Genomic DNA, 71031 nt, shown 5'->3' with positions numbered 1-71031 from the left:
CTTGGACGTTTTTTGTTTTTTTTGTTTTTTAATTATTGGATGTGTGCTCTAATTGTGCTTTTTAGCAGTTTGTTCCTGCATTTCCTTTAATCTGCACTGATTCAGCAGCTTCGTTCACAGGATACTGTTGCCTCGTGTTGTTTTCTGTCAACTTAATTCGGTCAGCTAATGAGGACTATCCACTTTCCATGTCATTTTTATTACCATTTTTTTCCTCCTTATCATAACCTATTTCTCAGATTTTCTCTCCAACTTTATAGACGCTGATTAAAGCTTTCCTTTCTTTGCCTCTGGATCCGAGGACACCATTACCCTTTTAACCTTTTACCATAAAACTATTTCATTTCTCACCTCCTTTTTATCTTTCGTCCCCCCCCCCAACATTTAGTTTAACATCTTCGGGCATTTCAAAAACTAATTTCCGAGTTGATGCCCGATGTCTCTCTGACTCCGATCTTTTGAGTTTCGAACTTTTACAGCGTCAAACACTGAGTTTCTACCCCACCACCTCCGTGTGTCTGCTGCACATACGTTTGCTCGCACTGCAGGAGTGCTTTGATTCTCCGTGTTTCTCGCCCTCCGTCACATCTGACCCTTCGACCTCACAGATGTTCATTGCTGACCTGCTGTTCTCTGGGGAAACAATAACAAAGGGGCATGGGAATCTTATAAGATGTGGAGGGTGTGTGTGAGAGATCACTCCGCACTGTGTAGATTACAGCTGATGCCACTGTGACAAAATAGGCAGTATATATGGTTTCATCCCAGATAGACGATTCCCATTTGGACGACTTGTTATAAGTGTATTATTCGTACCATTTCAGTCACCACGGTCTTAATTTTTTCAAAAAGAGACAAACGCTCTACACCACCATTTGGTGCATACGCATTAATGAAAACTTAAATCATTAATTTTCACTGCAACCATTAAAACTCTGCCTTTTTCTATTTCTAAGCTTGATGAAATCTTTACATTCAGATTCAGAGAAAAACAGATGGCAAATCTAATGAGCCAAGTAGCAACATGTACATACTCTGAAGGGGGTTATATATACATCTATATATTGGTTTAGTTGTGTGATTTTAAATAAGTATCTTTTTTTTCCACAACATATTTGTTGTTTGGTACGTTCACTATCAACTGGTCCCACAATTCATCACGTCACAATGTAGTATGTAGTAGTCCACAATGCACTATTTAAGGCCTATTTTTTTCCCAAATTTAAAGGTATTTATGGTGGGGCTAAACCTATTTTTTGCTCCATGTGTTTATTTTCATTTTCTATTTACTTGATTTTATGATTGTATAGTAATAACTCCCCAAACTTTTGACCTACACTGGTTGCTGCCCAAATGCTGCATGTATAAAGGTAAACCCATTTCTGTTTGTGTGCATTTAAGAAAAACTATGGTGGAGAAAGTTGAACTGCAGCTTTTTAGCCAAATGTCTTCTTTCCAACTGATAAATTAGAATACACGCGACAGAGTTAATAATCAGAGACTCACCGCTTGTTTTCGTCTGAGTATCTCGCAGAAACACGCAAGAACAAACTAGAACGGACTTTAAGCCAATCACTGAGCCAGGGTCAGACATCACATAACGCTGATTGGTTTAATTTCATGTCAGTCACTCTGTTGTTAATCAGTGATTGGTGAGTTCGCTACTAAGCCCCGCCTCCTCGGGGCAGCCTAACTCGGATCCCGTCTGCTCAGTGCTCACACACACACTACTCGAGAGAGAAATCAAGAAATCTTCTCATTTATTGAAGATTATCTGTCGAAAACGAAGCAAACACAGTTCAGGGCTCATTGTTAGTTTGTTGGCATAAACAAGTCTCGACAGTATTATAGTTTATGCCACTGGTCGTCAGGGTAGGAATGCTGCTAAGATAGCGAGGGAAGCAGTCATCAGGGACGACTTCTTCACTTGGGTTCAATTCCAGTTGGCCTTGCTGCCATCTAGTGGTTCTAGCTCGACCATACCATTCCAACCACTAAAAAGAGAGAGAGAGAGAGAGAGAGAGAAACTTCCAAGGTGTCCTCCTTTGATGATGTCATCATTCATGAGGAGTCAGCCTTTGATGTCATCCTTTTTGGAAGGACTTGTTGGTGTCATCCTTTTATGTCCTTTCATGTCCTTTAATGATGACAGTGCCTTGAACCGCTGATCATAGTTACAAGAGATACCGGATAAGATTATCATTTGTTCGAGGCTCTACAAAGAAGTTCTACAAAGATTTGAGGTTGGCTTGAGACCAAGGTTCGAAAAGATGAGTTCGATTGAACATTCAAATGGACAACCCAAAAGAAATTCCCGAGGAGATTTTAACAGCAATCCGATTGGGGAATACAATCGAAGAAGTGTCCAAGGAAGTTTTAACTTTGACATCCATTATGAGAGTTCACTCTGCAGTTCAGATTTGAGATCAGATTGTAGTTCACGTCTGAGTTCATATTCTGGTTCAGATAAGCCTTCATGTGCAAAGAAAGTCAGGTTCCCATACATCCCAAAGTCCTTCTCTGTTGTCAAAATCTGTGGTAGAGGTAGCTCTGGCACAGTGTACAAGTGCGTCATGCCAGACGACAATGAACTAGTGGCTGTTAAGACAACAAATAATCGTGAAGAAACTCTGAGACATGAGGTAAAAACAACATTATTTTACATTTGCACAAATTCTTCTTTTTTTTAAAGACAGCAGTGGCCCAACTATTAGGGTCTGGGTCTACTATTTGTTTTGGTGATCATTTAGTTTGTTCACGTCACTGATTAAAATGATTATGTAATTGCAGGCTGATATCATGAGAACACTCATGATGAAGAGGTTGGACAAGGCCAACATTGTCAAATTAATTGGAGAATGGCATGTTGGTAGACAGCTGAGTCTGGTGTATGAAGCTCTTGATGAGAACTTGGCAACCATCGTCAAAAACTCTGACAAACCCCAGACCCTTGAAAGCACCAGTATTATGATCCAGCAGCTTGCTGTGGCTCTTGATGGACTGAAGAGGGTTGGTGTGATTCATGCTGATCTGAAGCTGGACAACGTCATGTTTGTGGATCAAAAGAATCAGCCATTCAAGGTCAAGCTTATTGACTTTGGCAGGGCCTTGTTTACACACGAAGCCAAAACATTAAAACTCCTCCAGATTCCTGAATATAGGTAAGAATTGAGATTGCCATGATGGTGTCTCCCACTGTGGGTTCCTCACTCACATTGATGTGATTCTATTTGTCACTGTTCAGTTTTCTCATTTCTGATTTCTTTCTTCCTTCACAGAGCACCAGAAATAATCCTTGGACTGCCCTTCTCGGAGGCCATTGACACCTGGTCGTTGGGTGTCTTGATGATGAACTTGCTCATTTGCGGGTCTCCTTTCTGTGGCAAAACTGAACATGAAGTAGTACGTATTCTACTACATGCATGCATTATTGTTAAAAGGAAGTTGGCATATCTAAAGTGGAAACTTGATATGCAGCAGCACTCTTCCTCTGCTATAAGTCTTAGTTGAAAACTCAACTATAATTCCCCTCTCTGATAAATCCTTTATAAGTAGTTCATTTTAAAACACCATGTGAAAACAGCAGATTGTGAGCGCATCACTTGGGGCACTACATCGAGTTTATGCTTTAATGGAAACAAGTTTTACTTTTCCACTTGCAACTAATGTAAAAGATATGGGATAGTTATAATACCACACTTAGATGCATTTGGTTGGCATTTTCATGAAACAATAACACGAATATTAGAGTGCATTATTGAAGTAAAGTTAGCATTATTATTGCAAGTAGTCACACCTCAGAGGGGATGAGTGGCAGTTCACATCTTCCAACAGCTTCTAAAGTGATGAGTCAGGAAGTGAAATGATTTGGCTTCAAAACGAGGACAGAATTATATTTACACTTTAATGGGTTACAATCTCTCCTGAGGTTTCTTTGCTACGCTGGTCAGTGAAAGACTGATGATTCCAATTGAATCCAAAATGATTCCAATTTGAGGCCATCTGAGTCGCGTGATCGTCTCAGAGTGCACTTCAATGACAATGAAATTGCTCTTAACCTTTATTGAAAAGCAATTCACATTTGCTTTTCAAAGTAGTTTATTTTTCTACGGCAAACTTCAGTTTTCTATTGTTGCCGAGAGAGAGATTGTTGTGTATGTCACATTATGCTCAACGACTATTTTAATGTTCAACAGCCAATGCACATTTGACAGTCCAAGTACTTTGCGTTTCGAGATCAAATTTTAAAACCACATTTTGTTTGCAGTTGCAAAGAATCATCAGACTGCTGGGACCACCCCCTAGACATGTGCTGCTTGGGGGATGCTGGGCGTTAAGACACTTTCAGTTAATCAAGGGTTCCTGGACACTGAAGGTACCATATTGACTCTTGGCCCTATATTTGAATATGCATTTGATGTTTTATTGTGCATCATTAACACTGACTACTTTTGTCTTTTAAAAACACTAACAGTGTAGGGACGAGGAACATCCGCCTCTTGCAGAAAGTGAAGATGAACTCTGCTGTTGGGATGACTTCATTAAGGTATGTCTGTTAAAATCAGTAACCACCCACCGCGGAGGCACGTTTTTCAATGTCCTCCCTGATTTGACAATTTGGCAAGTTGATTAATATTTGTTTTGTTCTATTGTTTTCCATTATAGAAACGCCGAGGTATGAACGACGACTCAGATGAGCTGAGGGAGGCTCTCGACCTGCTGAAGGCCATGTTCCAATGGGATGCGAAGGAGAGGATCACCCCGGCTGGTATCTTGAAACATCCATTTATCACAGGGAGCTGGGCCAAAAAGTCTTCGCCCTCCCATCAAAGGTAAATGTTTAAACACATGGTATGCTGCTGATTTGGGTGTTAAACTCTTCTGCTGAATGAGTTTTGGGTTCAGTGTGGCTGATAAGGCTTGTCGTCTTTATTTAGTTGACGTGTTTTATAGCTGACCCTTGGATTCTTACCAGTCCAAATCCATCTATATTATTTTGTCCCTGGACCTGAAGTGCATTTTCAGGGATTATGTTGGAGCCAGGTCCACCACTCAGGATGTTTTTTGTTACCTATTTTTCACTATTATGTCCAGTTAACCCATACGTTGGACAATCACAAGTTGATACCGACCACTCCAACTCTGAGCCATTTGGTCTCAGGGGCCAGAAAAACCCCTTTTAGAGAAATGTTTCTGGTGAAATTATGTAAATGTAAATACCAAGGTCACTAGTGCAACTGCATAGATTGTCATATAACCACGAAATTTTGCATTAAGTATTCTAACACATAGAGAATACCAGCAAAATAAGATTTTGTGGCATGCTGCCTTTCTATTTTCAAATATCACCCCAAACATACACAAAAAGACAAAAATATGTATCTGCACCTGACAAGTTCTCATCAAAAGTGATTATTTTCAAGCACTTTATTGAACATGCCACTGTCTCATACGTACATAAAAAAGAATCCAAGTTCACGAGCTTCAATTTAAGCCAAAGATGAGCTTTCTATGTTGAAAACTACACTTGCGGTGAAAACAAAGCAGTATGAGCTTCCTGTTAACTCTCCACATTTCTGTTTTTAGGCCTGAAGGACAATCCTTTGGAACAAATTGTTCTAAACCTCAACAAAGTTTGAAACCTGAATTGCCTATTGACGATTCTAAAACTTGTTTGAAAACTCAATCAAGTTCCAACTCTTCTGAAGCGCCAGAAAGTTTGAAACATTTAATGGGTTGTGCATGGTCCCAAATGGGACCTCCTGCCGTCACCAACCCTTTTGTCACACCTCCTGATCTTGAGCCTATCATCGAGGAGGACCCCAAAAAGGAGGCGGAGACAGAGGATGAAGCAGGGGAAGAGGAGGAAGTGGAGGAAAAGGATGAAGCGGAGGAAGAGGATGAAGCAGAGGAAGAAGAGGAAGTGGAGGAAGAGGATGAAGCAGAGGAAGAAGAGGAAGTGGAGGATGAGGAGGAAAAGGAGGAAGAGGATGAAGCAGAGGAAGAAGAGGAAGTGGAGGATGAGGAGGAAGAGGATGAAGCAGAGAAAGAGCGTGAAATGGAGGAAGAGGATGAGGCGGAGAAAGAGGTTGAAGCAAAGGAAGACAATAAGGTGAAGAAAGAGGTTGAAGCAGAGAAAGAGGATGAAGTGGATGAAGAGGATGAGGCGGAGAAAGAGGTTGAAGCAAAGGAAGAGAATGAGGTAAAGAAAGAGGTTCAAGCAGAGGAAGAGGATGAAGCAGAGGAGGAGGATGAAGCAGAGAAGGTGGAGGAAGAGGATGAGGTGGAGGCGGTTGAAGCAGAGGAAGAGCATGAAGTGGAGGAAGTGGATTCAGCAGAGAAGGAGGATGAAGTGGATGAAGAGGATGAGGCGGAGAAAGAGGTTGAAGCAAAGGAAGAGAATGAGGTGGAGAAAGAGGTTGAAGCAGAGGAAGAGGATGAAGCAGAGAAGGAGGATGAAGAGGATGAGGCGGAGAAAGAGGTTGAAGCAAAGGAAGAGAATGAGGTGGAGAAAGAGGTTGAAGCAGAGGAAGACGATGAAGCAGAGGAGGAGGATGAAAGGGAGCAAGAGGATGAAGGGGAGGAAGAGCCTGTGTCAGGGAACAAGACAAAGTCGGCCTGTGAATGTGTCCAAGCTGGTTTGGATGAGGAGATTGAACTGGTTATGATGGACGTCTACCAATCAATTGTCACCAGTTTCATAAAGACTCCGGAGGTCAGAAGAGACCACTTTGGCCAAGTGTCAAAAAGCATCCAAACTTTCTTGACAAAGGAGTTTGCTAAAATGGCCATACATCGGGCTGTGGCACAACTTAAGGCCAAACACGGCGTGGCCCACAGCACAAGTCTGTCAGCAGAATCAGTGGCTGAATTCATTGACAAGGTGCTGGAAACAAATGAGGAAGGACATTTTGAAGAAGTCCAGGAGTTAAAGATGGTTAAGGACAAGCTCACAGGCAAAGATTTGAAATTTAATGCGGACATGAAGACGTTATTAATGGACTTGGTGTCCAGAGGTGGAGTCACTGCTTTGAGGAAAAAGCAAGGCAGGGCCTGGCGTCATACCGTCCAAACAGACGTCGAGTCCAAAGTGACGTTCTTCTTCACAATGATGGACTGGTGGTTCAGCAAGCGGAGCAACCGCCACAAGAACCGACTGATGAAAACCTTAAAAGACACCAAGTCCAGGCAGCAGCAGCCATTACCTTCCACTTCTGCAACAGTGGAACCTGCATCTGAGGTCCAACACACTGGACCTGCAGAACAACCAATAGGACGAGCAGAGGAATGCAGAGCTTCTGTCAGCGTGATTGTCTACGAGTTGGTTTGTAGGTCGTTCTACAAAGCTGGTTTGTTCACTCCTCGGCACAGAGCCAGGCGGATGGCCATCATCAGGTGGCTTGAAGAAGAAGTCTGGAAGGAGATGAAGCACCTGGACTTCAGTGTCAAAATCTTGATGGTCAAATACCTTGTCAAGGACATCTTCAAGCAGCTTTGTGACGAGTTTGATGGTGTCCAGGGTTTACTTCAAGCTCTGATGACTCAGAACACAGCCGTCGTCCAACACATCGTGTCCTGCATGAGACAACCGAGGAAGAAGATACACATTGTGCTCAAGTTTTTAGAGGCAGTGGGCCGAATCATCATATGTTACGGGTATTAAGATCCTCCTGCTGCAAAAGGAACAAATAAAAGATTACAAACAATAATTCCTGAGAAAAAAATGAATATATACACATTTACAAGTATTAGTGATAGTATAAAGAAAGACAGAAAAAACTTACCCCACCACTGACATAACACAAACTATGGCCCTTTTCATTTTTTATTTCAAATGTAGTGCTGCACTGCACAAATTACTTTTATAAAGTCATAGAAATGTGGTGAAATATTGTTTCGCGTCAGGCCCCGGTTTTCCCTCAACGCTCCAGGAAGTGTGTTTTGGGCAAAGAGGCATTTTACGACGCGAGCGATGTGGACGTGCACAGCCGCCAATATCCCTTCAGCATATATAAAAACTCACTGCGAGTCCTGTTGGGAGCTGTAACTATGAATCTGAAGGGGACAGAGAGAGAGAGAGGGAAAAAGGAAAAGCAATGTGAAGGGAATAAAAGAAACAACTTGCATCTCCCCCTTTTAAATCATCTGTGAGTTCTTCTATGGGGCAAGGATTCCTCTGTATGGATGATTTATTTGATTGCATTTAACTATCTGAATAGTTCGGGTCGATGGTGCTGTTTTCAAACCTGTTGGACTTGGAGTTGCTTGATCGTGCAATATTAGCTGGGACAGCCTTCCATTTCTCAATTTGGTAAAGAAGAACAGTTGATCTGTCGCCGAGTCAGTAGAGCGGGTCAACTTAAAATCCCAAGGTTCAATTTCCAAACTCAGTGTGTCATTGGGCAACCTAGTGAATCTCATATTGCTGCCATGCAAGGTGCTCAAACTGGTGCATGCAACTAACACTATATCAGAATCCAAACAACTTTATTGGTCCCAGGCGGGCAATAAATCAAAGCGACATGACCAACACAACACACAGCATATAATTACTGTAATACAGTATTCCACTTGCATTTTACACTATACAGTAAGCACGCTTTATGTAAACAGCGACATTTTATCTTAATCAATTTTATGTTTTGGATTACTATATTTGTTCCACACAGACAACCTCACAGGAGTGGCGGAGGGCCCCGTTTCACACCTGGACTGGAGGAGGCAGTTTGCACCGTGCTTGTAGAAAACAATTTTTAAAAAACAGTCTTATGAAGACTAAGGGAGATGCAGAGTGCCATTAAAGAGGACAACAACATCTTTGATAAGATTACAGTCAAGTGGGCTCCGTGCGCGGGTTCCGAGGTGGAGGGAGTGGATGGCTTCGGATTCCTGGGCATGCGCATATTGCGTTTACACTGACCGGGTGAAAAAGAAACTGTAATTCCAAAACACAACACACGTCGTGGACATTCCCTGTTCTGAGGGCCGTGAGGATAAAAAGAGGCTGAAATGCGACTTCTTCCCTTTCACTCTTACTGTTGTCAGAGCAAACAGTCTCGGTTACAAATGTTCGATTGTTCAAAGATTAAAAAAAAAAAAAAAGGCAGATTCAAGCAAAATGGTGAGTTTTTCAGTACTGATAGCTGAATCTAAAGACAAAGTAGTGAAGTTATCTTGCTGATAATATGTCTGAGTGTCAGAGGATTGTGATTTAAATCACAATTAGTTTTGATAAGGAACCCTCCAACAAAAGAACTCTGCTCTGTACAATTTAGACTAAATATGTCTTGCTTTTGAGTTTAAAGTGTCCATTGCATTTTGAACATGACCCTCAGATTCCATCAGTGAACAGACTGCGCACGTTTGTTTTCTCGATAGTTATTTCAAGCACAACAAACAAGAAAATGCACGTTGGTATGAATTATGTGAACCTGTCCAACTGCTCAACAAAGAGTCAACTTTATTCTTGAGTGAATTAAGGTATTTTCTTCTTGTTTATGGATTTTTTTTCTCTTTCTGAGAGTCCACCCTTTCATAAAGCCACATTATGACCATTTCCAACCCGGGAACCTCGGCGAGATAAAGCCTGGGCGAATCGCGCGGAGACGAATAACCTTCCTTGCCCCCGAACTCACTTTTTCTAAAAGGGTATCCAGAGGTTGCATTATAGATTGTCTGTTGCTTCACTTTAAACACTACTTTATATTTTTCTGCCTGAACCAGTATGCCTCAATCTGTAGGTTGGCCATTTTCAAACATCAAAAACACATATATATTTAGGATAAAAATTGTATTTATTTATTTATTTTTAAAGAGTAAGAGCAGCTATAAAATCACTGGGAGGGCAACATATTATAATTTGAAAGTGCTTAGCAGTCTGTTCGATTTAGCAGCAGACTGTGGTCTTGCCAAGGTCATAATTTATTTAGAAGCAAGCAGCCCTATGATCTAACTCTGAATTAATGAATGTGGAAAAAAAAAAAAAAAAAAGAACATCATACAGAAGCTCCCAGAGTAAATCTCCCCTACTAATATGATGCAGTCCAGTCTCTCACGCTGTTATTAGGAGAGACCAGTGGACCTTTTCATGTAAATGAGAATAGTAAGTGTTGAAATTGTCTCCTCTAATAAAACTCCGGCGCACTGCGGGAAAGTGGATAAACTGACTTTCAACCCCATAAAACTCTCCAAACACATTTTGTCAGTTATGTAAATTTTTGTGTTTGGAAGGAGAAAGTGGGGGGGGGGGGCGAAGAAACAAACTGTGCTCCTTTTTTAAAATGCAGCATCATGTGAATATAAATGTTTTCATTGTAGCAAGCTGGCAGGGCTTTTTATATTCTTCTTCTTGTTCTTTTTTTTTTTTACAGCTGTGTTTTGTTTCTGTCTCAACTTATTTCCACAAAAGTCGAAGAAAAGGCTTCAGAAATGTTTTGAATCCTGATAAATTCCATGCATATTTTCACAGAAACATTTACTAAATGAATGCTGGGAGCGTGGAGGCTAGATATGTAGCCCTAATTATCCAATTATTAAAAAAAAAAAAAAAAAAAAAACATGACTTGGCTGGAATTAGTTCAGTTTGAACCAAATATGGTTTAAAAAAAAAGTAAACTAAAAAAAACCCCACATGTATTCTCTAAAGGTATGAACTATCTCAATGAGTTAGTTGAGTCAGTCTATCTCAAGAGGCGAAACAGCTCAAGCTTGCCTTTAACTGTGCCTGACCTAATTAAGGAGCTTTCACTCCTCAATTCATTTCATTGTGTAATTCTGTCCCGTCAGATGAATAATAAACAGATTGTGTCTTTAAATTTCTGTGTCAAAACGGTAGCACAGGACTCTACATTCTCAACAGCCACACCTGGACATAAATACCACTGGAACATCTGCTTTACTCTTGATTTTGCATCAGTTTGTCTCCTGAAGCTGCAATGTACAGGATTAAAAACTGTTTTAAAATATTATTCCTATTGATTTTCTTCTTTTACAGTATATACATAACAAGTCAGAAAGTTATCAGACGTTGGTTCCAACCTCCTCTACAAGTACACAAAACAGGTCGATAGATAGATAGATAGATAGATAGATAGATAGATAGATAGATAGATAGATAGATAGATAGATAGATAGATAGATAGATAGATAGATAGATAGATAGATAGATAGATAGCAACAATTGCAGCAGCATAAAGAACAACAGAATATTTAATAAATAAACAAATAGATGTATGAAGGGTGTATGCATTGCCGTGCTCAGCCCCGTTGAAGTTTACGTAATTATTGCACCGGTTTTGAAAGTGGCAGCTTTATTTTTTCCCAGAATTTAATTCAGCCTTGGTCGTTCACTCGTCTTCATTGTGTCGGTCGATCCGCAGTTTCAATCGGCATCCAACAAAACATGCTGGGAAATTTTTTAAAAACTTGAGCGATGCAGATGTGGAGAGTTACCTTGTCACCATTAAGCGGTCGGTGTTTTTATTCAGGGTGAGATGAATATTGAGTTGATGTGAGTACGAGTGTGTGGTTCGGCCCTCCACACTGGAGGTGATATTTCAGCGCGTACATAAAGAAGGCTTCAATATCAAATCCATCTATTGTTTCCATTTTGGCTCTCGAAACATCGAAATATTCATGAAAAGCGTGCAATATTCGCCAATCATGTCTCCAGCCAACAATCATGCTCTGATGTGATTTAGTGTATAAAGCATGTCTCAAAGTGAAATGTCAAAAATCCACATTAAAAATTGACTTTAGGAATTGCTGCCCTGCAAGAAACTAGATGTCCCCTCCTACATGTCATTACCTCTTCTTCCTCTTTTAATTTGCAAAAAAAAGTCCTATTAATAGCAAATCATCTAGATGTGGTGATTTGTTTAACTTTAGTTTAATTCAATACTAGTGGATCCACTATAAATGTCAATGCCTGCTTTTTTCCGATGCCACTGGCCTTTGGTCCAGACCTTTAAATAACCTTTGCATACAATTACTGCTTGAATATTGCAGGCATTTATTCCACCTGTTTCAACAGCTCTAATTAAATGTGGGCACATGTCTTCTGTTCCTGCATCAACCAGAGATCGATAAAGAACTGAGGGCTGTTACGTTTTAATAGTACTAATGATACAAAATGTAAAACCAAAGTTATATAACCCCCTAACCTCATACAGTCCAGGTATGAATAATATTGAATATGTTGGGTTTTATGCTATTTTACATATGGGTTATGCAAATATGAAGAACGGGAGTTTCAAATATGCATATAATCCATCAAATATAACCTGAAGGCCTTTTTAAAGAGTAGAATATGTAAAAAAAAATCTACCCATTCATCCTCTATAGCACTTTCCTGGAAGGAGGCAGGGGTACAACTGGACGGGTCACCAATCAGACTTATGGAAAGTCGTTTGAGCATTTATTAGATATCCTTGATATCAAATTTAAGCTCCATGTACTGGTAAGTTCTTTGTCCCTACTGGTAATGCAATTCCACACACTAGAAGAACGATTGCGTCTTACGAATATTAGTTGTTTCCACTATTAGTGCCACTTTTGGCCGACTGGTGCGCAATCAAACCTGACTGGTAAACCACTGTGCTGCACTAGTAACACTCCTAGTACTACTAGTAGGCATGTGTCACTCACTAGTAGCCCCCCTAGACTCTACTAGTAGAACTAAAATACCCACTAGTAGCACGATTAAGGTATTTATTTTTAACTCACTAGTACTCGTGAGTGCCAAAATGTCTGTGTGGTACCAGTAGAGTATCTTTTATCTTACTTGTACTACTAGTAACAGCAAGGATGCTCATGAGTACTACCAGTAAGGTATCTCTCTCTCTCTCTCTCCCTCTCTATCTCTCTCTCTCTCTCTCTCTCCCTCACTCTCACTGGTAGTACTAGTAGACATTTTTGGCCTCACTAGTAGCTACTAGTAGTACAAGTGGGCATTTTAGTGAGCAGACAATATTTTACTGAAAGCTACAAACATAGACAAGTATAAAAAAAACGAGTGTCGATTAAAATAATGATAAACCATTAAAATATACTCATTCACGACCTTCTTGTGTTTCGTTTGCAGGTTTTTTGACTCAATGCAAAGTTAAGGTCTAAAGAAAATGAAGTGGCTACAAGCTGAACTTTGTTGCTCCGTCCTTACATTATTATTATTTTATTTTTTTTAATAAAAGATTAGCAGTTGTATAATCGCCTTGGTTCATGAATGTGATATGGAAGAATAATTTTACTGATAATATTGCTATGATAGTTCCAAAGCGAGGCATTTTATCCGAGGTAGAATCCCCTCCCTTGACTGACTAGCGTCTGAATTCACCAGCTGGAGAAGTTGTCCCTTTACAATTCCAGAGACGCAATTAACACGTCTTCATTTCAGTCATGATGCACTGGTGAGAGATTAAAGTTGCTCATAAAGCACAGATGGTTAGAGATTTTAAATCCCTGCTTTTTAGCAAAGTAAAAGGAGATGTGAGTGGGGCTTTTTTTCTTCTTGGTAATAAACTTAAAGGTGAAAGGTTTGGTAAGTGCAGGCAACTAGATTTATCAATGCAGCAATCGTAAAATCATCTTAAAATGCTTTGGACAATTTTCCATTTGAGACAATTAGATTTAATTCCCAAGCTGTTCATTTCTTCCTTTTTTTCAAGACATAAAACCTCCTCTCCGAGGGTTTTAGGGATGAAATAACACATTTTGACTTCAAACTAAGACGAGGAATTATCGCTGGAGCCAAGTTTTACGAAAACAAACTCAATAATCCACGAGTAATTTGATTTGCAGTTTTAAGGGTGAATTATTAAAGAATAACAGTTTATATTCCCCAGCGTTAGTTGTATTGTTTTGACTTGTATTACTGCACACTTAAATCCCTTTATTTCATTGGAAGGCAGATTGGTTTGATTTATTGATGCGATTGTCTGGGTCGCGCCCTCAGTGGGTGCAATGCCTCCTCCCGCCACGTGATGGCGAGAGTGAGCAGAGAGTGTCCCAGTTTTTTCCTCCAACATCATCAGTGGCGAGTAGGTGCAGGAGGTGGTGTCTGTGCACCACCACACAGGAATGTGGAGGGATCACACTTCAGCATAAGAGCAGATCTTTATTACAACGGGCTGATACCGTGTGCAGCTACATTTTTTTATTAATCCATTGTTATTTTGTTTTATTATTATTAGATTTTCAGAGAAGAATACAAAACTACCTTCAGATAAGGACACAATAAAGTGTACAGACACCACACTGTTGTAATATAATACGAGCAAATTAAGATAAATAAACTGTATTAATTATTTTATTAGATGCGGTGGATATTAAGGCACTCGTTTTGCCATATGTCACACTAAAGAGTAATAATAAACATGTATTTGTATTGAAAAATTTCCATTTTTAAAAAATTATTTTCAGCTTCTTCAGGTTTTAAAATATTTAGCAAAATTGTGACTTTTTCTAAAAACAACAATAGGAAACATTTGGAGGTGTCCTTAGATCTATATTCCGGTAATGTTAAACATTGATCACCTGCATTGAAGAAAATGACACAACAAATGTAGTTAATCTCATTTAAGTGTCACTTTTGCAGCTTGAACTGTGATGTTAATGTTTATTTTAAAACATTGTTGTCAATGCATCAGGTTGCCACTACATAAGGGGGTTAAGAGCCAAATAAGGTGCAGGTTGCAGACCTCTGCCTCAGTAGAATGTACTTCTTTGGCTAAAAAGGCAAAGCAAGGCAAATGTATTTCTCTTGCACCATTCAGACATAAAGCAATTCACAGTGCTTTCCAAGGAAATAAAGGGAATACATTAAAGCGAAGCGATAAAGAAAGGAATAAAAAGGAGAATAAATGATGCAGCAACTTTGTCAAGTGAAAGGGAATAATATAGTAAGTAAAATCGATTGTTTAAAGGGTGGACTGAACAAATTATAATGTTTTAAGGCCTGGCTTAAAAGAAATGAGTGTGTCGGCAGTCCTCGGGTTCCACATGTGAAGATTGTTGGAACTACAAGCTGATTCTGCACTATGAAACACTTAGTAAACCTATTCCAGATGCCCTTTGTGCTCTGGACCTTTCTGTCTGGAGTTTGTTCTCCCGGTGTGGGTTTCCTCACGCAGTCCATAAACATCTATGTGAGGATAACTGCTGAGAACCAGCGTGTGTGTGGTTTCTGAATCTTGCTCGGTCAGAAATAATTTAATACCTGCAATATTTTTACAGATGATAGTTACCTGATTTTGTGCTTGTTGGATTTCAGGCCAGTGTGGATAATTACATCAACATTTCTGACTTTATTTGTTGTATTGAATGACATGGAGTCGTGGGGCTTTTTTTAAATTATTATTATTTGTGGAAAAAATTAGGTAGTAATAAATGCGGTTAAAATCACATGATCGAATAATAATAATAATAATAATCATACCATCATATAAATCAAGCAGCATCGTTTAGGTCCTTAAAAAAATAAAAGGGAGGGGGTGGGGTTCGGTGCCTTTATTCCGAAAAGCCAAACCGGATGTTGTCTCCATGGCTACGCCAGCTTTCACGCCGGTGCCGAGTGGCCCGTTGAGTCCGATTTGAACCGAAGTCCGACCTAAACAGCAGCGTCTACCTCTGGCTCGGACATTTTTTATTTTTTTTTGCCTACTTATCTGAATCTTCACGTCTCACATCAGCGCCGGGATGCCGTCAAATGTCCAAGGTAGAAAGAAATGACTCAAAATAACGTGCTTTTTCTTTTACCCCTCCCGCTACATCTGCGCGCGCGCGCGTGTGTGTGTGTGTACGTGTGTCTCGCCAGGCTGTAAGATTAGCGTCCCTACAATAGAGCATCTGAGGCCGACAGCTAAGCCTGTGTCGATATATTAACCCGCTATTTCTGTTAAAATGTGATATTCTCTTGCAGGCGGGAAAACCTTCGGGTTGCTAAAGGAGCAGCAGAGGGAAAAACTGGAAGAAATAAATAAGGTAAAGGTGTCTCGCTTTTTGTTTTGTTTTTTAATGGGAATTTGCATACACTTGACTCGGCATTGGCCTTGTATTTGAACGCACCACTGGTGAAGAGGAGGATGAAGAGGCATGGCATTCCAGTTTTAACTGTCTCCGGAGTCCTGTGAATAACAAACAGCCGTTTAAATGACTTGTTGAACCCTTTTTTCTCCCCCACCCCCCTGACCTCTGCAATCGATCTGCAGAGGGTCAATGTGAAGCTCGCGCGCAAACAGGTGCTTCTTGTTATTGCCTTACCTGGTCTTACCTACATGTCTGCATAACCTGTCTCCTCTGACATTTACTGTGTCACAGCACCATCCTCTCATCCTGTGGTTTCACATCCCTCATTTGTTCCAGATCATGATGGGTTAAGATCTAAAATAATAATAATAATGTCCTGTGCAGAGGATTTACATCCTGATGTAATGAAACATCCTCTGTGTTGTTGGGGGATCATCCGTGTGTTTGATTTTTACAAATGCAGACACCCCACGGGTGTAATCGGAGAAGTTTGACTGCTGTGGTCAACGATCAGTAGCGTGTAAATACAGATGTTCAGTGTGGTGAATCGCCTCTGTTGTCACAGTCACTGTAGCTTTTACATTTTACATTACGACACTGGTTCCTACATTACTCGCCTGCCTCTCCTTGCAGCTAAGAAGGTGCCTTGTCCTTAACTCACCTTCATACTAATGTCTCATATAATCCAGTGTGACATCACTTAATAACACACCTCGCCCATGAAGTTAGGCTTTGCGGAAACTCTGCAGCCGTCATTTGTTTGTACCACTTATACCTTGTTTTGGTTTCGAACGGTTCCTACTGCAGCGAGACAGTCCAAAAGATTTTAGTTTGATAAATAACTTCTCTCAGTGATTGTTGCGAATCGTCACCCTGTCAAACTGAAGCTCTAAATCTGTGTTTTTTTTTAAATAAATGTAAATAAAAGAAAGTGAATATCTTGATATTTGAAAAATTGCTTTTATTTTGATTTAGACGAACTGAAGTAATTTTGCTGTATGCATGATCCCTTTTCAACTACGGATGAAGGCTATATTACCAGAAATGGAAAGCATCCTGGGCAAAATAAAGTAGTAATTATATTGGTTTAAGAAGGAAATGATATATACAAACTCTACACATCACTTCTACAACTAACAATATTTATAGATGATTCATGGTTTTGGGCACACACACATGCAATGGTGGTGTTTTGTCACTAAAAGATTGGTTTGACCCACAACCCCTCACTAGACTAGCATAACACTGCCAAATCTGATGTGGCAGCCCGAGAAGAAAGCAAATTTAGTTTAGGTGTATTGAACATAATTGTCACCCTGCAGTGTAAACACAGTGTCACTCGTGTGAGGACACTCCAGCGTGGGGGTCGCTGACTCAGGCCTCCCTCCACCATAAACATCCAGTTGTGGCGTTTACCCTGCTCTCCCTTAATTACAAGCTCGACAGATGCACAGAGGTCAGCGTGGAGAGAGAGGGAGAAAAAAAAGAACACATCTCATTCTCTCTCTCTCTCCTTTCAAGAGGAGACAGAAAACGAGTCCCGCGTGGCAGATTGCATCATTATAATTTCATTAGCGAGGCTCCCTTCAGGCTGTTTTGTGCCCGTGAGAGCCGTTCCAATTAATGAACGTCGTGATGAATAATGACAAATCCGCAGAAGATCTTAAAGATCATATGTCATAGCATTCACATGCGTGGCGGTGGCAGATTTTCAGGTTTTCCTGACCGACGTCTGGTTTATTCACGCCCTCTTCCTCTTTTCAGGAATACCTGGAAGACCAGAAATACAGGGACGAAGACGACCTGGCTGAGAAGTTGGAAGGTTTTAAAAGTGAGTGCGTCCTCGTCCTCCTCTTCTTCCTCCTCTCAGATGTTTTGGTATCTCCTGTTTTTGTCTGCAAGTGTTTCTTTTTCCACTCCCAAGTTGTTGAGGGCGGGACGCAATCTTATCCTCTGTGTGGTTTCGTATCTGTCGGCGGGCTGCACACACATTGGATTCTAGTCGTTTGAGCTTTTTTCTGGGAAAAGTCCTAACTGCTGCAGTTTTGTTGTTTTTTTTTTTGTGAAAATTCTGCAAGGCCAAGTCCTCAGTGGCCCGGGAGGAATGTGCCTGGGCGTTTCTCTTCTTGTTGTTACAGTATTCAGAACTTTCGCTTTGCAAAATGGGGAGATGACAAACAAACCGTCACGACTTTAATTATTGTAAATTAAAAATTGCAAGGATTAGTGAAGAGCTCCTCCTCCTTTCCTCACATATTACACTTGTGTGTATCTAAAGGCTGCAGGATCTTTTTTTTTTAATCCAGTCACAACTAGTTTATTTAAATAAGTGTGTGCACGTTTTGAAATGAGAAATATGCTCCTGTGTCCTACTTACTTTGTGAGCTTGCTGGAGGAAATGGAGCAGCAATGTATAAACCGAAAGACGACCTGACACCCTGGTCCTGGGAGACTTCTTTTTCTCTCTCGCTCTCTCTCTCTCTTTTTCTCTCTCTTTTTCTCTCTCTTTTTCCATACCGTCGCTGTGGCCCAGAGGTCAGCATCTAACTACCAGCCACATCACATCAAGGCATTTTATGGCTAATGCTCCTTGATTAAACATCGGCGTGAAGGCTTTAACAAGCATTTTGCGCACTCTTCTCGGATTTAAGCGCACAGTGAAGAAGTAGTTTTAGTTTTATTGCTTCATTTTTGCAAAGCTCTTTTAGCTTAATAAGCAATCTTGATCTTTGCTGGGAGTGTTGTGGCATAATAAAAGCGAAACCTGCCTTTTCGTAAGCCGATGAGGTGCCACATATAGACATTACCCTTCACTTCATGACCACCAGATGCACCATGGGATATTACATTTTGCTAAAATATTCCCAAACTTTGACGTCGGTGTAACGTGCTAAAAAAAAGGAAGCAAACTTGTGAGGCTTTACTGTCCCTCTGGAAATGACTTGATAATTAGGTCCCCGATTTCTGTGATGTTTCAAGTGAAAAGACGTCATTTTTAGGTTTTCGTTTCAGAAAAGCTTAGTGTGCTTATGCGTTTTGAAAACTATGTCCGTTTAAGTGATAAATATATATTGATCATCTCTATATTTGACATTTATATTCATATATTTGCAAATTCTTTAAGAGAAAAAGGGTTGTTTTTTTTTGTTTCTTACAACAATCACACACATAAGAAAAAATACTTTCCTATAGAGCACTTGAAATCAAAGAATTTTAAATGGAAATATTAAAGAAATTACAGTTAATTATAATGATTGATAGTCCATGTGCGTTGGTAGATTTATTGTGTCATTTACAGTTTTAACAAGTTTGACTTGCCACATCTCAAAGCAGCTCAAATAAATGTGTTTGCATCAACACCGGGTTTTATTTAGCTTCTAACTGCATTTATGGGGCCATATAACCATGTTCCCAGCTTTTTACTGACACTCATTCTTTTATGTCTTTTCCTTCCAAGGAGGAGATATCGTGACTCTCCTGTATGACTCCGACTCTTATTATATAAATGAGTTATCCCACTCTGCAGCCTTTTATTACAACCCCCCCCCCCCCCCCCCCCCGGGTCGCCACCCCCTGCCACTTCTTTGTCATCGGGTCATTCTGAGCCCCAGCAATGTCAAGGAAATGTTTTCAACACGACACGCATGAAAAAAGATCGGATTAATGGATTTGTCGCGCTGTTATTATCCATTACTTTACCACTGGTTACCAGATAATTACGTCTCTAACTTTGTGAAATGCCGCTGTGGTGTTTGTGTACGTTTGGGCAAAATTAGCGCCACTGAAAGCATTTCCTGTCAAGAGAGCGTACACACTGTGATCACCGTGTTACCCGGAACGCCAGTGAGGGATTCGAAACTGGCTTTTATGTTACAGCGACTCTGTGGAAAAGAGTCTGAGCGCCTCTGTGACTTTTCCTCAAGCAAACTCTTAATACAGCCTGTATGTTGCTCTCGTACAAAGCTCCTCCTCGGCCGCAGTGGGAGAAATACTTTCAAAATGAATAGTTAAACCAGCAGGAATGTCATTTAATCTACTAACATGTTGACATTTGTCAAACGATTTCTTCTCTAAATGTCCCGGAAGCTTTTCATATAAATGAAAACCTAAATGTTATTGTTTCCTGTCTGCCTTCAGTGGTACTTGAATATTAGATTTTTTAGACTCGTGCGGGCATTAAAATGTTGTGATTTTCAATTCTTTGTTTCGATCCCACTACTGAACCGGGCTGCGTTACATTAGGAGTACGAACAATACACAATAATATTTTGTATTATCGATTAAAGATGGCGACCAACAGTCACATCTTTCCTCTGTGTTGAAGTGTCATTTGGATTTACAGAACATGAATGCAGAGTGCATAAAATCAGCATTTAACGGCAGTTAGCTCAGGTTTTAGCGCGTGTTGGTACCACGATAATGATCAACCAGCAGCATGTTGTGAAGCCCTACTGCTGACGCGTCAACGTCTTGGATTCTGATGTATGAAAGCGAAATCAATCATGTGGATTACGACCTGCTGCAGCAACGCAACATCATCATCGTCACCGACTTTATTTCACGTTGGATTAACTTTAACTATCATCCTGTTGTGGTTCTTTGTGGTGTTTATGGAGTTGAATAATTAGAAGAGAATTTATATACTGTCTGAAAACTGACATGGTGATATTTGCATAAATATCAAGAGTGAGAAGTCCGTGTTGAAGCCTTGCTATAGTGTTTGTCTTCATGGTCAGTACTGATACGTATGTGTATTTATCGTATAGTTCGAAACGCTTTTGTTTTTTACGTCAAGTAGATTTTGTACAAGTTAGATTATAAAGACCTGACATGAATAATGAATTGTGAGGAGAAGCCATGTTGTCTTTTATAATTGATGGGAAAATCTCTTTAGCAGAAAATCAGCTTCTGATTGTTGATCTTAATAGAAAGACGCCTGAACTGGAGGATTCCGATAACATCTAGACGACATTGCAGCCTTTCTCCGGCATGTTAAAAGAAAGCAGAATATGTATGTTTTATCTATATAATTGAGGCTTTGTTTTAGAATTGGCCGATTTGTGATTGGCTGAAGGAATCTAGGTCAGGAGGAAACAACTGAGGAGCTCGGTTTTGTTCAGCTGAGACACTCTCTGTGGCTGCAGATGATCAACAGGCTGCACGACGACAAGTGGCCCTCTGAAAAAAAAGAAACGACTGTGTGTGTGTGTGTGTTGGGAGGCCCACTCCTCAGAGTTTACGAACAGGGTTACTATTGTCCCGTCCCACTCCCCAAAGGGGGTTCGCACAGTTAACACAGTCCCCTCTCCTCTCCCGCCCAACACACACACGTACAGAGCTCCCATTGTGGGACAGAAATAGCAAGTGTAATCTGAATAAAGTGGTCTTCCACAGAAAAGAGATTTGGGAGGGGGGGGGTTGTGAGAAGTTGAGGAAATATCAGTTGGACTCGCAGAGAAACAAGGAAGGTTTAACAAGTATGGGGGGAAAAACACTCATTATACCATCTTCATTATTATTGCAAAGAAAGATAAAACGTAACATGGTATGTTTTTGTCGTCTTATCCAGACAATCTGGTTTGACACACTGGATGGAAATGATCCAAAAGTACCCATCCGGCTTGTCGGGATTTCATTTTCTTCTTGTTTTATGTGTGCAACCTGAAGCTGAACATGTCAATAGTCAGGAGTGAGATTGTATAAGTTAACAGGAATATCACAGTGAATATTTATTCACCGGCACTTTTGCCACACTGCAAGAATGCACCCGGTTTGAATTTGCTGACAGAGTGTTTTCTTTTTTTTTGTTTGGAACTGCATGTTTTACACTCTGGCTTCCTCCCAGATTCCATAGAGGTGCTTGTTAGTGTAATGAGTGACTCCTAAATGGTCTGTGTGGGTGGAGTGATGCTTTGCGTCTCGACGATGGAGTGGCGACCTGTTCCGGATGGACCCAGTCCTTTGACAGGATCGAACTCCTTGCAACCCTTACAAAGAAAAACTGCTTTTAAAGGGATGGATGGATGGATGGAACATTTTCTGGAGCTTAACACCTACTTTTAATCGAGCTTCATCCAACTTAACATGCCATGTATACAACGTTTTTAAGTGAAAACGCCTGTTTTTGCATTTTAAGTTCAGCATTTACGCAGCAGTTTTGAAAACCATGTCAACATTACCAATGACAAGTACATTTTCACAGACAGACGATGAAGTTGGATTGCTATTATGAGCCTTTCGCCACAATAAAACTACCGTTTCCATGAAGGCGGAGTCTGAGATTTTCCTTTTTTTTTTTTTCATCTTCCTTTAGTGTCTCCAAGCACTGTGATCAAACACCCAAAAGGGTTCGGTATTCACTTGAAAATGTTGTGTATACGGAGCCTTAGAGTCACGAATTCGCCTCAAATGCATGTTTTGTTGGGGGTTTTTTTTGTAGACTGCAGGAGAAAGCCAGAGAACCCCTGGGTAAAGACGCTGTAGCGCACACATGGTGAGCAGGCAGACTCCATCAGGAAACCCTTACAGCTCCTGGATTAGTCACCACGCCAACATACAGCCCAAAGCTAGTATGATTATGAGTTTGAGGGGCACTTCTGTGTACAGTTTGCATGTCTAAAGATACCAGTTTATATTATTAATTGTTGTCTAAAATGGCCTATTGACCGACTGCAACATGTCCTGTTTGGCCAATGGCAAAATGCAAGGGACATTCTGGATCTGCTCATGCTCACCTCTATGTATGTCGGACAAAGCTGTAGAGAAGACAGACGGATTATTTTTTTAATATTAAATGTATTTATCAGCTCCGGTATGTCTTTCTGTGAACTCTCCTAATTCTTTACTAAACGTGTCATCTGTTTGGAGAGATCTGTCTGCGTGTTGCATGGCTTAACGGATCAGATTAAATTCGGGCGAGTAACAACCCGGGAGGGAAAACTCTTTTATCTGAGCTTTTCAGTCCACACATTTTTTTTTTTTTGTTTTGTTCTGTTTGTTCTCCTTCCTGATTGCAGCATTTGAACTTAAAGTAGCCCTTTTAACTTCCTGACCTCCTCGCCGTTAATCCGCCTCGCATTGTCGGCTCCACTCGGCTGCCCTTTGCCTGCTTCCCACTCACACACACACACACACACAAGAAACCCCCCCACCTGTCATTATCAGCTGTTTGTGTCTCTTTTTTTTTTTTTTCCTCCTCCTTTCGCCAGGTCAGCTGTCGGCACAATGGAAGACTCTTAAAAACAACACGCACTGTTCAGTGTTGTGCTGACATGGCAGTTGGGTGTCGGCGTCGTTGCGAGGGATGTGGTGTGTGTGTGTGTGTGTGTGTGCGTGTGTGTGTGTGAGGGAGAGAGCCGAAAATAAACAGTTGGTAATAGTCTCCTGCGTGTTTGTGTTTTGCAGATAAATATGCCGAGTTTGACCTGAACGACCAAGGAGAGATCGGTGAGTAATAACTGCCTCCAGGACACCAGCTGCAGCCCCGATAACAACTGTCGGCCCACCTCATGTGCGGCGTCGACACGAGGGAGCGGTAATTAATACTGGGCGTGTGTAGTCTGGCCGCTGTGAACACAGGACTCGGGCAGGCTCGCGTATCACAGCCGTGTCCTGCATGTAAAGCGAGACCAAAGTGCGTGAAAGACCTTCGGCGGTGGCGCAGACGTGAGGCAAACACGATATGAGCGTTGTCTTCAGGTCGGCCAATAAACCGCTTTGAATGTTGCAGATTTTTCGCCGCATTATCTGTCACAAGTGGTCTTTAATGAAGGTGCTCGACAACTACAAGAGGCGGAAATGATGCGCCATTGGATTTATTTTTAATTTCCATCTTGTGCAAAATAAACAATTCCTTGTATTTCAATCATGGGACCAAAAGGGTAATTATAGAAGAAGGCGCCAGGGCAGTAAATAATGTAGCGTTTAAACCATCCAATCAGGCTGAGTGTAGAAATTCTCACTTATTTTGAAAGGTGCTAAAATCCATTCTTGCAGCGATCTGTGGTCTAATGCGAAATATTCACTTCATAACACTTAATTTTTTTTTTTTTGTATTATAATCAAATGGAAATTATGCACTTTCACATAAGCAGTTTCTAAATGCTTCACTGTTGTCAATCGCCCACTCGCCCCAATCGCCCACTCTGATGTCGCCTCTCAGATTTGATGGGTCTGAAGCGGATGATGGAGAAGCTCGGCGTGCCCAAGACCCACTTGGAGCTGAAGAAGATGATTGTGGAGGTGACGGGCGGCGGCAGCAGCAACACCATCGACTACCGGGACTTTGTCAAGATGATGCTGGGCAAGCGCTCCGCCGTGCTAAAACTGTAAGTCACTGCGCGTGTTGATGTTTTTCACCCACCGCGTCTGAAGCTGCCGCTGGCTCTCACACGTATCCACGTGCCTGACAGAGAGGATGTGTAGTGTGTATTGTGTGTGTTGCGTGCCGGCGTGTCAGCTGATCGTTCTCCCCTCCGGCGGAGGGCGGGGACTCGCCGTGATGTCACTGCTCGCATGCTGCCGTGGTCATTACTCACTATGGCAACCAAACCCATCAGTGTAGCCTATCCATAGTCAACTCATCCTTATCTTTAGCTGGGATCACACGCTTAGGTAACCGATTATAGGCTGATTAACCACTGACAGGCATGTCGGGCTGCACAAGGAAAAAAAAAAACTCCTGACTCGAGGAAACTCTCTCTTTTTTTTTTTTTTTTTTTACAACAGACGTGAGATATTAAGTTTTTAATAGACACGGACGTTCATTTCCATTTGACGTTAAACACAGGAAAGTGAAAGCCCTTTAAAGCAGCCTTAATGTGGGAGAGCTTGTCGGAGCCACAGCCAGAGTGGCTGCTGCATCTCATCGGCTCTGCTGTGTTAAGCTGGCTGGACCCTTTAGCAGACAAATCTCATAATCCCTGAAACACCGAGCAGAGGAAACGCAGAACTTTTCCTTGTTTGCCTTCGACCATTTTTCAAAAAGTGTGTCCCAATAATCCCGCCCCCCACCCCACCCCCCTCCTACCCACTTTCCCGGCTGCTGTCTAAAACTGGATCATTCCCTTCCTCCCTCACTCATCTTGCGTTTTAGCGGGATTGTCTTGGTATTCCAGAAATAGCTCATGTTGGTATTATTCTCACCGAGACCATCCAGAGTTCAACCAGAAGGTCAGAAAAAGTCGTTTCACCACGTGGCACGATAATCGTACTCGTCGTTTCCATTAAATTTGGGTTATTACTATAAGAAGGGCCCAATAAACAAAATGTACCATCATTACAAACCAATTAACTCATGGGTTTAAGTCAAATACCTGCTTTTTTAGGTTCACTTGTAACTGCAATCGTTCTCAGATTTTCACACGAAATTCATCATCGCAGCAAGTTGCTCACATAGACTTTCACCTAAACTGAACGCTTTAACTATCGCGACGTGCTGACGGCCTCTGCAGTGCGTCACCAATGTATGGTTATCACACTGTCAGCGTAGTTTACTGTACGTACAGCTAAAGACTGGCTGACCTGTGATCAGTAGTGTGTCCATGCATTGTGCAAACGTGCTCGGTTAAATCACAACGAGAAAATAGTGCCATATGAGAGAAAAGTGCCGTCAATCACTCGCACACCAATGCCGACAGCCCCGGCACCCTCAAGGCATGATGGGGGGGGAATTAAACCAGCAACCTTCAGATTGTAAAATGCCAACAGCTGGCAACCTGCCGCGCCTCCTGCGTGTCGGGTTTTTTGTCTTCTCCTTCACCCGACTGCCGACGGCAGGCGGAGGCCTCACAACACCTCCCTTGTTGTTGTTGTTGTTGTTGTATTGTGTTTGCGTTGTGAGGACGGAGCAGCCGAGGGCACCGAGCCGTTCCAGAATCGCGTTACTCAAAGCATTTGGCAGGACAACAATTGATTCTGTTGCAATTAGAAGGGGGGGGGGGGTAAAAAATGATTGGGGTCAAGCTTGGCAGTCGAGCTCTTAGGCCGCATTACTCCAGCGCCGGGAGCACGCACTGCCACATTTTGAATGACAGATATGTGATGTGGTAACAGCTGGGAGGCTTATTTCATTATAGACGTAGTGTAATTACCCTCGCTTTTGTCTAACGAAGCCAATATATAAGCTAATATAAACACATGCATGTACAGACGGCACGTTTGTTTGGGTCCGGCCGTATTTATTTATTTATTTATTTTATTTTTTGAATTGACTGACGTCATTAATGACCTGTTAAGGCGCGGGGGAGTCGAGCGTGAGCAGCAAGGAGTAGGTGAGCGTGCCAGCCAGAGATATGGAGGAGTTTGAGTTGCCGAGTTCCCGTTGTCGATTGGATCATTGCTCCTTATGAGCTTAGCGGAGCTTTGCAGAGTTCTCCAAAAAAGGAAGTTCAAGACAGGCATTCAACTCTGAATAGTTCCCCCGTCAGCGGAGCCAGCGTGCGGCATCAAACCCCGCCAATTCCCCCCTCGGTCCCTCCGTGGTTTCCTCCCCCCCCTCATTCCTTTTTCTCTCTTAGCTCAACTTCAGCCGCTTCATATCCTCGACTGCGACGGTGGCCCACTGCATCGTCCTACTCTTGTTTGTGTACACCTTTTTGCTCTCTTTAATTACTCTCTGTCTTCCTCATTTCCATATAAATTGACTTTTAACGGCCTTAAAGCCTCTCTCCATGGTGCTGAAGGCCCCGAGTCCGGCTTCTGGCCGTGTTTGTACCTGTTTAAATCAAATTCACTCAAAAGCATTAGTGAATTAATTGCTTCACACAACAGTTAATTTTCTACTTTCATCCAATCAAAAGTATGAGAAGGGACCTTGTTCTAGTTTCCGAATTGCACATAGCGGCTGCTCTCCTGTTTTATGATAAAAGGGTGTGTGTGTGTGTGTGCGTGTGTGGGTGTATATATATATATTTTTTTTTTTTATATATATATATAATGATATTTCAGGTTGAGCTTGGCTTTTGAGATTAATTTTTTTTTTAAAGTGCCATTTGAAGACAGCATTTTAAACTTTGGGAAATGATAACAGGCTTTTTTTTTATATATTTCTTTTCTAAGCATTTTAATGTAAAAGTAAAAAAAAAAAAAAACTTGCGTCGCAGACACTGTTTATTAGCGATGCTGCAAACTGGCATTAAGCCTCAAAGCCACGCCGTCGGGGCGAGTTTGTAAAAACAAGCATAATGCAACTGTCATAGAAGTTTTCTGGTATTTTCACAGCATTTTTTTGTCAAAAAGTATCACGAGAATTGTCTTCATGTTGAGCTTTCTGTCATAATTGTTTAGTTTTGTGACAATATATTTTGTATCACGTGTATTGACGTGCCGCAACAAAGAAAAACTTAAAAGATTAAAACTTAAAGGTTATTATGGCAGTGTTCTTCCTTTTTTGTCCTTGTGCGAACCTCAAGTTGCCTTTTTGAGAAAGTACCTTGTGATTACAGCCTCATATAAAATCAACAAGTGGCAGTCCATGCATCCAGTTTCCTCTCACAAGGCAAACTGGGATTCTTTCAAATTCATCTGACCCTCGGCGCCTGCTGCAGTCCTTCCTGTTCTCCTCCGTACAGCTGCAGAACCACAGGACTTGGCAGAAGTACTCGACATTCTTCACTTAGTGCAAGTACGCACGCTTGTGCATTAAAGGACGTTTGGTAAAACCTTGCTTGAACGGAGTTTGAGGTTGTGAAACGTTACCGGAGATGGAGCTTATGTCGCACACTATGAAAATCTTTCGTTTGGGGAGGAGTCCAAACGCCTTTAATGAAACTTGGGTCACTTCTTAAGTTGTCGACTGTGATCAGCAGCTGCTTTGATCGTCCCGCCGGATCCCTGGATGATCCTCGTGGAACTCGTTTTCCCAAAAATGAGCAGAACTATTGAGGGCCGAGGCAGAAGTTGACTTGAATTTTTGCTCAATTAGGTTTTTTTTTTTTGTTTTTTTTTTACATGATTTTACGTGGGAAGTTCTGAGGGAACAATTACTCGCTCTGCTTGTCAAGATCCTACACTGGTGTTTATGAGCCGTTTCTGTCACTTCCCACCAAATCGAATTTAAATGAAGCTGCAAAACCCATTTAGAAATTTTAAAACGAGGCGAACACAGCTTAATGTATATATTTTCATGTATAGTCTCCATGAGGCAGTTGTGCATTTTTCCACCTGATCTTTAAGTCTGTTTTTTATGCTTTTTAGTATATTTATTTTCCTCTCACTTATGGTTGTTTTAGCTATTTTTTCCAATATTCGTATTTTTTAAGCCCTTTTCAGCCAAGAGTTAATGGTCATTTATTTATTCTTTTAAGTCTTGTTTGAATTACCTTGTGATTTTGACTTCAAGTACAGTTGGTCATGTAATTTTTTGTTGTTTGTGTTCAAAATGAAGAGGGGAAAAAATGAAAGAATCCTCTCGCTTTGTACAGAAACAAACTCCAAATCTTACCGCGGTCTCATCATCAGCTCGTCATTGTGTTTTGTTTTGTTTGGTTTTGTTTGTTTGTTTCTTTCCTCACCTCTGACCTCTCCACAGAGTTTTGATCTTCGAGGACAAAGCGAGCGGCTCGCCCTGCAAGCCGGCGGGTCCTCCTCCGAAGCGCGACATCGCCAGCCTGCCGTGAAGCGCCGACGTGAGGAAGAAGAAGAAGAAGAAGAAAAAGAACAAACCCTGTGGAGTGTTGTATTGTCGTGGGACCCCGTGATGGAGGGATGTCATTTTGTGAATATTACGATGTGTGCAAGGTTTCTGTTATTTGGAAGTCTGAGCCCGAAAACTCACAGAAAGGAGATGTTTGACTGTGAATTATTCTTATCCTTTTATTATTATTGTTGTTGGGTTTTTTTTTTGGATTTGATTTTCCTCCACAGTTTATAAACAAATGTAGCAGTGGTAGTTGTTAAAGTTTGTGGCTAGGTGGTTTCATGGTTTCATTTTTTTTCTTTTTTTTAAGGGAAGACTCGTAATTCTGCACCGTTTGTTTCTCATTCCTTATTCTAGAGGCGAGTTCGACGATTTTAAAAGAAGCACAAAGGAGTTTTTAAGTCTGTGGAGCTGAAATGTGGAATCGGTAACAGGGCCGCCTCGCCGTCTTAAACTCTCCGAAGATTTTTTTTTTTTTTTTAAATATTCAGTCGCGGGAGAGCTTCGGAAACCGACTTTTCAGGGTCAGTGTGAGGATTGAAGAGCTGCACCTTCAACTCCGTGGCGTTTAGCACCAGTTCACAATGGAAGGAGTGTGATTTACACACACATATAAGTGGAACAAATGTACATAATATTCTCCTCGCAGTACAATCATATTCTTTCCAAGTGCCTCAACGCGCAGATACTGTAGAGCTCGAACACACAGTTGGATGGAGGAGGGGAGTGCAGTCTTCTTATCTGATCAGTTCCAGAAAACCATTGTTTTGGTGTGTGTGCTTCGCTTTTTCTTTTTTTTTTTTTTGTAATTGCATTGATATGTTTTTTTTATTGTTATGGATAATCTGAGAGTGAAATTCACAAGTGTTGGACTTTTTAAATGTAGTATCTGTATTTTTTTTCCCCCCGCCCCTCTAACCATTATGTCATCGCAAACATTTATTCTGTTTATTGGGTAATTTGTCTTGCCATTTTATTCTCTCTCTCTCACTCTTTCTCTCCCTCCCTCCCCCCTTTCTTATTGTTTATCATCCATCCATCTTTGTTTCGCTGGGTTCGTGTCCCTGGATTCCGTGCCTCCATTTTCACCTCTCCCAGTGTAAACTTTCCTCATATTTACTGTAAATTTGGTACTTCTACACACAAAAATTTTACTCAAATATGTTGTTTTTGTTTTGTTTTGAAGGTTCGTCACCCGCTTTAGTGTTCTTAAGGTGCACAACACCAAAAGAATTTGACAGATTAGTTTTTACACTGGCCCGTTAAAGGTTTTTGTTGTTTTGTTGTTTTTTTAATTGTTCATTGTGACGTCTGGGGGGAAAATGTGACATTGGGCAGGAGGACGTCATGCCGGACGGAGAGATTAGATGCAGTAATATTTACTCGACCAGTGAAGATTGGCCCGGGTGCGAAAATTAAGATTTCATTCCAGTCGCGACGCGTCTTTGGCTGATAAAACCGTTTGTCGTTTGTCGTCCCTCCTTCCCCGTTGGAGATAAAAGTGCGAGGCGTCTGTCTGAGTCACCGTTTCACTGTACTAATGCTTTTCTTTCTATATTTGTTACCCCGTTAACTTTTTCTGTCTCTTCATGTACACGTGCGTGCATAACAACACTCGAGCAATAAAAATGAAAAAAAAATGTTTTCCTAAAAAAAAAAAAAAAAAAGTGTGTTTACGTGTGATCTGTCTGTGGAGTAATGGGGGGTGTAATAATAAGCAATACTCTGGCAGGCATAGCAACAGGTGGACCCAGTAGGATTACATTAAGCACCTTCGGTAATTAAAATGATAACCACTGTTGCGTGCAATAAACTGCTGGCCGGCTTATGTAAGCACAATGGAGGAGGACCAATGTTGTAGTAGTACAGATAGTTATGTAAAAAAAAAAGTGAAAACTACGATTTTGAAAGTTAGTCATTCTTTGTTTACAATGGAAATAATTCATTGTTTTGGGCGATGCAAGAAAATATCTTGCAGATTTAGTTTGGAGCTGCAAAATTAGGCGTATAAAGGAATAAATCAGTGCAGATTAGAATTGAGGGTTTAAAGGTTATTTTACCTGGAGTCTTGTTCAAGTGGGGATTTTTTTTATTATCTATTTCAAGAGTTTTATCTCTACAGCAGAGAGAAAAAGGTCAATCTCATGTTAGTCTGACACAGATTAAGTTCAGACACAGTTTTGAGTCAGAACCAAATATTAATAATGATGAATTCCATTTAAATCTTCCCAAAAAAATATATGAGTGAAATAGAAACAGGAGGTTGTGACATTCAACTATCACTTATGTTAATTCATTAAATTTTGCAGCTTCAGTGACACTCTTTTATAATTCCTCTGTTAAAACCAGGAATGGATCTGCTTAAATACAATACTTGAATACAAATACCTCCTTACTTGCCACCTTATCTGTCCACCGAGTCAAATGCATCACCTGCTGTTGGGTTTTTCCTTTTAGTTTCAGGTCTTACATCTCAGAACCGGGGAATTAAATGTTCCTTTACTTTCCCCCTTTCCGCTCATGCCATGAGTGGATTTATCTCATTGAATATGTTTTTTAACTTCCTGGGGGCAAAAAAAAATAAAAAATCCCAAAACCTTTTTCCAAGAATCAAAAGTCATTCCTATCTGGAGGACAGCAAATTGAAAGTTATATCATCCTGCACTGAAAGTAAATAATATTTTGCCTCAGTGGGAGGAAAAATGCCACACAAGTGTATCTCTCTCTCTCTCTCTCTCTCTCTCTCTCTCTCTCTCTCTCTCTCTCTCTCTCTCTCTCTCTCTCTCTCTCTCTCTCTCTCTCTCTCTCTTGGCGATACTGCCACCTGCTGGACTTCAAAAAGAAGAAGAAAAAGAAATACGCTTATTTTGGCTATGTCGTAGTATTTTGCACCAGAATGTATCAATAAATTGACTTTATGTTGAGATTCAAGTAATCTTTTGGTAGTAATTAATAAACAATGTATTTGCTTATACTCTGCACAACAACAAAGGAAAAAAAAAACATTCAAAGTTTACATTTAAAAGTTATTATGGCACTATTTGTTTTACACTCACAGATAAAACTGGTCTCTGACTCATTTAGTCCAACCAGATGATGCAGGAACGTGTGTTATCCGTAAGTACATAAAAACTAGTTTGTTGATTCTGTGAGTAAAACAATATGGAGTAAGTAATCTAACAATATCATTAGGGTGCTGCACTGATTTTAACCAAACGACCAGTTAGACAAAGCAGTTCATACGATGAATGCGTGAGTTAAAACAGAAGAGAAAAGAAAGATAATCTAGAGGAAAACTCATTCACACCAAAAAACAAAGCAAGTCTTCTCATTTAAATTCTCAGCAGGAGACACGAGGAACCGCGGTTACATTGTAGCTGCAGTACTCGCTTTCAACCACGAGGTGTCAGTCGTTCGCTGGAGAAACGTCGTCACCTCATCCGTCTGAGAGTTTGTGATCAGAACGGATTGTTTCGATTTTGTCAACTTTTTTTAATTCTGTGCATAAGAATTTGGCTTGAGCTCAAGTTAGTAAGCAGCTGTTAATTTTTTTTTTCTTTTGTCACAATTTTATTTACAATTGTGTTTGACTTTTTGATTTCTTTTCCAAATAATAATGTGTGAAAGACATATTACTGTGGACTGACTGTGCAAATTTTTTTTTTTAATCACATGAAGACATATTTTTAAGTCCTTGTATGAATCTTGCGTCATGTCGAGACTTTCCTCGGTTGAAGTTGCGCTTGAAGGCCTTTCTGTGTGGAGCCTGCGTGTTCTCCAGGTACTATAATTTCCTCCCACAGCCCACAAACATGCAAAAGTGCAACTTTCAAACCTATAAATCAATATAGAAGAAGAACTTTAAGAACATTTAGTAAAAAAACGGGCCTTTCATTAGTCCATTCCACCTTTTTTTTAACTTATACAGGATTTTTGAGTTGAAGATATAAAGAGAAATCTTTTACATTAAACATTATCCTATACATTTTGGAACACGTACATAGGAAAAAAAACAAACAAAAAAACATTCACACAAAACATACACCAAGTGTCACTGCCAAGGACATTTGGTTAATTCCTGCCAGACTTCTCAGGGAGTCATGGAAACTGTTCACCAAGTCACACATTGTCTCATAATCGCTCGCTGACCGCCTGAGAGAATCCCCTGGGTGCTCAATTTGGTAGATTTGCTTATGTTTTATACCTACAAGAGCGAAATGTATTGATAACTCGGCCTTTTAAAAAGACATATTGCAAGTCAATGCCCAGGACTTTGCTCATGGGCGCTCAGCACTGGTCATTCATGACTTCCACTGTGCAGTTCCTCCTTTTCCAGGAGCAGGTTAATTGTAATTCAGAGCATGCGTCCTCTCAGTCCTGCGGGTCGATGAGTACAGTAGCGGGTGCAGCTTAAAATTCAGCTAATTTTTGTGGACGGGTCAAGAAACAACCATGAGACTCCACCTCAATTGTTATTATCATTATTATCTTCAATGAGACAACAAGCGTGTAGCTAAATCTGTTGTACAAATATAGATAAATGTACAGAATTATAAAAGCTTCAAAGCAAATATATCCGATGAGCGATCAAAAAAGTGTATAAACATCACTCTATTAAACCTATTAGACCTTTTTGTGTCCAGAAATGGAAATTGTGAATTATAAGTAACTTGAAGCGACCGTCTTAGATTTCAAAATACCTAAAGGTTTATGTGTATGTTTGCACTTTATTTCATATGGATTGGATTCATCATGTCAATATATTTGTTTATATATAGATATTTCTAAATAGCACTGATTTGATTATTTTTAATTGAAAACATGAGATTACACTTCTACATGTGAATCACATGCACTTATTTTGCATCATGTATGAAGGGTGTAACGTTCAAGTCGTGGAAAGAGAAGAGCACTTCTACCAGACTCAAACCAGGGATCCTCTTAGCGTGAGGCGACAGAGCAAACCACTAGACCACCACAAATGTACAGACTTTCTACCAATAAATCTAAAGGGACAGCTGCATGGAAGCGTATATGCATGAAAAAAATAACAATCAACTCTTTTTTTCCACAAATTAATGACATAATTATCTCAGAATTATTAGATAATCATCTCATCAATTCATAAAAACAGATCCGATTTTTATTTTTTTAAGAAAACTGTTATCTCATAACATAAACATATTTAATAATAAATTTTTCTCATAATTATGAGATAATTATGTCATTAATTCAGAAAAATTGTCTCTTTTTTTCATGTGAATGCATTACGCTTCCGTACAGCTGCTATTCATCATACAATTGAAAGTGTTTATAAAGTGGCCATGGCTTTTTGAGAAGATTACTTTTGCTTGTTTGTTTTTTTTTGTTTTGTTTGTTTGTTTGTGAGTCCATTCATGCTACTTTGAATGCGCCCCTCAACTCCACACTGGGAAACCCATAAAGTATTTAATCGCCGAAAACGATGGAGGCCCTGACTCATTTCCAAAATGTTCACCTTTTTCTTTTTGCTATGAGCACGCGGGGAGTTTGAACAGCATGCATTATGAATCAGCAGCAGCAGTTGTGTTTCCGCAGTGTCGGCTGGTTCCTTGTTGATAAAGAGCTGCAGCTCTTCTCAAACTGCTTGCATGGTCTTCGGGGGGGGACAACAAAAAAAACCAAAGAACCGATAATGTTTGCATTCTCGCAAGTGTAACGCAGCATTACGACCCACACATGCCTGTCAGAATGCACATTTTAGTGTCATTTCGTCAACAATGACTGCAAATTCTGCATTTGATTATTTAAAGTGGCTTTTCAAAAGGAAAAAAAACCCCAAAACAATTCACCATATAGTGTGAACAGAGGAAATTCAATGCCTGAGATATGTCAGATACTTTTCTTCTCTCTCCAGCCTGTTTTCACATTTTCAACACAGTATTCATGGCAGATTTAACAGAAGAATGCATGACTGTAAAAAAAAAACCAAGTTCCATATATGGAGACATTTCGGGTTCAGTTAAGGCTGAACCACAGTTCCCATTATGTCTGTATCGCAACATGCCTGTATAAAGCGATGTCCAGCTTTATTTTTCAGTGATTATAGAAATGAAATGACCCCATATTGACCTCTGGATGGAAACTATTTTAGAAATAAATTCAAAACATGAGGCATTGGGCATGTTTGCTATGTAAGTATGGGAGGGGGGGGGGGGGGGACTATGCGTACGTGTATTTTTCAAATAAAACTACAAGGCAAACATTCAGTTTTTCTCATACAGTGAAACTAAAATATTGTGATCCATACATCCATCCAAATGACTTTATCCAATCTAGAGTATGTGACAAAGTATGTCAAAGTCAGTTTTTTGTTTTTCTCAACGTCCTGCAGTTTCTTCCCACGATCCAAAAGCATGCATGTGAGGTTAAGTGGTGACCCTAAAATAAGTGGATATTAGTGTGTGGTTACATGCAAGATGCATATACATATTTCATTTTTGTTATTTCATTATTTCCTTTTTGTTTTTCATTACTTGTGGCTATGTGACGTAAGCCTTTCTGTGTGGGGTTTGCATGTTCCCCCATATGCATACAAGGATTACTTTTTCTCTCAATTTTTTTTCTTTCTGTAATCTAAAAACATGCATCTGTGAAATTATATGGAACTACTGCTTTAAAAAAAAGTTTTTATTCTATTAATCCTTTTATCCGTTTTTCACTTTCTCTGAATAATTGGGAGGGTGTACACAGAGATCACGTATATAAAAAATGAAAAGATTATTATAGACACATCAATGAGAAGTGTTGCTGCACCACCACAACCCAGAAATAAAGCGAATGCAGAAAAATGGATTTCCCATAAGAATCAATAAAGTTTGATTGTTTATCAGTGAGTCGATGACAATGTAGTTTTGTGATTTCCCGGGGGCTCTGAAGGCACCATGTCACGTCACCACCCCCTCTGACGAATCGTACCGGAGCCGGTGCTCCGCCCCCCTCCCTCCCTCGCCCCGGAGCCGGGCCGCCTCCCACCCTCCGTGAGAAGCCGGAGTGGAGAGACGCGCACGCAGCGGAGTCCGCTCCATCTCCTGCCCGCAGCTAGCTCGCCCCGCAGCAAGGCCACTGCGGGAAGATGGCGACGGAAAAGCCGAAGCATGAAGGAAGAGTGAAGATCGGACATTACATCCTGGGGGACACGCTCGGTGTGGGAACGTTCGGGAAGGTGAAAGGTGCGTGAGGTTGGACTGTCGCGAGCCGCTCGCGCATCCGAATGAACGGCGGAGGGTGCTGCGTTAGCCTAGCATGCTAACTTAGCGTCCAGGCTAACCCCGTCACAGCGGCTGCAAAGGCGGCACACTTGTTGTCCCGCCGTCGCCCGCAAACTCGTCCGTGGCATTTTAAATCGCGTCGCGTGTGGCATCGACGCCGCTCAAATGTATGTGACGTTGTCTCGTGGTGTGGAAATATTACAGTTAGCGTCGTTAGCTTAGCGCGTGAGCCACAAGTCTTTCGTCAAGACGGACACCGGGAAGTAAACCGTCTTGACTGGTGTACATATTAACGAGCCCCCCCCCCCACACACACACAGCTTTACCACTATTTTTTGAGTGATATTTGAAAGTTCTGCACCATGGCACAACATTGGATCCGCTCTATTTGCGTATTTGCGTTCCCGTTGGAACCATTACTTGCTTTTGGACGTGTTGCGAGGAGGGAGTCGGACACCAATCTACGCCCTGTGTTGTCAGTCCAGAGGGCGGTGCGATCGCTAACCTGTGTCAACACACATCCTGGCATGTATTAACACGCAGTCGGCTGACATATTTAGTTGTTTCCTGCTATAAAACTACTACATTTCCTCCCCCGGTTCACCTTGCGTTATACCTCGCCTCTTAGAAACGACCAATGAAGTCCCAATGCATAAAAATGAAGCACTCAGTCTTTAAAAAAAAAAAAAAAAGCCCAACAACCACTAGCTCTGTTTACAGTCAGTCCATTTCCCTGTGAGTCACTGCTGGGCTCCAGTATTTTTGTTGATGTAGAGAGGGAGAGGACTGGGCCAGTGGTTGAGTGGTTATTGGCTTCATTAGGGACAAAAAAAAGCAAATCAGAAGCAGCTGTTTACTGACATTTGCTATTTTTACTTTTACATTTCACCTTAAGTTTGCATACTTTATCCACGCTGTTCAGTATTGCTGTGCAGTCATATTCTCATGACATAGATGACGGCTGTGTTATCGTCCCTTGCAACTGTTTTCCTACTCCTTAAAAGAAAATTGTCATGATTCATGGTATTACTAAGAGGGTTTTTTTTGGATTTAAACTTTCATGCATGTCTGAGACAAGCACTGCTATCTGAACATACAATTGCAACTTAAAAACATCATAATTTTTCCATGTTCAGTCATCCAATGATCAGAATCATAAGCTACTGTCGGTATGTAATATCTAAGGTAGAATAGTGACATAACATTTGAATGTATATTGCTTTCCTGGTATACATGTATACAGAGTATACGTGATGAAGATGTCTATATTCTTTGCAAAACCTAACAATTGCTACTTTCAGCCCAGTGCTCACTTTCATGGCAGCATCACTGATATCTTTGGTCAGGTCTCAGTTTTGTGCCCATTACTCTTAAGAGATTAGATTATTATTATTATAATTTTTTTTCAAATCAGTTTTCCATGAAATTTGTACGAGGTGCTTTGTCATTTCCCAGGCCGGGTTTGGCCCACAGGCCTCATGTTTGGCATCTCTGATCTAACGCTATAAATATGAGTCACTTAGGATTGTAGTACGAATTAACTATTAACTTCTGTTTTGGAACCTTCTTCTGTCACCCTCTCCTAAAACGTTTGCACAGCATTGTTCTGAACAATCTTTTAGTTCAATCATTAATGGGCCTTTTTTTTTTTTTTAAGCAACCTTAATATGAATTAATGGCTATTTCTTTGAGTTACGAGTGGCCTGCTGTCAATTCTTTGTCTATCAATCATGGTCTTTTGACTGTTTGAACAAGGGAATGCACAAAATGACAAACGTAGTCAAGTTAGTTAATGTTCGACTTTTGAGTTCCTCTCATCTTGGCAGAACATTTTGTATTTTTTTTTTCCCAGCTTTTTTGTTTTGGTGATGTTGTCCGTAACTTTGTTATTTTGGGCCCACTATCTGTAGGTCACCTTAAGTATGTAACAGGTCTTTGCAAATAGTTGTAATTTAGTCTCTTTTAGACTGTCTCCCTATCACCAAACGACTGTTTTCAAGGACTGCGGATTCAGAGTAAACAGCAACACAGACTGAATTTTGGACGATGGTATCAAGTTGATGACTTTTCCATAAACTTTATTCCCACTGGATGTTTGTTTGTTTTGTTTTTTTCCTTGCATAATTTGTTAAACGTCATTACTCATTAAATCAAATTTTGTATTCATTGTGATAATGGTTCTTGCGCCTTTCTCTTCACATTTGCTTCTTCGACTGTGTCGTTTGTCACTGTTTATACGTCCTTGATTTGCAGTCGGCATTACTCATGCACTCTCATCCTGTTTATCCCGCAGTGGGCCAACATGAGCTTACCAAGCACCAAGTGGCGGTGAAGATCCTAAACAGGCAGAAGATCCGCAGCTTGGACGTGGTGGGAAAGATTCGCCGGGAGATCCAAAACCTGAAGCTTTTCAGGCACCCTCACATAATTAAACTGTAAGTCGTAGATTACACCCTGCTCGCTGTTCCCTAATCCCCCCCGCCGCCACTTTAATGCCTCCCACCCAGCTATTTCCAGGCTCTAAAAAACGTGTTTTAAACTACATCCATGTAGGACAATATCTGTCTGACCCCGTGTGTTCCGCTGTCAGCCGGGCCTGTTTTCTTTTGTTCTCTCCTATAGCTTTTCATCTCTGTGTTTAGAACTCTGGCAGTTTCTAAATATGAGTTCTCTGGTTTTTTTTTTTTAAAGGAGAGAAGAAGTTGCTTCTCCAAGCATCAATAACATCTGAAGGCGTCGAACAAGCTTTGAGTAAATGGTTGTTTAACTTTGCTGTCAGCCCTGACAGTAGTCAGGTCAGCTCAGTATTTAACGGCCACCCTCGGGCTGAGGTGAACCCTTCACAAAGTAACCCAAACATGCTATTGTGACACGTTACTGCAGCGAGAAGCCGCAATCTAAAAATATTGTCCGAAAACTGGGGGGGTGGCTGTACTTCCTGTCTGGTGTGCAAATGTCCACAAGGCCGACAGTGCAGCTATGGGGTCATTAAAGTGACCGGGGGATGGGGGGGGGGGGGGGGGCAAATTGTTTGAAATACCAGCTCCATGTCATGCATGCCCAAGAATGTAAACTGTGTGTCTGTGTGTGTGTAGGGGAGAGACGGAGAGATCCAATCTTTGTCGGGGAAAACAAACCACAGGGGCAAAGTACAACACGTTGCGTGTCGAGTCTGAATAATAACAGACGGAGAAATGTGGCAGAATACTGCTTTATTGTTCGGACAAGACAGCTGTCGCAACCTTGACCCTTAAGGTGGAGGGGGGGGGGGCACTGAATTTTGCACCAGAAGGTATAATTAGAATTGGCTTTACGTTGGGATTGTAGTAAAATGTGTTACTAATTCTGAAATGTTTTGCAAAAGCAGACTTTTCTCAAAAGTTTTACTTGACGCCACAACAGTGGAAAAACTTCCAAAGTTTTTCAACAGCATTTAATGTAAGAATGTGGCTCGTAAATTAGAAGAAAAAAATGTACTTGACTGTAATTTGTGGCTTAATTTTGGCAATTTTGTTGTACAACACTAGTTCTCATCAGCAGGTAATAACTTTGTTCATGCTAATTCTATTTCAATTGCTTATATAGCTTTTTTTTGTAATTAATTTTTCGCTGTATACGTTGATCTAGCTATCTGCATTTGGGAAATCCAGTCTCGATGGGACCTGTATCTTTGACAGCCCATAAATGTTGCTTTGAATGCGAGACTGACGGCAATTTTGTTGCTCCTGTGCTTATTCCGAGTTTGCACAGAGAACAGTGTTACTTCTGCATGCAGATACGTTTTGTTACTCAATGTTGATTATGATTACCTCCGGGCAAATGTGGCTCAGTGCAAGCATAGCAATGCAAATGTAATGCCCGCGGTGACTCTGACCTTCGACGATTGAGTTCATTTTCAACTTTACCCACAGAGGGCAAAAGTAGATTTGCACGAGCTGAAGGAAAGACAAAGATTTTCATGTTTCCATTTGCATATCTTCTGCTGCTACATGGTAGACAACAGTTGCTTGTTGCGGACACACGGATGCACAATCCCTGCAAAGGGTTGTATGTAGGTTAGACTCTACCCTGCTTTCATAAAGTGACATCACTTTGATCGGGGTTTTTTAATAGGATAATGTTCATTCAAATATGGACACTCGTGTAGATTAAGGGACAGGAAGGGCATTGTTTAAATTGTGTAATGAAAGGCAGGATTGTTATGTTAGACTGTGGTGGATGTGTGTCGATGTTTGTCGCATATTTGTAGCATATTTGCAGGTTCTTTATCACTACGGGTCACGTTAAGTTCATGTGAGACATTCACAGCTTAAATGTTACAAATATAACCTCATTGCTCACAATAAAAAAAATAAAAAAAAAAGCCATAATATAATCCTAATCCTTTCCTCGGTTTAGATTGGCATTGATTTGTTCAGTTCAAAATGCACAGGATTTATTTAAGGAATACAACGAGCAATAATGGCATCGTTTAAGACTAACTTTGAGTTGTGTAATCCATGATAACTGTCGATAACTTCACGTTTTCTCCATGTTCCCTGTAGGTATCAGGTTATTAGCACCCCTACTGATATCTTCATGGTGATGGAGTATGTCTCAGGAGGAGAGCTCTTTGACTACATCTGCAAAAATGGAAAGGTAAACACGCATGCCTATCACCCACACTTTCTCTCTCGTTGCTTCCAGCCCCACAGATGTACATGAATTCATTTCCAACCCGTTGTGGAGATCCGCTAATCTTTAAACTCTGTGAACCGCGTTGCTCGTCCGTGGCTGGAAAAGATATCGGAATGGGAACACGAAGCGCTGCTCCGTCAGCGGCGGATGTGCTAACTGGCTGAGTCACAGAGAAGATCACACCTAATGGGTAATTTCTGCCTTTGACAGCTGGATGAAAAGGAGAGCCGGCGACTGTTCCAGCAGATTATTTCAGCAGTAGACTATTGCCACAGGCACATGGTGGTACACCGAGACCTCAAGCCGGAAAATGTGCTGCTTGACGCACACATGAATGCCAAGATTGCAGACTTTGGTGAGTTTTTATTGGTTATACAGTGTTTCCCAAAAGCAGTGGCCTATGGTGGATGTGTCATAATATCAACATTTGCAATTTGCTTATGGTCAACGACACTGTTGCAAATCACATTGAACTAGTATCGTGCAGTCCCAGTTTTTGGGATTGTCTCCCTTCATCTCGCCCTGTACAGAGCAGATTACTGTCATGGAATAAGGTTGTGTTGTGTTGGTTCAGGGCTCAGCTGGTCGAGTGAGTCATCACAAGGTTGATGGTTTGATCTCATCGTGACCTGTCCGTGTGTCGGCGTGTCCTCGGGAAAGACACTGAACTCGTTGCTCTCAGCGGCGTGTAAAGCGTGCATAGCAGCCAGACGTCACTGGTTAATTTTCAGAGAAAGACAAAGGAGATGCGTTGATACCGTAAAAATATATTCCCGACAAAGAAACTCGCCCTATTGAACGGTTAGTGTTCAAACATAAAGATCTTTACCATAGTGGCTATTTTACTGGTCCACCCAAGCATGTTTTTTCTTTTTTAATTCCAAATGACTGAATCCTTGGTGGTTGTATTTGCATTTTGTTGTGGATTTGTGTTTTTTGCATCTGTGACTCCAAAAAGACATTTTGTCCTTACTGTGAGGCTCAGCTGCCCCAAAAATGGTGAAATCAACACTTCAGTGTAGTTTTACAAACTCAATGGACTTTCTTTCCTAATCTTGTCATGGTGAATCTCACTGGCCCCTGTGGTTCAGTTGGTATTGAAATCCACACACGTGCTCTGTAACTACGTGAAACCTTCTTCAGGTTTGTCGAACATGATGTCCGATGGAGAGTTCCTGAGAACAAGTTGCGGTTCACCAAACTATGCTGCTCCTGAGGTCATTTCGGGAAGGTAATCTCTCTCTCTATCTTTTTTTTTTTTTTAATTATGAGCCGCAATTTATTCAGACCTTCAACCAACTATGAATTGTTAGTGATCTAATCTTGCATCTTCAGGTTATACGCCGGTCCAGAGGTGGATATCTGGAGTAGTGGGGTCATTCTCTATGCCTTGTTGTGCGGGACGCTCCCTTTCGACGACGACCACGTGCCAACGCTTTTCAAGAAGATCTGCGACGGGATATTTTTCACCCCTCAGTATCTGAACCCTTCGGTAATAAGCCTCCTCAAGCACATGCTGCAGGTGGACCCGATGAAAAGAGCCACGATCAAAGAGATCCGGTAAGCCCGAGGACACTATTGACAAAATTGCTGAAACCGCCCGGCGCTTCTTTATCTCTCGAGGCCTCTCTTGTGTGCGGCCCGTCCCGTCGGTGGCGTTGCTTTCATGGCCTCTTGTTTGTTTGACTTGCAAAATGATTTTCCTCCCCGCAGAGAGGACGAGTGGTTCAAACAAGACCTCCCCAAGTACTTGTTCCCCGAGGACCCTTCGTACAGCAACAACATGATCGACGACGAGGCCCTGAAGGAGGTGTGCGACAAGTTCGAGTGCCCGGAGGAGGAGGTCCTGGCCTGCATATACAGCCGCAATCATCAGGACCCGCTGGCCGTGGCCTACCACCTCATTATTGACAATCGTCGCATCATGAGCGAAGCCAAGGACTTCTACCTGGCGTCCAGCCCGCCCGACTCGTTCCTGGACGACCAGCACCTGACCACGTCTGGCGGCGCCGTGGCCATCAAGCCCCACCCCGAGCGGGTGCCCTTCCTGGTGGCGGAGACCTCTCCCAGGCCCCGCCACACGCTGGACGAACTGAACCCCCAGAAGTCCAAGCACCAGGGTGTGAGGCGGGCCAAGTGGCACCTGGGCATCCGCAGTCAGAGTCGGCCCAACGACATCATGTCGGAAGTGTGCCGCGCCATGAAGCAGCTGGATTACGAGTGGAAGGTAAGGAAGGAAAGAGCCCCCCCTTGGATTTGTTAAACCTGTCGGAAGACGTGGCCTCACGCAGCTTCCATTCTCCCAAAGGTCGTCAATCCATATTATCTACGCGTGAGAAGGAAGAATCCGGTCACCGGGATGCAAACCAAGATGAGCCTTCAACTCTACCAAGTGGACAGTAGAACCTACCTCCTCGACTTCCGTAGCATAGACGGTGAGTTTGAACAATGGTTCATGTCGGTCGGGCCTTATCGGTCCCAATCGGAGAACGGAAGATACTCGCGTTGCCATCGACGTCCTCCTCCTCTTTCACTTTCAAGAGTTTTGATCCGTGTGCCCTCCCCATTTCCATTGTGGTCACATATCCTGTCGAGGATCACGCCGCTGACACGCAGTCTTCTAAAGTTCATAACCGGCTCACAGTGTGGAAAGTCTGGACTCTTGTTTTGTTTGTCAGGATTCCGTCCCGCTGTGTGCTGCCTCTGTGTCGCCTTCATAAATGATTGACTCAGAGCTTAGGAAGTCTGCGTAGGTGCTTTCGCGGTACCTCAAAGGGGAAACGCGAGATAAGGGTGTTGTTCCGGGCCATTGATGTTGTGTGCAGGCCCGCTGCACAAAAGCTGCGAGGTTAAAATGCGACTCCGGTGCCCGAGCCGAGTCAGCTCGCGTCGATCTGAAGCGGAAAGGCTTGTCACTTATTTCCACATTGAAATGGAACACTGATGATGGAGTTCCTCTTGTGGGTTCAACTTTAAGATTGTTGTAACACCTCATCAACAAAGAGGTCAACTCCTCTTCTGTTGTCACATTTGCACTAAATGTATCAATACCTTAAAGTCAATGGGAATGGCTTGAACTATTTTTGGCTTCTCTAATATCCTCTGACATATCAAACATTTTATCACAAATACAGCAGCAGGGGGGGAGGACATAGATCTTACCTCTTCAGCTCAAATTCATTAAATATGCAAATTGAATTTTCCACTTGACGTTTTGCAAAAGGGTCGTTTTATATTCCCCAGACTTTTATAGCCGGTATAAAGATAGATCACTACAATTATACGAGCTAGTCTTCTGGGCAGTGGTGTGGCAATGACAAGCGAAAGAATACCTATATTGTGAGATTTCAATGATGTCTATGCCTTTGTTGAGTACGACAAAACGATGTGCTTTTAATATACACAAGTATTCTAATAAGACTGATGTTCAAACCCGCCGAAACGCCCAAGTCATGCCGTGTGACCGACCGAGAAACTTCTGTCCTGCGTTTTCAGATGACATGATGGAGACAAAATCTGGAACTGCGACCCCTCTGCGCTCCGGGTCGGTGGGCAACTACCGCACCACTATTAAGAACGATGTAGAAGGGGCAGATATCCCCGCCCCTCCCGGCGCGCCGCACCCCGCCAAGGCGGCGGAGGGCTCCCTGGCGTCGTCGTTGACCTCGTCCATCGACTCGACGGGAGGGGCGGACGTGGCGCCCGTCCCCCGGCCGGGAAGCCACACCATCGAATTCTTTGAGATGTGCGCGAATCTTATTAAACTACTTGCACGATAGCTTGCAAAACAATCGCTAGCCTTTTTAATTTTCCTCTCCGAGTGTCTTTATAGCAATAAGCATGCAAAACCGATTCATGGCTCAGTTCGTCCCGGGCTGAGGACGGAGCGATTGTTCCATGGCACTGATGCAGGTTGGTGGCGTTCCGGGAAGCTGAAGGAGGACGTGTCCCGAGCCGAGTGGTGAGGTAAAAAAGGGGGGCGGGGCTAACTGGGAAAGACGAATGGCAAGCTACTTAATCAGCTAGAACAGAACAGCATAAAGGAGGTTCCTCTTTTTTCTTTTTTTTTTTTTCTTTTGTTTACTTTCCTGATCAATCTTATAACAAATGTCCACATCCCACATTATACAATATAAACGCAAAGTGATTACACTGAAACTGCTGTACCGTCGCTTTTTTACAGTGCAGAGAACGAGATCGTGTTTTGCTTTGTTTTTTTCTTTTGGTTTTTTTTTGGGCCTGCAGAGAAGGAAGCCACACGTTTCTGGGGTCCGGCGACGGACCCGGGTGGCAGTTGTAGGACACAGAAGGCACTTTTTTTTCTTTTCTTTTTTTTTTCTTTTATTTTTGCACAAGTTTCTTGTAATTCCTGCTGCTCTCGTTTCTTCTCTCAGTTGGGGATCAGAGAAGGGGTGCAGACGTTTCGGAGCCACTGCAACTGCCTGTAAATGAGGGTTTGTTCACACCCGGTCACAGGAAAGTGCAGTGTACCCCGGTATTTCTGTCGCCGGTCAGGGACAAAAGAATGCGTCATCAGATTTTTGTTAGGATTTTTTTTTTTTTTTTTTTTTTGTAATTTTGAGTTGTAAAAAAAAAAAAAAACAACAACAAATAGTCATGGTTTGTCTTTGTACAAATTGAATTTGTCTGTCCCCAACATTTTTATATATAAAAACATGAATATATTTATCAGTGCGTTAAAGTGGATGGAGTGTTGGTTCTAACAGAAATTGAATTTTTCTTTCTTGCATTAAGATCTATTGCTGGATATGTATTTTTTTTTTTACCTTCTAGGTTTTTAAATCAATATCACAGTTTTGTTTCATTCAATCACAATTCTTCTGATACTTGATTGTTTTCCCCTCAGATAAATATAGACTGCTTTTACCATTTAAGAGTTTGTGTTTTTGCCATGAGAGTCAAAACCTAGAAATATATCATTCTCAGCGTCGCGTATTAAAATGACAAGTTGATTTTGCCTTTTTTTTTTTTTTTCTTGTTACATTTCCTTTTTCTTTTTTTGTTATTAGATTTAATTATCTAGCATTTGGATATAATTACTGTGTGAAATGCCTCTTGCCTACAAATTCACTTCATAAATGCCAATCCATCACATGTGTGCAGTCCTCTGGGCTCGGTTCGAACGCGAGTAAGTAGCAATTACATGCAGTGCATGGGCGGCGTCTGACGGCAGGCGAATACATCCCAGAGATGGTCAATTTTTTGACACGTTCTATGTTTTGAATGGCCACACATTCCCAAGAGTTTTGACCTTAAAGTAAGGTTCACCTGCGATTATAGGCGGTACAGGCTGATATACGGAGACTGTGTGTGTGTGTGTGTGTGTGTGTGTGTGTGTGTGTGTGTGTGTGTGTGTGTGTGTGTGTGTGTGTGTGTGTGTGTGTGTGTGTGTGTGTGTGTGTGTGTGTGTGTGTGTGTGTGTGTGTGTCGTCTCAGATTTATATTTTAAGACAAACTTACATTACACTTGCCCAGTAAGTCTTATATTTGTCTTATTTGTAAGTGTAATGCATCTCACTCCCGTTTTCTGTCTCACAGTCTTAAAAGTTTTGAGTGGTGTCGGTTTTGGCTGCCTTATCATTTTCAGTACTGTTTGTTTTGGGTTTTTTTTGTTTTATATATATGTTTAGTGAAAGTGGAAATTTGAAAGGATTCATGATTATTCGCACTTATTTTTTTTGCTGTTATAAAGTTGTAATTCCTCAAAGTTTAGTGTCAGTGTTAATTCACAATAATATCCCAGTCATTGGGGGACTACAGGAGCATATTTGAATATTCCTAATTGTGAAGATAAATGGGTGCTTATGTTTTCAAAACCATTGTTGAAACCAGATACCTGGGCCATTTCCAATGATGGCGATAGGAAAACCAAAGCAACACTTTGAGGTAAATTGGTCTCTCTCTTTTTGTCACGGTGAGTCTGTTAAGCCCAGATTTTAAAACTTTTGTGTGTTCTTGCTGCAAAAGCCTTAAAGCTACAGTATGTTACATTATTATTGGAAATAATCATCATATGGGTGGATCTAACGAGCTCGCCTCAACCAATTCAATTTTGTGATGCCACGTTTGACCTCAAGATGGTGCAGTGAAATAAAAAAAAAAACAGAAAATTGAAAATGACTCACCACTGCCACCCAGTGCATCAAAGTGGCATTACTTCAATCGTACATACTGTATCTTTGAAGTTTTTTTCTTTTTTTGCTACAAGGTGTCTATAGTTGAAGCCTGAATTTCCAGTGTTCAGCTTTCCACAGCTTTAAAAAAAAAAAAAAATTAAATATCTTGTTCAAATTCACATTTCATAGATATATTTCAGCAGAAATTGATAAGTGACGACATGTGCGAGCATCTTGTTTATCTCAGTCCCGCTGGGCAGATCTGGACTGAAACATTTTGTTTATATTTGACCTTTTATGTCTGTTTCCCTAGAATGATGTATGCTCATGGTTTGACGCACACTATGTTCCTTTGGGGGGGAGAAAACTAAACATATAGTTAAAAAAAAAAAAAAGGCAGTTGGAAGTTCTGGTTGTGGGGAGAAAAAAAACCCGCCATGGAGGAAAAGAATGTTTGCAAAAGTGTGAGCCTTTTGCTAGATTGTGGACTAACGTCCTTGTTGAGTGTCCAATTCAGTATCTGAACTGCTTCAAAAGAACCATTGTTCTTGTTTTTGTCTGCTGTGTATGGGGACCCGACCAGGTGGACCAGTGTAAATCTGAGTGGACAGTGTTGAATCATTTGTATACACAACTGCCTAATAAACTGCTCAATTGCACAATTTTTTTTTTTGCTAAAGCATGTCTGTATATTTATATTTATTCCAACGCAAATGAAGGGGTGGGTTCTGTTTTTAACTGGAAGCTATTTAGTTTGAGTCATGTTACTCCTACAGGAAATAAAAAAAATAGTGGGGTGAGATGAGCCAATTTTTTTTTTTTTACTTATGTTGTCTTGGAGGTAAGGAGAAATGACACCAAAATAGAATGAAAAGATAATCCGTTGTTTCTGAATGTCTATCAAATGACATTTGCAGGATGCATCTCTGACAAACTGCCCAAAATAATGACTTGTTTAAAAAAAAAATAGTGCTCCCTCTTTTTACGTATCGTTTAAATGTTGAACTGTCAATATTCATCTCTTCTGACACTGAGCTGATGGACTTTTCACCCTTGACATCATTGACTGGTCTCCCCGTCTCTTTAAGGGGTTTTGAGTCCCAGCTTGTTTTCCTCTTCTACGATGTCGGCATGACGCCCTTTCTACAATGGTTAACATATGACAAACACACCAAATCTCATCGATCATACTCATCTAAAATACCATTTAAGACCATTGAACCTCAACTTACCCTACGGCATGGAGCTCAGTTTTCCTCACAACCTGAGGCCTCACTTTGCTCTGTAGCCACCAGATTAGGAAAAAGAGCCTTGCCTTCAATTTCAGGCTAATCTTTAGTGATGTGATTTGCATGATTTCTTATGTTGGCAAATCACTGATATGCATAATATATAATTTTAGACCGAGATAAATTTGCTTTGGCATAGCAGTCATTGTACCTGTTATGCAGAAATTTCACTTTGACAAGCAAAACTTTTTTTTAATATCAAATATTGCTAACCCTCATCTCACATGTGCTTCTCTGCATGGCTTCCTGAATCTGAGCGTATAACAAAAATCAGTACGGTTACAAGGGGTGGTTCAATTTACCCTCTGGCTTATCTTACTTCACTCTCCCGTGCACTGTCAACTTTTTGGCAATGAAAAAAGTTAAAATCCTTATTCTCAGATCACAGGTTTCTTTGGTCATTTATACATTTCGAGGAATACGTGTGTAATGTAGTACTGGTGTGATTAAATTACATCCATACACTTTACAGAAAATTATCATTTTAAAGGAAAAGTGATAACTGATATTTCAAATTGAGTTCGTGTCTCTTTAAGAAAAGATGTAAACACAGTTTACAGCTTCCGAGTCAAGCTGCGTTTACGTGTTCTCTCCAGAGTGGGAATAAGTTCATACGCGGGATTCCACAGCACCTGAAATTCACACAGACCAAACACGTTTATAACATTTATTGTTTTCTGTATAATATCGATAAGCAAACGACCGCGAAACTAATCAAAATCAATGAAACCATTTAATGTTTGGGTATTTTCCCAATTCATTAAACCTTTACCGATTTCCTTGAACGCAGCACGACTGCTCGCTCGCTCCGGACGGCTAATGCCTGCTAGCTTCTGTTAGCTTCTCCATAGTTCTTCACGGAAAGCAGCTGAGGTGTGTGGGTATGCGATTTTATTTGGAATTAAAACATGGGCATGAAGTGTGTTGAACATAATCAAGTGCAGTTTAAAAAAAAAACCCGGATGTACCGAAGTATTCACAGCAGGGTTTGCTAAGTCGTGGCTAACGCGTGTTAGCATCGATGTGACGTTTGTTTATGTTTACAAAATGTTACACGCGTGTCTGTTTGTCTTCAACAAGACACGCGTCGCGGTGTGTTTTAAAGTCGTGCAGACTGTCACGTTTGTGCTTTAATAGCTCATCATGGGGCCCGTCCTCTCTTCTTAAGGATGGCCTCGTTCGGCTGGAAGAGGAAAGCCGGTGAGAAGGTGTCCAAGTCGGTGGTGCAGCGGTTCGAGGCGGAGGAGGACAAGGCCGCGCGCCGCCCCAGGAACGAGGAGGAGGAGGAGGTGGAGGTGGACTGGATGGGCGCCGTCAAACGGCGCAAGGAGGCGCTGCTGGAGGACTGCGCCACCCGCAGCAGGAGGCTGAAGGATGAGGGTACAGCTCTGGCTGAGGAGGGCAGGTGAGGATGGTTGTAGGACAAACTCGTCCACGGATGAGATTTCAGATTTGGTTTTTCTTTTGGGTTTTTTGGAGGGGGGATCTTGTATAATGTACTTTTACATATTGTTATTTCAAATTGATGCTTTATATACTTTTCCAGTGCAAAGTACACGTGATGCCACGATTCTCCACAGGAGGGCGCCATTGCACTGAGCACAGTCTCATTGTAGTATGGGATGTTTATGTCCTTGTTAAGATAAACGTCAAGATAGATTAAACGTCTAAATCTTTGTATTATTAAAGTGAAGATGTAAACACGGAAGTAAATCTGATAAAAACTTTGAAAACAGAGGATGATTTCTAATTGTGTTTAAACTGCTATTATTATTAGTTCACCAGGCACTCTTTGTTTTTAATGAACATCCAGAATGGCATCACTTTTTTTTTTTTTACACTTCTAGAAAACGATTAAACGGGCAATCCTTAAAGTCTTTCTCACAGTGATTTACCTTTTTAACTAAATAGGCATCACTTTGTGAAAGCTCTCTCTCTCGTCCAGCTCGCGTAATGGCCGCCTGTAATCTCGTTTACGAGAAGAAAGTGGATATTTGCCAGGGGAAATGAGGTCTTGCTGCTCTCTAATGGCTGTCTAGAGGTTTGAGATGGTGTCTGGTCCATGATGGAGGCCGGAGTTTGTTCCACTTTTAACCATATTGACCTCTGATGTCAGCTTGTCATTACGAAGGTCTCTGAAGTACCCGTGTGGGAGATGAGCAACATGTTGACCTCTCCTGATTTTACCAGGAGTCTCAAGATTGCGCTGCTGTTTTCTCATATGGTTAAAAATGACAACAAAGTTGAATCTGTACATTTCCTACGCCGTCGAGAAACATTTAGTTTTCTACAAACTATAGAGACTGAGTCAGAAAGACAGTTAAAATCAGCTTCAATGATTTATTACATAAAAATAAAAAAACAGCACCCACTAGTGGCCCTACATGAAAAGTACATTGTTTTCAGTGTTGCCGCCCTGTTAGTCTGCAGTGGGCCTGAATGCTCAGTGAAGGCGATCACAGCTTACCACAAGTTCGAGTGTCCAAGCCTCCCGTAGTCCCATGAGTAATACACATGACTTTATAAATGCACGGTGATACATAACTCACATTAATACCGATGCGTGTGCAGAGTTCAGTAAATAGACAGAGGCTTTAATCACGGTAAAAACAACACAGTGTCACACCCTGGTGTCACTGCCTGCGTCATTATCTCCAGTGTTTATGGGGAAATGATGTCAATGCAATCTACGTATTCTTCGGCACCTCTTTAACAATGTATTTACACATTTTCTGCGATTTTAGTGACACGAATGCTTCGTGTGTGCTTGCAGTACATTCACTTCTTTAAAAAAAAAGAAATCTCAGTTTCTTATCGAAAAGTTATAGAAAAAGGGAAATTAGTTTTTGTTTCCGATTGTTTCCTCTTAAAAACACTAAAACCAGCTCTGAGACATTTTTATCATTATTACTGGTTTTTAATGTTTTTTTTTAGCTGTTATATTGAGCAGCTGGATGCTGTTTTGAAGAGGCGTTGGAGTCCTTGTCCGGATAGCAGCCGAGTCTGATTGATGATAGTAAACAAAGTGAAAATGTGTGAGGCACATGTGAAAACCTCTGTGGCCATTTGGTTAACTGGTGACTCACATTTTACTTATTCCCTCTTTATTTCTCTTGAATTCTTACTAAGTCATAAATTTTTGAGAAGCACTGTTCGTTCTGCATCATTTCAAGCTGTCGTGCTCCACCCGGTGTAGCTTATTGCCTAATATCCTCATGAGTTTGCAGATTTACATGTTGTTTTTTTTTCATGTGATGGTGAAATGTTCACATCGCTTCAGTTGCATTTCCTCTGTTCTCTTTTCTGCTTCTGACACAATCTGTTGTTCAAAGTTGGTCGAAAACTTTTCTTTCATTTCCATTTTTGTAATGACTTTTTTTTTTTTTTTTTTTTTTTTTTTTTGCATTAACTATATAATAATAAACCAAAGAAGAAACAAACAAAACTGGATGCAAACGAGAACAAACAGTTTTCCACAGGAATCATCTACACTTATTTCAACAACTTTATCCATTTTGTCTGTTTCACAATATTAATAACTTATTCTCAGAGACACAAACTGGGGTTCATACATTTCTAAAGTTAACACCATGTAAACCCTTCAAATTAAATTATTTTCTTGCTCAAAAATCAGTGACAAATGTGTAAATACATGCAAAAAGTACTGTGGTATTGCTTACTGGTGAGCTATATGAGCTATGTGATGATTTTTTTTTTTTTTTCGAAAGCCATATTGCATCTTGAACTCAGTTTTCACAATAAATTGTTTCTCCCCATGAATTTAAGTAAAAAAAAAAAAAGCTAATTTAGGAAGTTGCTATATTATTTAATTGGGACTGTTTAAATATACTGAGATTACAATATATTACTCAAAAGTAAAGTATTTCTTCGCAAGCTGTGTTTCCCTGTCTGTCCTTTAATTACTGCACAAATCTTTCAGGACATCCGCCTCCATTTATAAACAAGGTGCCGATATGACAGATGCGTTTTACGTCCAGGGTTTCACGTGTGTTTGACCATCAAACCGGTTTTTGATTCAACATTGACTGAAGGGGAGAGATTGTGTCTCGTTTTCCAGTCACGTGGGCAGAATCTCGCTGAACGGAATCCCGGCCGACAAATTCACGCAAAACCCCGGCAGGGTGATGTGACGACAGCTGCTCGGAGCGATGCTCAATGCAAATCGTATGGAAATCCCGAGGGTTCCAACCACGGACCGACGACGTCGGTGCCTCGCCGTGTCGCACGACAAATCGACCGGGGAGGGTTCGTTTAGTGACTTCTGGCCGTTTGGGTGTCGCTTTGCACTTTTTTTTTTTTTTAATCGTAATTTCATCTGCAAAGGGTTTGTTATCCTCTCGATTTCCATTCGAACGTGCAAGTCCAGTGTGTTTTTATGTCCATTCTTTAAGTTGCTTTAATTCTATAGGATTAATAAATCAATAAATATATTGGAAAAATTAGAATTAAGAAATTGGCCAAATTAAAATAAAAAAAAATGATTAAAAAAAATTGGTCAAATAAAAAAATGTAATTAAAAAAATGTAATTGTTAAAAAAAAAATCTAATTTCTTGTCTTCAATGATATTCCCCCTCAACACTTCCCTTTATTTAAAAAAAAAAACAAAAAAACAAATTCTGCCTATTCACAAGCAAATTGATCCAAAATCAATCAGTGTTATTTAAAAATCTTAAAACAGTGGACAAATAAAGCTAAAAAAAAAAAAACAAACCTCCTCAGCAGTATTTCAAGATGTTTTCTTAATCATTGGGGGATTCCTGAAAAGCAGAACTGTCTCCAGTTACATGAAATACATTTCTATTAAAAACAAAGAGAGAACTAAACCGGGGGAACATCACTTCAACATTTTTTCTGATTGCAAACACAGAGTTGTCACGTCGCATTAATCATCTCGGCTGGCGCAGACAATGAAGCCCGGTGTTCGGTTTCACCGCCTTACGTGCCTCGCCGTTCCAATTGATCGTGGACCGCCGCCGTATTATCCAGTCTGGACAAAGATCAATGCCAAGCCATGTTTATCTTGGAATTAATTAGCGCAGTCCGCCCTTCAATGGACGCATGTCTGCACAGCTTCCCTCTGTTCATGTGATCCGTGTGTCTTTCCCAGGCACTGGGAGGCTGTGAAGAAGTGGGACGAGGCTATTCAGATGACCCCAGACAACCCGGTGTTGTACGAGATGAAGTCTCAGGTACGTCCGGGAATCATTTTCTTTGTTTTAAGCCGGTCGTAAAAACGGCAACTTTCTGTACCTCGTGTTCCACGTTCGGTAAATCGGTTCCTCTCGGTTCGGACCACCTGGATTTACCTTTGAGTTTATGGGTGCGGAATTGTTCAAAAATGTGCTTTGGACTCTTTTCCTTTCAAAAACAACATCGCCTTTCAATATCTGGCTGCGATCCTCCGCCTGTGAATGATCCAAATGTGCGAATCTCGTCTGAGGTGCAAATTATTTCCTATGTCATACACAACGTGCGATACGGTCCCATGTGGAATTACAAAAAAGTTAGTCAAACAGCTGGCAAGGCGAGGATTTGTCGCATTAACGAACGTGCAGGGACCGTCTGCAAATTGCAAAACCACTCCAACAGCAAAGACAGATGCCACAAAGCATATATATCGCTATGAAACCAAGTGTAGTACGGTAAGGTAAAGACTGCCGTGCTGATGCAGTGAACACCAGTAGCGTTATCAGGGTTTTTGTTTTTAAAAAAATATATATATATATTTGTCTTCGCTTTTTTTAGCGGTTTGTAATTTGCAGACGGTCCCTGAACTCAGGACACAGCTTGAAAAATGAAGTCCTTCTACTTTGCCCAGTGCTTCGCCTCACATCCAACTATCTATTATTAAAGGCAGGCGGCAGGTCAACAGTCCTTCACAGCAGTAAACACACACACTCTCACCTACATGCAATTAAGAAGTCAACAATTAACCTCAAATGAATTTGGGTTTTTTTTTTTGGGCTGTGTGAGGAAATCGCAGTACCTGGAAATTCCCACCCAGAGAGACCATGCAAAGTTGTGAACAGCGTGAACCGCCATGCCTCTGAAATCACCCACTTTTCCCTGCTATTCGCTAATCATTCGATAGAAAACGGGCTGGTTCTCATCAGTATCCTCATTACGGCGCCCGGTGACGAGAGCAGTCACACTGACGCTGGTCACTGACTTCCCCCCCCGTCTCGTTCTTCCTGTTTGATTCGATCATTGGTGAATTAAATACGTCCAGCTCTTGTCTGGAGGTGGTCCAATAATGATAAAGCTCCTCCTGCGTCATACACTTTTTCTTTTTCTTTCTCTTTTTACATATAAGGGGCCTGCTTTTAGCACGCAGTGCGAGTTATTTGAAAGATCTGAGGCCACTTCTGCTTCCGCGGTCCCGGTGAAGACGTTAGGTTAATCGCAGCTTTATGACTGTGATACTAAGGCTCGTGCGAAAGCCGCTTGGTTGAACTTTGTCATGCCGCCGTGCTATTCTTGCTTCTTTATCTCTTGTTGAAGTGGAAACTGAGAAGGGGAGAGGCGCGTTTTCGTTTCATTGTCCGTCTTTGATCTCCTGTCCTACAACAAAAGTTTATTTTACCTTAAACATGTTCAGTCAAAATACCTCGACCTTCCACAAATGAAGCAATCACAAAAGCAGTCAGACAGGTTTTTTTTTTTTTTTTTTTTCTTTTCCCAATTCCTCTTCCTTGTGGAAAACTACACTGACCTGGACAATAAAAGCCTTCCAGCACTGCCAACGATTAGATACAAAAAAGAAAAAAGCTCTGATTATAGTGGAAATACTTTGATTCTCATGGCAGCTCGTTTCCTGCGTGGCAGCAAGTAAGATTTACTTAAAAAAAAAAAAAAACTGGCCCGCACTCACTCAGCATCGGAATAAAGAGGAGTCGTAGGTTAACGAGCCCAGAACGACAGACGTTCAATGTGAGCTCCAGCGATTAAGTGAGTTACACGCAGAAGTCGCTCTGTGAGACGCTCAACGATATATTCGAGTGACTGAGTGACAGCTGCAGAGCCGTAGACCGAGCGGGCGTTATTAGTAATAGCAGTAATCACCGTTTAATACTAATATGGAAAACAAAACGAAGCCCTGATTACATGAGAATTGGTTTTCCAATCAGAAAAGCTTTACGTTAAGACGGAAAAGTTTTGAAAACCCACCGCCGTAGCCACAATGACTCCAGAAACACCGAAAATCCCGTGGTTTGATGTGTTTTTCGTAATTTAACTACACGTGCACATACAATGTGAACATTCACGTTCAAAAGCAAATCAAAATCGATGCGACACAATTCCCTGAACCACAATTCACAATCCAGATGATGGTGTTGCAAATGTGTGTTTTCTTGGATAAGCGCTGCTGAATGTGATTGACCGCAGCCGTCTGGTTTGCATGTGTCGGCTTCAAGCGCGTCTGTGTTTCTCTGCAGGTCCTCACCATCCTGCACGAGGTGTTTCCTGCCGTCAAGGCAGCCGAGATGGCCGTGAAGTTCCGGCCTCTGTGGTGGGAGGGCTGGCAGACGCTGGGCCGGGCGCAGCTCAACCTGGGCGAGGTGGACCTGGTGAGTGTGGCGTCCGTCCATCCATCCATCCATCCATCCATCCATCCATCCATCCATCCATCCATCCATCCATCCATCCATCCATCCAAGTTAGAATTAGGAGATCTTTACTCCTTCTGCTTGTGCTGCTTCCAGACGTGTATTTCCACGTTAAAGCTTTTAAACCAATCACGTTTCACCCACCGCCTGTTGCCGGGGTAAATAAATCTGCCCGAAGTGCCTTCACGTTCACTTCTGCAGGCGCTGTAAAATAAGCGCCGATCGCGCTGCCGCTTCAACCAATCGGATTTCGGCGACTCGGCGTATTCAAGCCCTCCGCTTGATGGAGCTGCACGAACAAAAATACAGTTGTGTTTATTTGGTAGCGGTTTTGCCAACCTACAATGGCTAAAGGAGAGGATAAAGACGTTTGGTTGCAAATTTTTGGTCAGAACTATTTTCAGGACGGACTTTGAGGTCATTGAACGCACCGCAGTGCAAGTTACTTTGCGCTCACTGCAACTACAAAAAGGTGACGCTCGTCACCGTCCTCGACTCCCAGAACGTTTCGGGAAAAGCAGACGCTTTTTTTTTTTAATGCAGCTGCAGCCGAAGGAGAGACGTGAACTCCGGAGTCGAAGGTATTTATTCTGGCTGGACGAACACCTACCTGCGATGAAGCGGCTTTTTATACTGCATTTCTGATGAGTTTTATAACCAGAAAAACAGTTATTTGAGGGGTGGATTTTAATCAGACCAGCACTAGTGAAGGCCTGGGTCTGAAATACACTGTGAAGATGTAACGTATGGTTAAAGCCAGCCTGCTAATGAACTAAACTCCTCTGAATAACTCTAAACTCACGTCACCGGCTCCGAGCGCCGTTGTCCCGTAATCGAACTCCCAAAAACGCGGCCAAACTTTTACCTTTTCGCATTAAAACGTGACGTTCAACGGCGCCTGTCGGTACAAGCCGAATGAAGATAAGAAAAAAAAAATCACAAAGGGCTGCAAGCAAACACGTCCAAGTTATTCACAGTGACTGAAGCTGAAACAGTTTCTCATTCAGCCACTGATGAACTCCATTTAAAAAAACCCAAACCAAAACAATAATAATAATAATTCACCTGCGTTTGATTTATTCCCCGATTTAAACTCCGCCTGTTTACGCAGGCGCTCGTAAATCATCTCGTTCTTTTGAAAGAAGGCACGAATTTGTGTTTACTACTTTTTTTTCTTTCTTTTTTTTTTGTGAACTCTCCACCTCCCGAGACAAAAACGCGTCTTTTTCAAAAGCACGCCCAGCCGCATGAATTGCCCCCCCCTGAACACGCCGGGACCTGCACGGGTTGTACGGAAAAGCCATCTCGGATGGCGGCTCCACAGTTCGGCGGCCCGTTGCCAGCGCCAGAACACAAAACACGGCTGAACTAAAGGAACCCTTCCAGGCGATCGCCGCCCCGGCGCGACGCCCTCCGGCTGAAGGGGGCCTGTCCCGAGGCACCCGATCGCAACAAAGGGAAGTGTTGAAAGTCACCGGAGCTCAAACTTTCAAGCCAGATATAGACACGCCTCTTGGGACGGATCGCCAAAAAAAAAAAAAAGAAAAAGTAAAGAGTACATCTATTTATAGCTCGACTTGTTCGGTCGAGTTAGAAAGCGTTGTTCGCGCCGACCTGTTTGAGCGGCGCCCGCCTGCGCGAATGTGATTCCTCGTTCTCGCCACACGTTCTGCTCCTCGCCCTCCTTTTAAATTTCCTTTTAATTTTCATTCCACCCGGGCTCTCGTCGGCCAGAAATGGAAAGCACCCGCGTAAACTCTCAGGCAGCTTCGCCGTCTTTGATCTCTCCTTTTGTATTTCGTTTTGGTGTGAGCGTATTGGAAGTGGAATATCTGTCACAATCCATCATCCTGAGTCAACATTTGGTTTGTTTTTGCCTCTCGCGACGCGCCGTCTGTTGTACTGTTCTAAGTCGATCTGTCCCCCCCCCCCCCCCCCCCCCCCCCACTTGCACAGATGGTTCATTTGTCAGAAACCCAATCCAGTTTCCCCCGTCGTCGTCTTTGACGGAGCCACTAGATTTCCACTCTGTCGGTTTATCTCCTGCCGACCAAGTCGCTTTCATCAGTTTTAAACAGTCACGTTGTTCAGTTAATCTTTCCGACGTGTCAATAATTTACCCTTTTTATGGCTTTAAACCGCGACCTTTTTTTTGGGGTTTATGGATCGAGAGAAAAACTGAGCTTGCGTTTCAATGTTTAGATCAAGGTTTTGGACTGAAAGGTGACATCTGTAAACTCCATACAGCTGCTGGACTCCCATGAGTCAGATTCCGAGAAGAATAAGAAGGAAGAAAAAAAAAAGCCAGAATAAAAGCAGCTGAATAATCCAAACAATCAGAATTTTTTTTGTTAATCACCTCAACATCCTTTCGTCAGACTGAGCAAAAACTCCTACGGAGGCTGACTCGATGTTCCACAGCTGTTGAATCGAGACGTCTGATCGCGGCAGAGATTGCAAGGAGGCCGTTTGTATCTCTGCTCGGTGGGACTATAACTTTCAAACCGACGCACGAGTGCACAGTCGGCGAGGACGATATTGATCTCCCGTGTAATGAAAAGAGATCCGTCATTCTGCTGGGGAGGTTGCCGCCGGTGTTGCTCACCGACAGGGCGATAATGCAGCCATGTGCCCATCATTTGTACCCGCGGCGGCTTTAATGCCATCGTAATGTGAGGATTGCGGTACGGGTGATCGTATTTCTATTTTTTTTTCAATCTGATGGAAATCTTTCGGGTGGAGAGATTTATTGACATGGACACGGACTTATGTCATCCGGCATTGGTTAACTTCTCATGGATTTAGTTTGACGAGTGCTGATCGTAAACTTTTGACTATTTTAAAGTTACTCGACGAGGGTGAAAAGCCTTTAAAATATATATATATATACACTTCAGATAAAGGGTATCACTTCTGCACAGAGAATAAACCAATTAGTGCTGAGGCAAAGACATCGATTTAATGGATTATCGAATTTGTAGTTTGAGGTTTTTTTCACGTTCTGTTCCACTATTTCCTTGTGGCTTTCCCTAGATGCCCGTTTGCTTAAAACCTGTGTTAAAGTAAACAAGACAATTTCCATTTAATTTCCAACCCGCGGTTTCCTAAATCCATCACACCAAAGCCGATACGTTTCGCTGACGTCATCTTCGGAAACCTGCCGCAAGAATGTCTGGGTTATCAAAAGGTGGCGTTGCGGCGGCTCAAGCAAAAATATCAGCACTTGACCGATTTAGCCCCCAGAAAAAGCCAAATTTTGTCAAAAGACGGAGAATTCGAGCCACGAACAGTCTGATCTGTTGTGAAAAGGGTTGTCAGTCGTTTTTCCAGTGCGAGTCGAAATCGGAACGTTTTGGCGCTTCGGTAAAACGTCAACAAACCCGGGTACCTTTTAAATGCTGGAAATACGTGTTTTGTCTGAGCGTGACGACGACTTTCCTTCAGAGAGCTTTTGACGAGGTATTAAGAGATGTACGTCAACAACTGAATCTGGCGACTCTTAATTTTCATTTTTCTCCCTGTGGAGTCACTTTCAAATCTTTTAATATGTTCAAGAGCAGTTTTCTTTCCTGCGTCGACCACTTTTACATCCCCCACTGCTTTTTACATTTTCTCGAAACTGTGCTTTAAGCGTCCCGCAATCCGATCATAAATCCCCCCCCCCCCATCCCCCCATCCCCCCCACTGAAACCTCGCTTCCCAAGCTCACGTCGGCTCTGTCCATCACCACCCCCCCCCCCACCCCCCGCAGGCCGTGCGGTCCTTCCAAGTGGCCATCCACCTCTGCCCGTCGGAGCGCCCCCTGTGGCAGGAGGACCTGCGGTGGGCGTGCAGGCTGCAGAAGCAGCAGTCGGCGACCAGGGCGAAGCTCCGGCAGGAGGAGGAGACCAAGCGGCAGATCGAGCGCGCCCCCGAGCTCAGCCGCGACTACGACGACTTCGAGTCCGACGAGGTGCTGGCCGCCTGCGTGGCGGTCGCCGAGCGCCAGACGCGCTACGAGCGGCTGAGGAGGACGGCCGTGGTCGTGGACGCCGAGGGGAACGTGCAGAACGTGGTGGCGGAGGCGGAGGGGGAGGAAGACGCGGCGGCGGCGGCGGCGGCGCCCTCGACGGAACAGTTCGTCAAAGCCAGAGGGCTTTAAGTGGAACTCGTCCAGGTTTTCCGTTCTGGAAAAAACACACCGCGTGGATTTCGAGCTTCAAACCTCAGAGGCAAAACTTGTGTTCTATATGTGAGGAATTAAAGGATATTTGACTTGCGTTGATGTAAATGGTTCATCTTGTTTGTTGTGACGTATGTTTATTTTGAGTTTTACCCATTTCCAGGCAGTTCGGAAGAAACGCTTCTCTTTCTCTGATATATTAACGTAAACTCTGAATCTTGTCGACTTTGAATAGCACTTTCAGCCTTCGGGTTACATTTTCTTTTGATATATCTGGACACTTTAAAACAAATAACGTTCCACTCGGGTGGTTTTAATAAAAAAAAAATAGACTTCACACAGTAGCTGTTTGCAAAAAAAGCATCTTGTTTAATAATAATATAAGATGAATAAAAGTTTCAGATTTCAGAAGAGTGTGTGTCAATCTTTTCCAGGCAGTGTCCGCCCCGCTTCGTCAGGTTTTGATGAGAAACATGTTTCTGGTGAAAAAAGGAGGATGAATCCTCAGTAAATACTGTAAAGACGATGAATAAACTTGGTTTAAAATTGCTGTTTTGTGTCCAGCGGGTTTGTGTCTGATCCTCGTTACGGCTTGGCGGTGAGTTGTGTCACGTCTTCGGACATCATCCCGACAAAGCTTCAAAAAGTGGCGTCCGAAATGACTGCCGATTGAAAAATAAGTCGTATTACCCGCTTTGGCTAAATGCTACTGCCAGCATGTATAAACACTCTCAGTGGGAGTGTGTTGTTGTTAATATGTCATCACATGAAACTTAACATTTTCTCTTAGTACAGAACACCGTGTACGGTGCAGGTTGATAAAAGCTCCTGCTGGACGGAGAAACTAAATATGAAGTTATTAGTATGACGCGACATCCAAATATTTAAAACCCTGTCGGTGGCATGCAACAAAGAAAGTGTTAAGAATTGTATTTTTTTTAAAGAAGTTCACTGCCCTAGCCCTAGGAGATCATACTGTAATTACATTGAAACAAGAATAAACATTTTGGATGTTTTCTTGTTTTAATTAATCTATTAAACGGTGTGAAATCGGGACTAATGTCATCAATTTACATGAAAACAACCACAAAGTAAACTTTTTTTCTTTTTTTTCCCTAAACAAATGAAATGAAAACATTAAAACACGCCTTTGAGTTGATTTTTCTTTTCTTCGTCACGATCTAAAATGTTGTACATTGTTTTTATTTCAGCTGTTGTGCGTTTTCTTATTAAACTGAACACATCAGGCCGTTCAAAACACTGGAATTCTGCACAGTATGTAAACTTTATGGTCTGTAGGTTATATATTATGTGTATATTACTTTAAAATACACACATACACATATACACACTGACTTCCCGTTGACCTGACCATCAAGATACTATACAAACATGTATATAGACTTATACTAGGATTAAAGAAGAAAAGAAAAGAAGCACAGTCTTCCGGCTGCTCTTTTCCAGAGTCAGATCATATAATCAGACACGTTTTTCAGCGGATGTTCTTCTTGTCGGGGGGGTCAAAGGTCATCCTCATAAACCCAGATTAGTTGATTAATGACCTGCTCGTCGGGGATTTCGATTTCCGTCGGAAAATGACCCCCCCTCCTCCCCTTTTTAAACGACAAACATAAATCTATAGACGGTCAGTGTGAACATGGCTGGCTTTTTACAAGCATATAAGCTTTTGGTATGTTTTAAGACACATTTTTTTCTTAATTTAACTATGAAAATTCAACAAAACAAAGTCCTTTATTCGCGTTTTTTTTGGACGCATTTTCTTCTCGTGCGAAAGTGGATCTAGATCGGACAAAGGATGTTGAAGAAGATTGAGGGATCCAGGGAAGGAGGACTGTAGCGATAGTGTAACTGAAGACATGCAGTTTGCAGGTCATGAGGGCAGAACTGATAAAAAAAAAAAAAAAAACGAGTTGCAGCATACTTTCATGCGAATGCCGCAACAGCATTAACAGCATCCACTGGTCAGCAGAATCAGTTCTGGTATTTCCTGAATGCAATCCAAAAAGATAGCTAATGAGCACGCTCCAGTTCCATAAGCAGGAAAACAGGATGTCGCGGTAATTAAATCTCATCTATTAAAGTGTGTGACGCCGTCCAGGTGGAAAAAAGACTCAGCGCGTCGCTTCCTGAAACCCGAAGCTTCGTTTCACGTTAATCCAACCAGTGTTTGCTCGTTTTCTACCTCAGCGAGTTCTTGTTTGTTTATTTAGTCTTTTTTTTCCTTTGACACAGTTTTAATCGCTCTCCGCTCTTTGAGTGGCAACTTCTGATGCGCTCGCAGGCCCTTTATGCCTCCGACGGCCTGTTGCATGCCGTTAACTGGAGAATATTCCCGGCATCAAGACGGGTCGTCCTCTTCGCCCCCAGCTGTAAAATCCCGTCACGACTGTTTTGTCAATCACCGTTTCCCCCCGGAGACTCCACGGCTTCAGCAGAGAGATCTCCTGGTCCGAGGACGCCGCTCCCTCTTTAATGGGTTATTGTTCTCCCAGGGTCGCTTCACGGCTCTGGACGCCCGCCATGGACTCCGAGGAAACCATGTGTGTGTGTGTGTGTGTGCAGGTGAGCGCCGTCGCCATGCCATCGGCATGACTGGACGTCTGTTTAGCTCTTCAGGATTTAAAGGGGAGAACGGGTGACATAGTTTCCTGCCAGCACATTGGTGACGTGCCAGAAAAATATACATTTGAGATTTTTTTTTAAATGTTATTTTTATAATAGCACTTGTTTTTTTCAGGGTGAAAGTGGCATTTAAAAAACAATTGCATCTTTGACTTTCCACCTCTTTCCCTCCTTTATATCCCATTTACCATGAGGCCCTTTAATTCAGGAGTGTCACACATAAGACCTGTGGGTCAAAACTGTGTTCTTAAGAGTTTAAAAAAGCATAATGCAACAGCTACAGGAGAAGTTCTCTGTGTTTTCCTCTGCATTTTGCACCAGAAAGCATCATTACATTGACTTTATGCTCGAATTTTTGTTATTTTCTGTCCCGAGCGCTTGGTTTTTGTGAAGACACAGACATTTTCAAAACTACAGCAAAGAAAAACTTCAAAGTTTAAATTGAAAGATCATTATGCCACTATTTTACCGATGTGGTCCACTCAAGATACATTTAGCCTGAATATGACCTCTAAAATATGTACAAACTGAATATTTTAGCCGTAAGGTGTTGCTTCTAATTCACGGTTACAACCATTACAATGTCAAGTATACAAGCACAACTCTTGTAAAGTGGTTTAAAATGAAGCAGAATCAAACAAATTTCTATTTATAGTATCCTCTAAATATCTATTCCCCCTTGAAAACTATCTTTACCGTGTTGTTGACAAAAAACTAAACAAAATACATATTTAGGAAAGCAAATACTACAAAAAGAACATCATTCAGTTTGATTCAAATTCCTATCCCAAACACAGAAAGTTCAGAATCACCGTGAAAAGTTAACAACTTTTATTTTCTGAAGTTCGGTACAACAGTTTGTTCACATGAATAACGAGACACGAGAACATGTATTGATATTTATATCAATGTTTATAGCAGCACCATATTAAATGGCATATTAAACCAGGAGACCCACTTTAACGAAAAAAAACTAAAACAAAACAAACTAATTTACCCGACGGGACACTCAAGAGGGTTTGTGAATTTCATTGGACGTCAAGATTTGAAACAATTGGATTAATTTGAACCGATTTGTGCAAAAAACGACGCGCCGGAAGTTGTCGATGAGCGGTTTTTCGATTAAGAAGCTACTCGAAGAGGCTTCGTATTGTCCGCTAGTGTCTCGCTGCGAGAAAGCCTCTTCATAGCTGCCGTTTTGTTATGAAATGCAGAGGTGGTGGTAAAATTCTGGCTTTCGGGATCACAGTGCTTTGTCCACCAGCGTGACCAAATTGTCTAGAAATGTCCCCGACATACCAGGGGGGAGAGAAAAAAGCAAAAAAAAAAAAAAGAAAGTGGAGGATGGAACAAAAATGACCATGAACATATTCATCTTGTACCGATTTAAAATGGCTCCAAAGTGTGTGGACCTTCTCACAGAGAAGAAAATGAGACGTACATATCGCATACTTCAAATAAGTTAATATAGTAGGAATACTCTTTCACATTTTTGAACATGAGTTATTTACAGAACACGACAAACAGGCAAGAAGTGGTTTTGAAATTCGCAAAGTGCAACAAAAGAGCTCCAATTAGGAGTTTGTTTGATTTCTTCAAAGAAATCACACTTGTGGTTGAAGCCCCGTTTACACTATCTGTCAAGTGAAGAAAAAAAAAAAAAAAAGTCTTAATTGCATTTCGGGTGTCATCTAATCTATCTGACCATTACGTTTCACATCATTTTTCTATTCAATTTTACATTTTACTTCTATTTTATTCTCTTAGATTTTTTTATTGGTCATGTTTTTCTCGTTGACTGGAAATCGGGAAATTGTAATTTCGTGCCGGCGGCCAACCTGTGGCCTGACGTGCTAACGACACCGTTGCCGCGCGAACGTGAAACTTTTCTGAGACGAAAACACACAGAAAAATAAACAAACCCGACGCATTTTCACTTGAATTGTCGCGTAAACGAGCCCCCCCCCCCGAGTCAAACCGTATGTCGTGATATTGTACGTTATTGATAATGGATGATGAGTCCACAAAAATCTCTACAGACGCGGATCGTGCCGATGATGGGCTATATGCACTTCTCCTGTATGTTTGTGGTCTCGGCGGTGAAAGTCACATGTAAAGAGTCCTTGGGGCAGACTGAGAGCCCCCGGAGCGCCGCGTCGGACTGCAGGAGCCCCCTCTGGAGCCCCTCGGCCTCACGGGGGCCCTGTAGCGTCTTTACAGCCGGCGGGCTGGAGTCGCCCGGCGGCCCCGCCGGGACCGTCCCCGTGCCGTCGGACGGGTACAGGAAGGTCTGCGAGGTGCTCGCCATTTCCTGCAGCCCCCGCGACATCAGCGACGGCGAGTCCCGCGACACGATGGAGGAGGAGAGGGGACCGTCGGCGCAGCGGAACTGCCCGCCCCCCCGCCGCCCACGTCCGCCCATCTTGCAGAAGAGACACTTTATCTTCTCCATCAGCTTGAGGACCACCGTCTTCCTGAGGAGTATGTAGATCCAAGGGTCCAAGATGGCGTTGACGGAGGCCATGCGAATGGCCAGCAGGTCTTTATTCAGCCCGTGAGGCTCTTCTGTCTGGTTTTTGTAGAGCTGGTTCACAAAGATCCTCAACTGGAGACAAAAAAAAAACAATGGTAGAAAAAAAAAAAAATCATCCACAAATTACTTGAATGACACATAAAAGCAACTGCATTTCATGAGCTGAAATTATCTCAGTGTTTTCCGACAAGCCCGGGCTGGTCCGCACTTCATTTTACAAGAGTCATATAATTGTTTACTCTACATATTTGTACACAGTTGGCACGGAGTGGTCACGTATAAACAGATTTCTGGGGAAGCACAGCAGCAGCACCGGATGGCAGCGGGCCAACGAAAGCAGTTCAAACTGTCATCAAGAGTGAGCCTTCAGCTATTGGGCTTCCCCAAAGTCTCATCAACAGCCACTCACTTATCAGGCCAAAACCGTAAACACCTCAATGTTTGTTATTATTAGGAGTTTTGAAAAGAGGGTCCCTGAAGAATCACTCACGAGGCCCATAAAAATGCTTCCTCTGATCATATTTATAGTGGCCATAAAAGAGGGTTCTCATGACAATTATGAGATTTCAAACGTCACTATGGTTCAGATGGTGCAATCATGCCAACCTTATCAATATGTTTGAGCCTGGTGCAGGAATTACTCAGCTTAGTAACTTGAAAAGGGAACTTTGTGCCAAAAAAGAAACACCCATACAACTTCAGAGAAAGCTATGGACGCTTAGGTGTGTTGATGTGTGTCGTCTCTTCAATTTGCAACAATGCAAACACTGGCTCCATGCAAATGCTGTCTGGGTGAGCAGCAGAGCGATCAACTTCACTTGTCTCAAAGAGAAATGCGTCATTGAAACGCAGACGACTAAAACCAGAACACAGAGTTCAGAAACCACGCTGTGGTGACTACCCGCCCCCTGTCTGTTTGTTTTTATTCGAAAGCGCATTTTATGAGCTGTTTTAACCTAATTGAGATCCAAATAACTTTATTTAACCACTTTTAATGAGTTCACTCCCTGTCTTCGGGGTTTGCCTTCTTCGAGGGGACTTCTCGTGCGCACACATGCCGTGCGTAAAACTCGGCATTGTCGATTTTCCGATACTTACCACTAAAGGAATGGAGCAGATGAGAACTACAGCGGAGGTGGCTATAAGCAGGATCACCATCTGGATCTCCGCGCCAGCCAGTCGTCTAAAACTCCGCCTGCGCCGGAGCTCCGCGATGCGCCTCGGGTCCGTGCCCAAAGACGTGCGCCGGATGAAGCGCTTGTGCATGAGGATCAGCGCCCCGCACACCATCACGTTGCATATGATCGTGGAGAGCGCGGCCACCGCGTTCACGCCGGCATACATCAGATTGAAAGTCTTGAAGGTCGTGTGGTTGTTGTGCCAGTCAATGAAGCACCAGGTGCCCGGCCTCTGGCGCGTCACCTGTCCGAGCCCCAAGCTGGGCAGCGCGCAAAACGCGAGGCTGGAGACGTAAATCGCCAGAAGAGTCAGCGCGGCCAGCTTTTGGTTCACGTACTCGTTGTAGAAGTACGCGTGGTTTATTGCCAGAAACCTCTCGACTGACATCGCGAACACGATGCTGAGCTGGACCAAGAAGAAGAAGAGCAGGATGAAGCCGAAGTACTGGCACAGCGGGTCCCCGCCCGGCCAGGCGCCCTTCATGTAGGTCGCAATGGTGACGGGGCTGGCGAGCAGGGTGCCCAGCAGGTCCGTCACGGCCAGGCCAAACACGAGTGTGTAAAAAGTCGTCTCTTTTTGCTCCTTTCGTGAAATCCGAAGCACCACGATGGCGATGACGTTTCCCACCACCCCGAAAATGAACATGATCACCGGGATGGTGGGCGGCTGGAATCTCCCCGCTGCGGAGGTGTCGTTCATGCCTGCAAAGAAAACTTTCACTGTTTCACACCGAGCAAAGGCTTTTCTTTCATATCCGAAGGGGTGACAAGTCCCATTCTCCGAGTTTCTTTAAAATAAACTAAATCAAATCTATCGCCTCCAAATATCGCTTTTACGCACGAAGTCCAAAACTCCACATTCTTCTCAAAAGCCACGAGAGGAGTTCAACAACAACAAAGTTCATTCTGGTGTTGTTGTTTTTTTCCTGGTCCGATAAAGATGCTCCGAGCCTGCAGACGGCTTGCGCTGCACGTTGTTGTCAAACTCTCAACTGACAGGGGAGTTTCCTCTCCGGGCCGCTGACTGCAGCTCCTCCTCGTTTCATCGAACCAGTGAGAAGAACCGCAGTCAAACTGCGCGCAGCGCAAAGGTCTCCACTGCGGTCTGCTGTGCGCACACGCACCTCCGGGGACGTGAAATCCTCCTCTGTACCGTCATCCTGCAGGTGGCACCTCACTGAAGAAGATAACTAAACTACCATTACTCAGCAATATTGCTATTATCATTATTATACAACTTTGTATTGGTATTGCACCACACAACAACTCACAACTATCTGGTCTACAGGAAATATAATATATGTTTTATGCCAGTATATTTACAATAACAAGGAATACAGATATTCAGTCTGTTATTTTAGATATTGAACATATATGTTGGTGTTAGTGAGTGTTTTCTTAGTGCTGCTGAAACACAGTAATTTCATGTTCACGATTAATACATATGCAAATCTATTGTATCTTACTCCTCAACAAACTTACATCTTCACAAAAGAAAAAAAACCCTCAGCAATTTATTTTCGGGGGGGGGGGGGGGGGTTAATCCACATGTTCACCAGTGTTTAAGTTACTTGTTACTTCCAGTTACTATTAGTCCATCTTGTTTTACTCCAGGTAATTACAGTAAGTGTGGGTTTTGTTCCATAATTCATTGAAAAATCAGATAATCTACAACCCTGGAACTGTACAGGTGTAAACAACCCTGTATATTTTGATGTTTTAGGATCAGCTGTTTTATGCATACAACTTGATAAGTCAAATATAAGATTGAAACTTTGCTTTAAAAAAAAAAAATCTATTTTCTGCACCGCTTTATTCAACTTGAGAGCTGCTGATCTCATCTCATCTGATCTCATCTGATCTGATCTGATCTCATCTCATCTGATCTCCTCTCATCTCCTCTCATCTCCTCTGATCTGATCCTAACCAAGGACGGGACAGTCCAGAGGAAACATAATTCCTAGATACTTCATTAAAATGGAGGAGAATAGTTACTTATTAGTTACTTAAAATTGAACAGTGACTAGTTACTTGCAAAAGTAACTCGTGATACTTTCACGGACCTCTCTTGATTGAGACTCGTCTGTGGCGTCCGATGACTGATCCACTTGTCAAATTCAGCAAAATGACAACGGTTAGTCGGTTAAAAGCTGGCGTGAACAGAGATACTCATCTACTGGAGGGTTGTACTCATAAAAAAAAACTGGTGCAGGCGTGTTGTTGTGCACACACTGTGGAACCTGATCTATTAACAGGATGCACTGAGATACATGGACACGATAACAGTCGGAACTCATCTGGAGAGAGCCGGACCTGTAAAAAATACTGCCACAGTGAACTTTATATTTAAACTTTAAAGTTTTTTTTTTCTTTGCTGCAGTGCTGAGTGAAAGTGAAAATATCTCTTTTTTTTTTTTTTTTGCAAAAACAAACAACTACAGCGGAAAATGACAACAATTTCAACATAAAGCCAATTTGAATGATGCCAACAAGTGCAAAAAAAAAAACGTGAAAAGTAAAACAAAATAAAAATTTGCTAATCAAACAGTTGACCCAAAATAATCCATATCCGTATCTTTACACAGTCCTTTAAAATCTAAGTAGGGAAAATAAAACAAGGGGAAATTACACTATCGTCACTGTTTTTGTTTCCTGCCAATAATTTATCGCCGGCATCTTGATGTCTTGTAAAAAAAACGCCTCCACTCTTTCAGAAGCTTAATCACATTTTCCTAAACCTTAAGGATTAAATAATTCTGACGAATGTCCTTATCTGATATCAGATAAGGACATTCGTCAGAATCCTTAAGATTATCCGATTTGATCCAAGTTGACTGATTTTTCTTTTACACATCATGTAGTTGATGGACATTTGAAGATCTCAGTTTGAATCCAGTTTATTTTACAGTCTTGACATCTCCTAATATCATGTCAGTATGATGTGGCTTGGTTAATTTTATTGCGATAAATCAAATACGTTCAGTAATTACCACCCAAATGTGTTTTTATTTATATAGATAAAGCTTAAATGTCATACTTAAAGTCACGAAATAAATGACAGTCAACTTACAGAGAATCAATAACCTAAGATTTACATTGTATTTCTATTTATTATCCCAGACGTCTGCTCTTATACTTGTTGATGCATTTACTTTGGAGCGAAAAGGCCCCTTGAGACTTTTATTTCTTTAAAGCTATAAATAGGCTCCTACATTTAGCCGGTTCCAAATTGTGTCCTGTGACTACTGTCACATAAACAAAACAACTCCCAATACCTGTGAGGCATAAACATGCAACTTAAAAAAAAAAAAAAAGCATTAATACTTATTATATTCAACACATTTTCATCAATGTTTTATTAACTTTGAGACAAATGTCTAGATGTTTATTCAGCAATCGTCGTTCATGGCCAGTGAAGAACGTGTGTCGGAGCAGGATGTTGGTGTTTGTGTCACAAAGCGGCAGTGTGATGTTCTTCGAGCTCCCCACCAAATGTACTCCACCAACATACTTGCGAAACCTTTTGCCACTTCCTGTGACCTCAGTACTTCGTGTTCGATCTGACAAAGAGAAGCACATGCAGGTACTTTCTTCTGAAGCGTTGGGGGGGAGAAAAAGAAACGTCCCTGTAACTTTGGCTCCTTTTATTATTGACTAAATGTAGGATTTAGTATTTACAATTAACATAAATTGATGTGTTATTAAGATGAGAGCAGCTACAACAAGAAAGACAAAAATGAACGGATATTTTGAGATCAACATAAATCACCTTTTATGAGCAATAATAGAGATTTGTGAGGTTTTTTTATGTCTAATTATAAATAAAAATTCAATCGTAACCATATTCCGTGTGTCATTTTGTTAGAGAATGCTGCATTATGTAACACATTTAAATTAAATCTGTGTTATAGAAAGGGTTGTATTGCTGTTTTTTTTTTTCCATTGTGGTTCTTTCAGAAACAATCATCCGTCACAAAGTGTGTGTTGTTGCACTTTAAACTACAAGAGATTCTGGGATTGCGCTAAAATGCATTTAAACTGAGGAGGAAATGGATTCATCTGTGAATAAACATCTTCTGAGTCGTCCGTCCAGCAGCACGGCCTGCTCCGGACGACGACAACACACTCCGATATCTGCCAAGAGAAAATACTTCTTCACTGGCACCGTCTGCCGAAATCAGACTCGTGTTTATTTTATCTTGAAATTCCGATAGGCGAATCTGATTCGTGACCACGACTTGAAAGACCATAAGAGAGAGCATGTTTTCTCACAACCCCTGCCAGTCGTTTAGTTTGGATCTGAATTGTGGTTCTCAACCAGATCTGTCAATACTTAAATACGGTTACAGCGAGGATGAAGTAATCCCGCCAATGCGCCGGGTCAGCGGTTTCTTTCTTACTCGCGCTTACTAATGCTGAAGTCAGAAAACATGCTGGGATGCCTCATCGAGAGCCGTTTGGGACAAATCCCATACAAACCCACATTCCTGCTAATCAGGACTCCTGCCACTGCTCATGTTTGAGGTGAAGATTCAATCTCAAGCTAACCTCACTGTAACTTTTACTAACGCTCAAGTAAGGATCAATCAAATTCTCCTCCTGATGGGCTGGTTGGACGAGAGCCATATGTAGTACCTGAGTAGAACTCCTGGTTGAGATCAGAGTTTGGTGTCTCTCTGAGATTCCTGCCGATGTTCGGGTCAGAGCGAGGTTTTGGTCGCCATTGATTTTTAGGACGACGAGTTGGAATGATACGTCAAAGCAGAATTAGCAGTTTTCTCATAAATGCTCAGGTCAGCTCATGGTTGTGATTATAGTCCGGTTAGAGCAGAGTTCAGAGTCTGTTTCCTTACAGTGGCCCTCTGGTGCAAAC

General features: G+C 41.8%; 4 protein-coding genes across 6 annotated transcripts; 3 read left to right on the top strand and 1 right to left on the bottom strand.

The window, feature by feature from the left end:
- Positions 1 to 15586: 15586 nt before the first annotated feature.
- On the top strand, positions 15587 to 30249 carry aif1l (allograft inflammatory factor 1-like). The gene is made up of 6 exons (XM_080510702.1): positions 15587 to 15712; positions 15917 to 15978; positions 17788 to 17854; positions 23428 to 23469; positions 24185 to 24350; positions 28553 to 30249. Exons 1-6 carry the CDS (start codon positions 15694 to 15696, stop codon positions 28638 to 28640), a joined length of 444 nt encoding a protein of 147 aa, XP_080366828.1. The 5' UTR covers positions 15587 to 15693; the 3' UTR covers positions 28641 to 30249.
- Positions 30250 to 35699: 5450 nt separating this feature from the next.
- On the top strand, positions 35700 to 45109 carry prkaa1 (protein kinase, AMP-activated, alpha 1 catalytic subunit). Its single transcript, XM_080510143.1, has 9 exons — positions 35700 to 35871; positions 38204 to 38345; positions 40455 to 40548; positions 40798 to 40942; positions 41731 to 41818; positions 41923 to 42147; positions 42301 to 42814; positions 42896 to 43022; positions 44083 to 45109. The coding sequence occupies exons 1-9, from the start codon at positions 35775 to 35777 to the stop codon at positions 44364 to 44366; spliced, it is 1716 nt and encodes a 571-aa protein (XP_080366269.1). The 5' UTR covers positions 35700 to 35774; the 3' UTR covers positions 44367 to 45109.
- A 3698-nt stretch (positions 45110 to 48807) lies between these two features.
- ttc33 (tetratricopeptide repeat domain 33) lies at positions 48808 to 60319 on the top strand. Of its 3 annotated transcripts, none has more exons than XM_080510457.1 (5): positions 48808 to 48886; positions 49182 to 49418; positions 53143 to 53224; positions 55472 to 55603; positions 59394 to 60319. In XM_080510457.1, the coding sequence occupies exons 2-5, from the start codon at positions 49183 to 49185 to the stop codon at positions 59781 to 59783; spliced, it is 840 nt and encodes a 279-aa protein (XP_080366583.1). In that variant the 5' UTR covers positions 48808 to 48886; position 49182; the 3' UTR covers positions 59784 to 60319. The 3 variants fall into 3 exon arrangements, with proteins under 3 accessions (XP_080366583.1, XP_080366582.1, XP_080366584.1); XM_080510456.1 differs by having other exon boundaries at positions 48823 to 48894; XM_080510458.1 differs by having other exon boundaries at positions 48836 to 48894; positions 49151 to 49418.
- A 2969-nt stretch (positions 60320 to 63288) lies between these two features.
- ptger4b (prostaglandin E receptor 4 (subtype EP4) b) lies at positions 63289 to 67132 on the bottom strand. Its single transcript, XM_080510692.1, has 2 exons — positions 66079 to 67132; positions 63289 to 65052 (listed from the first exon to the last, which is right to left on the bottom strand). The coding sequence occupies exons 1-2, from the start codon at positions 66856 to 66858 to the stop codon at positions 64510 to 64512; spliced, it is 1323 nt and encodes a 440-aa protein (XP_080366818.1). The 5' UTR covers positions 66859 to 67132; the 3' UTR covers positions 63289 to 64509.
- Positions 67133 to 71031: the final 3899 nt, after the last annotated feature.

The sequence above is a fragment of the Blennius ocellaris genome (assembly GCF_963422515.1).
Source record: "Blennius ocellaris genome assembly, chromosome: 15".
Lineage (NCBI taxonomy): Eukaryota > Metazoa > Chordata > Actinopteri > Blenniiformes > Blenniidae > Blennius > Blennius ocellaris.
Note: the sequence above shows the minus strand (reverse complement) of the source record. Positions and strands in the feature narration are given on the sequence as shown.

Coding starts and splice junctions, on each gene's coding strand:
- aif1l (XM_080510702.1), top strand. Junction 17,855..23,427: donor GAAGTTGGAAGGTTTTAAAA/GTGAGTGCGTCC, acceptor TGTGTTTTGCAG/ATAAATATGCCGAGTTTGAC. Junction 24,351..28,552: donor CGCTCCGCCGTGCTAAAACT/GTAAGTCACTGC, acceptor ACCTCTCCACAG/AGTTTTGATCTTCGAGGACA.
- prkaa1 (XM_080510143.1), top strand. CDS start 35,775: ATGGCGACGGAAAAGCCGAAGCATGAAGGAAGAGTGAAGATCGGACAT. Junction 38,346..40,454: donor CACCCTCACATAATTAAACT/GTAAGTCGTAGA, acceptor TGTTCCCTGTAG/GTATCAGGTTATTAGCACCC. Junction 42,148..42,300: donor GCCACGATCAAAGAGATCCG/GTAAGCCCGAGG, acceptor TCCTCCCCGCAG/AGAGGACGAGTGGTTCAAAC.
- ttc33 (XM_080510457.1), top strand. CDS start 49,183: ATGGCCTCGTTCGGCTGGAAGAGGAAAGCCGGTGAGAAGGTGTCCAAG. Junction 49,419..53,142: donor GCTCTGGCTGAGGAGGGCAG/GTGAGGATGGTT, acceptor TGTCTTTCCCAG/GCACTGGGAGGCTGTGAAGA. Junction 53,225..55,471: donor TGTACGAGATGAAGTCTCAG/GTACGTCCGGGA, acceptor GTTTCTCTGCAG/GTCCTCACCATCCTGCACGA.
- ptger4b (XM_080510692.1), bottom strand. CDS start 66,858: ATGAACGACACCTCCGCAGCGGGGAGATTCCAGCCGCCCACCATCCCG. Junction 65,053..66,078: donor TCTGCTCCATTCCTTTAGTG/GTAAGTATCGGA, acceptor TTTTGTCTCCAG/TTGAGGATCTTTGTGAACCA.